The sequence below is a fragment of the Cannabis sativa genome, chromosome 6 (assembly GCF_029168945.1).
Source record: "Cannabis sativa cultivar Pink pepper isolate KNU-18-1 chromosome 6, ASM2916894v1, whole genome shotgun sequence".
Taxonomy (NCBI): domain Eukaryota; kingdom Viridiplantae; phylum Streptophyta; class Magnoliopsida; order Rosales; family Cannabaceae; genus Cannabis; species Cannabis sativa.
In genome coordinates, this window is record NC_083606.1 from 31,188,119 (window position 1) to 31,260,207 (window position 72,089).

The 72,089-nt window shown below is 30.9% G+C and overlaps 1 long non-coding RNA gene across 11 annotated transcripts; it reads left to right on the plus strand.

Moving 5' to 3' along the window:
* The first annotated feature begins 23,802 nt into the window (after positions 1 to 23,802).
* On the plus strand, positions 23,803 to 44,496 carry LOC115724937 (uncharacterized). 11 transcript variants are annotated; one of them, XR_009688380.1, is made up of 3 exons: positions 24,159 to 24,263; positions 24,421 to 36,563; positions 36,837 to 44,496. It is a non-coding gene; the product is annotated as an uncharacterized LOC115724937 (long non-coding RNA). The 11 variants fall into 11 exon arrangements; XR_009688378.1 differs by having other exon boundaries at positions 24,181 to 36,563; positions 36,837 to 43,359; positions 43,616 to 44,496; XR_009688379.1 differs by having other exon boundaries at positions 24,181 to 36,563; positions 36,837 to 40,601; positions 40,685 to 44,496.
* The last annotated feature ends 27,593 nt before the right edge of the window (positions 44,497 to 72,089 follow it).

Sequence of the window (72,089 nt, forward strand, 5' to 3'; positions counted from 1 at the left end):
TATTTATTTTTTTTCGAAATTATTTATTTAAAATTAAATAAATCCTACTTCCAACTATCCAGCTAACCTTGTTGCAGGAGTATGTGTTTTTAGCTTGTATGTAAGTTTTAAAAAACCTATTATTACTTGATTGCAAATAGCCATGGTTACTTTTTGCCAGATCTAATGATCTGATGGCTCCCTTGGTCAAGTAAATAATTTGTAACAGGTAAATTTTACAATCTTCTTTCATCTGTGTATGACCTAGCAACATGATAGGATCCATCCAAAGTGTGCCTGTGTGAGCCTATATGTTTATTTTATTATATATAGATGCATATAGGTTGTTGCTAAATAAAATGTCACACCATGATAGATTTTATTTAGGTCCATTTAGTTATTGGACCTATTCAATTAATAACAGTTATTCATTTTAAGGTTAAATTCCTCTCTTTTGGGCCTTGTGTGAGAGTTGGGTGCCATAGAAGTGGGTACGACATACTGAACCCAGCACCCCCTCACATGAACTACCCCAATTGTAAAGGCCCATTTGCCTCGATTTGAATAATCGTACTAGGTTAATTATATTAGTTTGACCTAATAAAATTGAATTAGCAACATAATTAACTTTTAAAATATATGAAAATTTATTTTCATTTTAATATTTTAAAGTTAATTTTAAGAAAAACACTTTTAGTTTTAGATATTATTTCTAGATAAACTATTTGTATTTTTCTTGTATTTAATTAAATATAGAATTTTAACTAACTAAGATTCTTTCTGGAGCTTATTTAATTAAATATTCCTATTTAAGTTATAAATTAGTTGTATCAACTGATTTTTCTTAACTAACTTAAATTTGAATATTTGATTTAAATTTTAAATCAAGTTGAGGAATCTTAGGCATTAGTTATTAAAGATTCTTAAGATATTTTTTAAGTTAATATCTTTTCAAATATTAACTTGAAATGGAATATCTTAGATATTTTTTTTGTTAATATCTTTTCAAATATTAACTTTAAAAGATATCTTCAAATTAAGTGGTTACAACTTAATTTGTGATATTTAATTAAATCTAGATTTGAAATTATTTAAGTTTTAGATTTTTTTCTATATAACTTAAATTAGATATTTTTCAAATTTTGAAAAGATACTTAGTCAAATAAGATATTTTCTAGATAGTAATTTCTAGACTACTTATTATTTCTAATACTTATAGGAAAATATTATACTTTTGTGAAATTAATTATTTAAATAATTAATTTTGGTACAATTTTATTAAGTATATTTTTCCTACTATTAAATAGAAATTAATAATTAAGCCTTCTCTACACTTAATTATTATTTCTTGAATTTAATACATTTAATTAACTTGAAAAATCTAAATATCTAAGTTGATTATCATCATGATACTTAAATATTTATTGATTTTTCATGACACTTAATTAAATAGAAAATTATTTTTAGGTTGAAATTTAATTTTTCAACTTAAATTTAAATAATTTTCAATATATATATTTTTCTTTATTTTATTAATCAATTTCGAAATTTGCATTTTAATTATGCAATATTTTCGAATTTTTTTTTGAAAAATAGATTGAGTTGTAAATTAATTAATTATTTTAATTAATTCTTGGACCAACTCAAGTCAATGATTTTTTCATTTAATAGATTAATTTAAAATAAGTGAATTTAAAATATATATAATATTAGAAATTGAATTAACTAGTCAAAAGAATATCTAGATAGGTGATATTTTTGCTTGAAGTATTTCTTTTCTATTTTTATTATTTTTTCGAAAATTGTATTTTTTTTTTATATACTTAATTTTCGAACCCAATATATATATTCTCAAAGGAAATTTTTAAGTTGCTAATTATTTATTTAATTCATCTTAAATTAATTTCCTTAATATTTATATTTAAGATTATTACTAAGATGGAAATAATTAATTTTATTTCAATCCCCATCTAGTATAATTTTATAAATATTATATTAAATTCTTATTTTTGAATTTTAATTCTTAAATAGAATTTAATGAGATTTATTTATTAGAATAATAAGAAAATACATTTTAAACAATGAGCTTTATTATTATTAAGATATTCGATCTCCATTGTGGGTTTTACACCGCGTTTGTTTTAGTGAGTAATCCTCCCTAATGGAGGAACGTTCATTAGCAATTTCGCACCGTTTAATCTCGCATGATAAGTGGTTTGTAAGTGTTTTATATGGTATAGATCACCCTAATGGTGGCGACCATATTTGACTTGCAAATTGCGAAACAATGGTAGAAGCTCATGAGATAGAATAGCCTTGACTCTCGCCTAAACGGGACAACGCTGGATTCTGATCTTGATCGAATAAAAGGTTGCTAGAATGTTTAACATTTTAGATGAGCTGACAACTCTTTTCAATGGATGGTAGCTTTGACTCTCGCCTAAACGGGACACTGATATCAGTTTGTTGAAAACCTTGGAAATTATTTAGGATTGAATTTTTTAAGTATTTTCTCATATCATTCCTACTTGCTATGTGCTTATAATTTCTGAATTGATTTTGTATGTTAAACCATTATTAATTTCTATTTGTTGATTTCTATTATTTTGTAGTATCCTGTTTGTCAAAATGAATCCCATGTTATCACTGTTGACTGAAAATAAGCTGAATGGATCTAACTTTAATAAATGGAATGAGAACATTAATATTGCTCTCATAGGAGAAAGTGCCTTGATTGTTTTAACCGAGCCGTCACTCCGAAGTGCACAGGGATAATGCATCCAAAGCTGTGAAAGAAAAGTATGAGCGTTGGCAGAAGGCAAATGACAAAGCTCTATACTTTATGCTTTCTAGCATGGTTGACACCCTCAAAACTCGGTTTTCTAAAACTGAGAAGGCTGCTGAAGTTATGACGAAGTTAAATGAGCTATTCGGTAAGGCATCACTTCAGTCACGCTTTGACGCGACTAAGAAGTACATTAACGCACGGATGGAACCTCATCAAAACGTGCGTGATCATGTTCTCCTCATGTCCAGTTATTTCCAAGAAGCCCAGGATCATGGTGCTGAAATGGACAGTGCTACTCAAGTAAGTCTTATCTTGAACAGCCTGACTCCAGTATTTCTACCATACACATCAAATTATGTCATGAATAAGAAGGAAATTGACTTTCATGAATTAGTCAATGACCTTCAAACTTATGAAAATTTGATTGGAGGACCCAAGAAGAAAGGGAGTAAACCTCATCCTGGTAATGGTAATGGGACGATGAAACATGAAGCAAATGTCGCCTCTGCTTCAAAGCCCAAATCGAAGAAGAAGTGGAAGAACACCAAGAAGCGAACAAAAGTCATGAAAAAGGCTGCTTCTTCTGGTGATGCTACACTTAAAAGAAAATGTTTCCACTGCAATGAAAAAGGTCATTGGAAACCCCAATGTCCTAAACTTCTTGCAAAGAAACAAGGTATTTCCTTTCATAAACTTTAAGAGTTTTAGTGAATTATTATCCAATTGGATTTATAATTCTGGACTAACTTTGTTTATTTGTTTTCTTCTTCTTATAGGCCAAGCTACTTGAACTCAATTGAGTTGGATCAGCAAGCTGGACCAAAGGGTAAAATCGTCCAGATGAAGATGAAGCTCTTCAATTTGAATTAATTGTTTTAGTTTAAAGACAATTTGGATTTCAAATTTTAGTTAGGGATATTTATCCCTGTTTCTCTCATATTGTTGCAATACTTTTTTATAATTAATAAAGTTTTATTTTTTTCGAAATTCACTATTGCAATTTATGAGATTGAGCTTCATTTAATTTTATCCTCATCAATTATTACCACATTATATTTATATGTTTGTATGTGTAAGTGTTTTTATTATTGATGCAAATTCTATAATAGTACAACTCTTCATAGAGTTATATTATATAAACACTAGAAATTATTTCTATGTTTATCAATAATTGTTAATTCTCATACAATTATTAAGAATTTGTTTAATAAAAGGATCTTATGATCTGATTGGGGTGGAGAAAAGTTAAGAAAACTATGCAGTTCAACGATCTTTTATATCTAATGAACTCTGGATAGTATTCAACTCCACATAAACTCTATCACACAGAGAATCATGATCTTTACAACCTTTAGGGGTGGATCATAATCTCTATATACTTAGGGGTGGAGATTTTCCATAGTACCCTATATGTATATTCTTAGGGGTGGAGTCTATTCCACAATTCCCTATGAAACACATATCTTGTTTAAACATAGAAGTAATATAATGAGTCAGCTATTGTCAATATAAATTCTTGATCTTGATTGTATGTTCCATTTCGATTTTACTGTTGTAAGTAAAAGTTTGATACCTTTGAAAGTTCTTTGTTAAAGTTTCACACTACCTTAATTGAGTGGGAGAATTTTAAAATTCTATACCCATCTTCATTAGGTTGATAATTGTGATAGGTACTTAAGAACACTACTGAAAAGCAAATCTAACCATTCACATGGATAGGTATAGCTTATCAGAATTATGAGAATAAGATAAAGAACTCTAGTTCAGTCCATTCAAATGACTTGAACAATAGAATTCTTAATCCTCATAAAATTTGATGGTATCTTAATTTTGATTACTTTATCTCTGGCATGTATTTTTCACTTCAAATACTAGTCTGCTATGTTGATGACTTAGTCTTGACTTAAAGTTTCAGACTAATACAAAAGTCACAACTAGGTAACTCTCCAAACAATCAGAGATTAAAAGTATTATTTAACCAGACATCTGCTATTGAGTGGGAGCTATCTGAGATGTAATCAAATAGGGAACATTAGAAGATATTCAAGAAAGATTTATGAAATTGATCTATATGTCAGATATTAAGGAACTGTGTATCAGTTGTCTTTGTATCTCACCATCTAATTTCGATTTATATAAGATGGTGCTTACTTTGGGGGTGGAGGAATTATTGTATAATAATTCAAGCTCTACCAGAGAAGAACTATAACTTGGCCTATTCGAAAATACCAGAAAGTTATATCACTGAAGAAAAGTCTACACTGTATTATCTCAATTACATATTTTAAAATATGAGAGATATGTCCTCTGTTAATTCAGATGTACTTTTAAAACAGTAAAGATTTCAGTATCCCTTGATGAGTAAAGCATATAGTAAAGGATGTTTCATAAGAGTATTTATGAACTAGTTTCCAGAAGTTTAGGTGGATTCAAATATACAACACTTGATCTGTAGATCAAGACATCAGATTGACCTATTTGCGCAGTTTGTTTTATATTAGTGCAAGTGGGAGTTTGTTAGGTTTTATGCCCTAAATAAAACTCTTTACAATCTGATTAGTTATCAATATAAGAAATTTGAAGTGATTGATGTTTGCATGAATTTTACATGCTAATGGTTTAATATGTTTAATATGTTTATTACATTCATACACACAAAATCAGTTAAATCCAGATCATATGTTTATTCACAATTACAGTATCGTCAACACAGTGGAATGTGATTGTGATCATATGAATCAAAAGTTTTGGTCCCTATTTCATCAGTGTTACTGGATTTACACTAATGTGATAATCAGCGATGATGTGTACTTACACTTGGAGTAAGTGTTATGTTCTTTCCAGGACATTAGTAAAGTATACTAGTTTCGAATGTATGGAGTATACATTGGACTGGACCGATATTGCAACTAAGTTAAGATATTACAAACTTACCGTTATACATATCTTTCCAAGTCAATATCAGTAGTTGATCTTAAGATTGAAAATAATCTAAATCCTGATATGCTTGGGCTCAACTCAGGAGTGCTATTCATGTTCTTTGATTTATTAGTTAAGCCTACTTTTGGGTCAGGGTGATACGTATATTTTGGGAACATGATAGTATGATTGAGTGGGAGTGCTGAACATAAATATGGAATCTATAGCTTCTACTGGTGTATAGAAGTTAACTGATGATTCCCTTCGAGCTTAGCAAATAGAAATAAATGGATGAGCTCTTGTTTAACTGACTAATTATTAGATCACTAAACACCATTTACAGGTAGCTAAGTGTTTTAAGGGGCAAAATACATTGAGGGGTGAGAACGGTAAAGAAATCCCATCTCGATGTAAATCATCTATATAGAGGATCTTTAAATCACAATAAGATTATAACAATGGTTAAATGAGATAGTATATTGGTATCGTGAAACATACAATATGCTCTATATAAGTCTGAGAGTGCAATTCTAAGTTCTAAGAGTGGATTCAACGAAGAATTAATAAGTAGGAATTTACTTGGTAAATTTGGTTCACTTATTGGAAGCTCAGCATATAGATCCATGGTCCCCATTCTAGTTGAGAACATTCTGCTTGTAAGACTCATTAATTGATCCGTGATTCGTGATTGATCAATTATAATTCTAAAGTTAGACTATGTCTGATTTTATGAATTTTCACTAAGCAGGGGTGAAATTGTAAGGAAAAGAGTTTTCTAGGTTTATTTATTTATTAATAGACTTTATATGTCTAATTAATAATTAAATTAAATGACAATATTATTTAATAATGTATTTTAATTATTAAATAATTAGTTTTGGCATTTAAAAGGTTAGAATTGGAAAATTGGCATTTTTGAGAAAATAGAGATAAAATTTGATAAAATTGCAAAATTAAGTGGGGCCCATTACAACACCTATGGCCGGCCACTTATAAGGCTTTTCAAATTATTATTTTTATTATTTTAATGCCAAATAATTCTAAACTTAAACCTAGTAAGTTGCCTATAAATAGAAAGTGATGGCTCAGTCAAAACACAAGTTTTCAATAAGCCTTTCTGACAGAAATTTCTCTCTTCAGAAAACTGAGCCTTCCTCACTCTCTACCTTGGCCGAAACCTCTCTCCCTCTTTTCCTTCATCTTTTTCGTGACCCTAGTGAAAGAGTAAGTGCCCACACACAGCAAGCAGTATCTCAATCATAGATTGGAAGACTGTGAAGGATCAAAGCTTGAAGAAGAAGGAGATTCGGGCTCAGATCTTGATTATACTCTGCTACAGAAAGGAATCAAGGGTTAGAGATCTGAGTGGAAGGAGACATTTATTCCGCTGCATCAATGTAAGGTTTTCTTAACTTTATATGTGTTTATTTTATCGTTTTAGAAAGTTCATATTTAGGATGTTAATAAACATACTTGTGAGTAGATCTAAGATCCTGGTAAAATAATTCCCAACAGTTTCCGGGAGTACAGTTAGGGCTCTACCAACACGAGTACAGAATTGGTACTTTAATGCAATTGGTACAGTAGTCGTACTACCCTTAAGAACGTTCTTAACCATTTGGTGAGCTTGATTATTGAGCTCAGGGCGGCTTAATCATAAAGTCGGCGTTGCAATACTTTTATATATTTCTTGCATAACTTACTGAGTCTGTTGACTCATCAGTTTGCTACCTTGTGTAGGTAAAGGAAAAACAAAGCTGGAGGAACAGTGAGGCAGAACTCGGCAATGATTGTACATATCGCGGCAGTGCAACCTGGAGGGTTTCGGTCTTTTACTATTTTGGAGTCTGTATTTTGGGGTTGCATTCTAGCGAGTTAGTTTTTTTAAAAAAAAATATTATATGTACATATTAGTAAAATACTTTTAACTTGTATTTTGATAATCGGGATCCCGACCCATATGGTTATTAAGCTATAAATTATTAAAATTAACTTTCGAGTTTAGTAAATATAAAATACGGGCGTTACAATACACATGGATAGGTATAACTTATCAGAATTATGAGAATAAGATAAAGAACTCTAGTTCAGTCTATTCGAATGATTTGAACCAAGAATTCTTAATCCTCATAAAATTTTATGGTATCTTAATTTTGATTACTTAATCTCTGGCATGTATTTTTCACTTCAAATACTAGTCTGCTATGTTGATGACTTAGTCTTAACTTAAAGTTTCAGACTAATACAAAAGTCACAACTAGGTAACTCTCCAAACAATCAGAGGTTAAAAGTATTATTTAACTAGACATCTACTATTGAGTGGGAGCTATCTGAGATGTAATCAAATAGGGAACATTAGAAGATATTCAAGAAAGATTTATGAAAGTGATCTATATGTTAGATATTAAGGAACTGTGTATCAATTGTCCTTGTATCTCACCAACTCATTTCGAGATTTCATGAGATGGTGCTTGCTTTGGGGGTGGAGGAATTATTCTATAATAATTCAAGCTCTACCAGAGAAGAGTTATAACTTTATAAATTTCGAAAATACCAGAAAGTTATATTACTGAAGAAGAATCTACACTGTATTATCTCAATTCCATATTTTAAAATATGAGAGATATGTCTTCTGTTAATTCAGATGTACTTTTTAAACATTAAAGATTTCAGTATCCCTTGATGAGTAAAGCATATAGTAAAGGATGTTTCATAAGTGAATTTATGAACTAGTTTCCAGAAGTTTGGGTGGATTCAAATATACTACACTTGATCTGAAGATCAAGACATCAGATTGACCTATTTGCATACTTTATTTTATATTAGTGCAAGTGGGAGTTTGTTGGGTTTTATGCCCTAAATAAAACTCTTTACAATCTGATTAGTTATCAATATAAGAAATTTGAAGTGATTAATGTTTGCATGAATTTTACATGCTAATGGTTTAATATGTTTATTACATTTACACACAAAATTAGTTAAATCTAGATCATATGTTTATTCACAATTACAGTATCGTCAACTGTTGGGTTTTATGCCCTAAATAAAACTCTTTACAATCTGATTAGTTATCAATATAAGAAATTTGAAGTGATTGATGTTTGCATGAATTTTACATGCTAGTGGTTTAATATGTTTATTACTTTTACACACAGAATCAGTTAAATCCAGATCATATGTTTATTCACAATTACAGTATAGTCAACACAGTGGAATGTGATTGTGATCATATGAGTCAAGAGTCTCGGTCCCTGTTTCATCAATGTTATTGGATTTACACTAATGTGATAATCAGGGATGATGTGTACTTACACTTGGAGTAAGTGTTATGTTCTTTCCAGGACATTAGTAAAGTATACTAGTTTCCAATGTATGGAGTATACATTGGACTGGACCGATATTGCAACTAAGTTAAGATATTACTGTTGGAAATTATTTTACCAGTATCTAGATTTACTAACAAGTATGTTGGATTAACGACCTAATATGAATTCTAAAACAATGAAAATAAACACATATAAAGTTAGAAAATCTTACAGTGGGTGCAGCGGAATAATATGACTCATTCCGTTCAGATCTCTAGCCCTTGATTCCTTTCTGTAGCAGAGCATCACCAAGATCTGAACCTGGATCTTCTTTTCTCCTTCTTTGATGCAGATTTTCCATAGTCTTACATACTATGTGTAACGCCCTAATGCTTAGGCACGCTACAGTGCTTTTTCAATTATTGTGCAATCTTTGCTAATCAAAGAAATTTCTCGAAAAAACGTGTCAAATTAAAACTTTTGCTTTAAATATTAAACTTTGCAATATAATATAATAATTACAAATTCCGGGATCCCGTTTTTAAACTTTGTAAAATTTACTTTTCAAACTATACATTCAAAATACACAAGTTCTAGGTCGCACAGCGACTTTCAAAATATAACTCCCAGATGTCCCGAGACCGAACACTCCAGGTCGCGCCGCTTGACATGTACAATCTCACCCGAGCTCAGATTCATTCTTGTTCAGCCTTCGCCTTTCCTTTACCTACACATGGAAGCAGAAACTGTGAGTCAAGAGACTCAGTAAGAAATGCATATAACATACCATATAATTTCCGACCTGTAAATAGGCGCCCGTACACCTATTTACAGAGCTTAACAGATGAGTATGAACGTTCAATACCAGGGTACAACCACTATACCACATACACATCGTACCTCACTGTACGAGTGTTGGTAGGGTTTACCCCGATCACTGAGTAACACTGAGTGATGTACCAAACACCTTAGCATTTTCCCATGCTTGTGTTGGTATCACTGTATCGTACTCACAATCACTATACCAATGCACTCTATAACTTATTCATACAAGTGTTGGTAGTGCTTAACATAATTCAAGCATGCATATATAAACACATATACACACATTCAGATAATCACATCATACATTATACACGCTCTTACTCCGTTTTCCGAATTCAAGTGTGCTGGCCGACCTGAACGGAATTCACGTGCTAGATGGATGCCCTAATCACAATAATTGCAACACAGATGAGTGACTCGCTAAATCACTTTCCGGGACTTAAACTTGAAACTAAAAGTTTCCCTATCGATAAACCTCATGGCAATACCCTAAATATCTCAAAATTGGCCAAAACTAGGGTTCTGGAAATTCCCCCAACAGGCAGACCGGTTCCCAACCGGCAATCCAGTTCTGGGAGACCAGTACCAACCGGTCGACCGGTTGGTACTGGTCTCCCAGAACCGGAATTCCGATTCTGCTGCTGGGAACCAAAAATCATCCCCCTTAATTCAATTCAATCCCAAACCTTACCAAACTCTCCAGTATACCTATACAATGCATAAACATCCATTTCCAACCCACAAATCACAGAACAAACCAATAATTCAAATTATGCCATTAAAGCTCAAAGCTTGAGTTTCCAAAACTCAAGCTTGCTTAGAACCATTATCAAGCATCAAAACCAGCAGCTAGAACCTTAAATCAATCAATATTGAGCATAACAACTAAACCCAAATCATTTCTAGACCTAACACCCACTAACCTAAAAAATCACATCTTGAAACTAAGCAAAACTTGAGAAAAACAGAACTAGAATATAACTAAACTTACCTTGGTTAAATCCTCCTTGATTCCTTGCTGAATCCCAATGAAAAGAGAAGAAAATTCTGGTTTTGGTCCTTGGTTTGTCCCAGCCGAAAGCAAGAGAGAGAGAGTTCAAGAGATAATCCAATTTTCCAATTTTTCTTCTTTATCTCTTAATTTCTCAAAGGGTTTCCAATTAAATCTTGCTGAAAAGTAATGTGCTAGGTGTCACACACTCATGGCAGCCACCTAATCCACCATTAAACAAAATGTCTAAAATGCCCTTAGACTTAAAACTAGGGTATTTCTAAAGCTAGGGGTAAAATGGTCAATTCCCATAACCCCGCTCAATCCCAATAATTCATTTTCTCTAAAATATTCCCCACTATGAAATAGGGTTTTAAACTTACCCATGTGATCAATCTAGCCATCCATCGCATTTTCCGTTGTCGCCGAGCAAAAATTACAAAATTAACATATTTCACATATAAGCTAACTAATACCCCTAGAGTTTAATAAAATCTCCGGAATTGAGAAATAATAACTCTAATATTTATTCCTAAATATTGGGGTCCACATTTAAAATTAATTCACAAATAATAATAAAATAATAAAAATTAGTGCTAATTGCCTTTACTAATCCACATTACTAGAGCGGTTATTACACTATGATTGAGATACCACTTGATGTGTGTGGGCACTACTCATCTCACAAGGATTTCGAATTTTTCTCTCTTTTTCTCTCTTGAATTTCGTGGCTTATGGCTTATAAGAGAAGAGAACAAAGGTTGCTTTATATAGGGAAAAGGGAGAGCACAACTTTCCAAATAAACAGTTTCCTCTTTTACTGTGTAATTGATTAACTGCCTTATTTAGTGTGATCCACCACTTTCCTATTATTGCTAGGCTTTGATTAGCAATTAAATGGCAATTAAAATTGAAAATAATAATTGGGAAACACACAAAGAGGTGCCGGCCATAGGGTGATATGGGCCTCACTTGGATTTTGCAGTTTCCTCAATTTTATTTCAATTTCTCCAAAAATGTCATTTTTCCAATTCTAATCATTTAAATGCCAAAACTAATTATTTAATAACTAAAATAGATTATTAAATAATATTGTCATTTAAAATAATTATTAATTAGACATACAAAGTCTCTTAATTAATAATTAAACCTAGAAACCCTTTTCTTTACGATTTCATCCTTAAACTGTGAGAATTCATAAAGTAGACACAGTTTAACTTTTAGAATTATAATTGATTAATTAAAATCAATTAACTGAGTCTTACAAGCAGTATGGTCTCAACTAGTATGGGGACCATGGGTCTATATAACCGAGCTTCCAATAAGTCGAACTGAATTTACGAGGTAAATTCCCTAACTTATTAATTCCTCATTGAATCCACACTTAGAGCTTGGAATTGCACTCTCAGTCATATAGAAACGCTCTATATGTTCCACGATATAGACACGTCATTAGTTATCCATTGTTATAACCCTAATGTGATCAATGATCCTCTATATAGATGATTTACACTGTAAAGGGATTAAATTACCCTAACACCCTACAATGTATTTTATCCTTAAAACACTTAACCCTGTATAAATGATATTTCACCTAAGTGAAATGAGATCTCCACCATTTATCTTCGTTTGGTTAAGCTCGAAGGAAATCATCCTTTACTTCTATTTGCCAAATAGAAGCTATAGATTCTATATTTATGTTAGCGCTCCCACTCAATTGCATTACCGTGTTCCCAAAATGTACGTATCACCCTGACACAAAACTAGGCTTAACTAACAAATCAAAGAACACGAATAACACTCTTGAGATTGAGCCTAACCATATCAGGATTGAGATCATTTGATCTAGGATGATACGTATATTTTGGGAACATGATAGTATGATTGAGTGGGAGTGCTGAACATAAATAAGGAATCTATAGCTTCTACTGGTGTATAGAAGTCAAGTGATGATTCCCTTCGAGCTTAGCAAATAGAAGTAAATGGATGAGCTCTTGTTTAACTGACTAATCATTAGATCACTAAACACCATTTACAGGTAGCTAAGTGTTTTAAGGGGCAAAATACATTGAGGGGTGAGAACGGTAAAGAAATCCCATCTCGATGTAGATCATCTATATAGAGGATCTTTAAATCACAATAAGATTATAACAATGGTTAAATGAGATAGCATATTGATATCGTGGAACATATAATATGCTCTATATAAGTCTGAGAGTGCAATTCTAAGTTCTAAGAGTGGATTCAACGAAGAATTAATAAGTAGGAATTTACTTGGTAAATTTGGTTCACTTATTGGAAGCTCAGCATATAGATCCATGGTCCCCATTCTAGTTGAGAACATTCTGCTTGTAAGACTCATTAATTGATTCGTGATTGATCAATTATAATTCTAAAGTTAGACTATGTCTAATTTGTGAATTTTCACTAAGCAGGGGTGAAATTGAAAAGAAAAGAGATTCTAGGTTTATTTATTTATTAATGGACTTTATATGTCTAGTTAATAATTAAATTAAATGACAATATTATTTAATAATCTATTTTAGTTATTAAATAATTAGTTTTGGCATTTAAAAGGTTAGAATTAGAAAATTGGCGTTTTTGAGAAAATTGAAATAAAATTTGATAAAACTGCAAAATCAAGTGGGGCCCACTAACACACCATGGCCGACCACTTATTTGTGGGATTTCAAATTAATATTTTCATTATTTTAATGCCAAATAATTGTTGGGTTTTATGCCCTAAATAAAACTCTTTACAATCTGATTAGTTATCAATATAAGAAATTTGAAGTGATTGATGTTTGCATGAATTTTACATGCTAATGGTTTAATATGTTTATTACATTCATACACACAAAATCAGTTAAATCCATATCATATGTTTATTCACAACTACAGTATCGTCAACACAGTGGAATGTGATTGTGATCATATGAATCAAAAGTTTTGGTCCCTGTTTCATCAGTGTTATTGGATTTACACTAATGTGATAATCAGCGATGATGTGTACTTACACTTGGAGTAAGTGTTATGTTCTTTCGAGGACATTAGTAAAGTATACTAGTTTCGAATGTATGGAGTATACATTGGACTGGACCGATATTGCAATTAAGTTAAGATATTACAAACTTACCGTTATACATATCTTTCCAAGTCAATATCAGTAATTGATCTTAAGATTAAAAGAATCTAAATCCTGATATGCTTGGGCTCAACTCAGGAGTGCTATTCATGTTCTTTGATTTATTAGTTAAGCCTACTTTTGGGTCAGGGTGATACGTATATTTTGGGAACATGATAGTATGATTGAGTGGGAGTGCTGAACATAAATATGGAATCTATAGCTTCTACTAGTGTATAGAAGTTAAGTGATGATTCCCTTCGAGCTTAGCAAATAGAAGTAAATGGATGAGCTCTTGTTTAACTGACTAATTATTAGATCACTAAACACCATTTACAGGTAGCTAAGTGTTTTAAGGGGCAAAATACATTGAGGGGTGAGAACGGTAAAGAAATCCCATCTCGATGTAAATCATCTATATAGAGGATCTTTAAATCACAATAAGATTATAACAATGGTTAAATGAGATAGTATATTGGTATCGTGAAACATACAATATGCTCTATATAAGTCTGAGAGTGCAATTCTAAGTTCTAAGAGTGGATTCAACGAAGAATTAATAAGTAGGAATTTACTTGGTAAATTTGGTTCACTTATTGGAAGCTCAGCATATAGATCCATGGTCCCCATTCTAGTTGAGAACATTCTGCTTGTAAGACTCATTAATTGATTCGTGATTGGTCAATTATAATTCTAAAGTTAGACTATGTCTAATTTTATGAATTTTCACTATTCAGGGGTGAAATTGTAAGGAAAATAGTTTTCTAGGTTTATTTATTTATTAATGGATTTTATATGTCTAATTAATAATTAAATTAAATGACAATATTATTTAATAATCTATTTTAGTTATTAAATAATTAGTTTTGGCATTTAAAATGTTAGAATTGGAAAATTGGCATTTTTTGAGAAAATAGAGATAAAATTTGATAAAATTGCAAAATTAAGTGAGGCCCATTATAACACCATATGGCCGGCCACTTAATTAGATTTTTCAAATTAATATTTTCATTATTTTAATGCCAAATAATTCCTAACCTAAACCTAGTAGTTGCCTATAAATAGAAAGTGATGGCTCAGTCACAAAATATGCTTTCATAATGCTTTCATTAGCTTTCTGACAGAAATTTCTCTCTTCAGAAAACTGAGCCTTCCTCACTCTCTACCTTGGCCGAAATACCTCTCTCTCTTTTCCCTTCATCTTTTTCGTGACCCTAGTGAAAGAGTAAGTGCCCACACACAGCAAGCAGTAACTCAATCATAGATTGGAAGACTGTGAAGGATCAAAGCTTGAAGAAGAAGGACATTCGGGCTCAGATCTTGATTATACTCTGCTACAGAAAGGAATCAAGGGTTAGAGATCTGAGTGGAAGGAGACATTAATTCCGCTGCATCAATGTAAGGTTTTCTTAAATTTATATGTGTTTATTTATCGTTTTAGAAAGTTCATATTTAGGATGTTTAAACAACATACTTGTGAGTAGATCTAAGATCCTGGTAAAATAAATTCCCAACAATAATTCCTAACCTAAACCTAGTAGTTGCCTATAAATAGAAAGTGATGGCTCAGTCAAAAACAAGTTTTCATATCATCTTCTGACAGAAATTTCTCTCTTCGAAAAAACTGAGCATTCCCTACTTTCTATACCTGGCCAAAATCATCCTTCTCTTTTCTTTTCATAAATTTCGTGACCCTAGTGAAAGAGTAAGTGCCCACACACAGCAAGCAGTAACTCAATCATAGATTGGAAGACTGTGAAGGATCAAACTTGAAGAAGAAGGACATTCGGGCTCAGATCTTGATTATACTCTTCTACAGAAAGGATACAAGGGTTAGAGATCTGAGTGGAAGGAGACATTAATTCCGCTGCATCAATGTAAGGTTTTCTTAACTTTATATGTGTTTAATTTATCGTTTTAGAAAGTTCATATTTAGGGTGTTTAAACAACATACTTGTGAGTAGATCTAAGATCCTGGTAAAATAAATTCCAACAACTGGCCTTAGAGCCATGGTAATTGATTTACTTGCATGAAATTTGGACTTTAAAACGATTGTTTGTTATTTGGATGGTTTCATGTTGTATTGAGTGTTATATGATGATTGATTGATGTTTGTGAATTTTCGTGAAAAATAATTGAAATTTAGTTTCTAGAATTATTTTTATTGGATAGTATGGAAAAAATTAAGCAAGTTACTTTTTTACAGAACTCAATTTCGATTTAATTTGAATTAGTTATGATTTTTTGAAGATTCGAAAAAAGATAGGGATGCTGAGCATCACCCACGCGCGCGCGGATTCAGACAAGCACGACCGTGCATTGCTGTCTGAATTTCCTCTTGCGCGCGCGGATCAGTGTTTGAAGCCCCACCTACGCGTGCGGAAATGCTGCAGGATTCCATGTCCGCCGAGGTTTCTCGGCCCAAGCATCCATCCTGCGCGCGCGGACAGTATGCTTGGCATACTGTCCATACAGCTCCCAAAATTTTCGTTTTTCTTCGTTTTTTCATGCTTTTTCATGGATTTAAGTTCCGATTTTTTGTGTAGTTTTTTATTTATATATTTACTATTCCTAATTCAACTCTAATTATCATAATGAATTAATTTAATATTTTTTAAATTTAATTCATGATATTAATGTAATTTTGAATTTGAAATTAGTAAATATCTATCTTTTTGCTTAATTATTTATCTTATTTTTAAATTTAATTATATCTTATCTTATTTTTAAATATAAGGTCAGATATTAAATTTTTTAAAATTAATTTTTTTTAAAATATTTGACCTTATTTAAATTTAAAATAAGATAACTATAATCATGTAATTTTAAATAGATGTAAGATATTTTGCTAACTTTTAAATTTTGCTATTTTATTTATTTAAATTATATTTAAAATCTGAAAAAGATATTTAATTTATCTTTTCTGATTTTTTATTTAATTTTTATTTATAAAATGACATTTAATTTCTAAAAGTAGTTAGCAAATTTTGAAATGATATTTAGGTTAGTTGAAACCTAATTTTTCAAAATTGTAGGTTTAATTTTAAATATTTTTTTTATAATTTCGAAATTTAAAATTAATTTTATTTCTTTTATTTTCGAAAAATAGATTACTAATATTATTTATTTTATTTTTCAAAATTAAATATTTTTATTTTTGTTTATTTATTTTAATTTCGAATTTTATTTATTTAAAATTAAATAAATCCTACTTCCAACTATCCAGCTAACCTTGTTGCAGGAGTATGTGGTTTTAGCTTGTGTGTAAGCTTTCAAAACCTATTATTACTTGATTGCAAATAGCCATGGTTAACTTGTTGACAAATCCAATGATCTCATTTTAACTCATGGCTCCCTTGGTCAAGTTAATAATTTGTAACAGGTAAATTTTACAATCTTCTTTCATCTGTGTATGACCTAGCAACATGATAGGATCCATCCAAGTGTGTATTTGTGTGAGCCTATGTGTTTATTTTATTATATAGATGCATATAGGTTGTTGCTAAATAAAATGTCACATTATGATAGATTTTATTTCGGTCCATTTAGTTATTGGACCTATTCAATTAATAACAGTTATTTATTTTAAGGTTAAATTCCTCTCTTTTGGGCCTTGTGTGAGAGTTGGGAGCCATAGAAGTGGGTACGACATACTGAACCCAGCACCCTCTCACATGAACTACCCCAATTGTGAAGGCCCATTTGCCTGATTTAAATAACTGTACTAGGTTAATTATATTAGTTTGACCTAATAAAATTGAATTAAAAACATAATTAACTTTTAAAATATATGAAATTTATTTTCATTTTAATATTTTAAAGTTAATTTTAAGAAAAACACTTTTAGTTTTAGATAATATTTCTAGACAAACTATTTGTATTTTTCTTGTATTTAATTAAATATAGAATTTTAACTAACTAGATTCTTTCTGGAACTTATTTAATTAAATATTCCTATTTAAGTTATAAATTAGTTGTATCAACTCATTTTTCTTATCTAACTTAAATTTGAATATTTTATTTAAATTTTAAATCAAGTTTAGGAATCCTAGGCATTAGTTATTAAAGTTTCTTAAGATATTTTTTAAGTTAATATCTTTTCAAATATTAACTTAAAATGGAATATTTTAGATATTTTTTAGGTTAATATCTTTTCGAATATTAACTTAAAAAGATATCTTCAAATTAAGTGGTTATAACTTAATTTTTGATATTTAATTAAATCTAAATTTGAAATTATTTAAGTTTTAGATTTTTTCTATATAACTTAAATTAGATAGTTTTCAAATTTTTGTTGAAAAGATACTTAGTCAAATAAGATATTTTCTAGATAGTAATTTCTAGACTACTTATTATTTCTAATATTTAAATAGGAAAATATTATACACTGTGAAATTAATTATTTAAATAATTAATTTTGGTACAATTTCATTTAAGTATATTTTCCTAGTATTAAACTCGAAATTAATAATTAAGCCTTCTCTACACTTAATTATTTATTTCTTGAATTTAATACATTTAATTAACTTGAAAAATTTAAATATCTAAGTTGATTTTCATCATGATACTTAAATATTTATTCATTTTTCATGATACTTAATTAAATAGAAAATTATTTTTAGGTTGAAATTTAATTTTTCAACTTAAATTTAAATAATTTTCAATATATATTTTTCTTTATTTTATTAATCAACTTCGAAAATTACATTTTATTTATGCAATATTTTTGAATTTATCTTGAAAAATAGATTGAGTTGTAAATTAATTATTTACTTTAATTAATTCTTGGACCAACTTAAGTCAATGATTTTTTTCATCTATTGATTAATTTAAAATAAATGAATTAAAATATATAATTAGAAATTGGATGAATTAGTCAAAAGAAAATCTAGATAGGTGATATTTTTGCTTGAAGTATTTCGTTTCTAATTTTTTATTATTTTCAAAATTTGTATATTTTTATATATATACTTTATTTTTCGAATACAATAAATATATTCTCAAGGAAATTTTTAAGTTGCTAATTAATCTAATTTAATTCAACTTAAATTAATTTCCTTAATATTTATATTTAAGACTATTATTAAGATGGAAATAATTAATTTTATTTCAATCACCATCTAAGTATAATTTTATAAATATTATATTAAATTCTTATTTTTGAATTTCAATTCTAAATTTCGAATTTAATGAGAATTTATTTATTAGAATAATAAAGAAAATACATTTTAAAGAATGAGCTTTATTATTATTAAGATATTCGATCTCCATTGTTGGTTTTACATCACGTTTGTTTTAGTGAGTAATCCTCCCTAATGGAGGAACGTTCATTAGCAATTTCGCACCGTTTAATCTCGAAAGATAAGTAGTTTGTAAGTGTTTTATATGGTATAGATCACCCTAATGGTGGCGACCATATTTGACTTGCAAATTGCAAAACAATGGTAGTAGCTCATAAGATAGAATAGCCTTGACTCTCGCCTAAACGGGACAACGCTGGATTCCAATCTTGATCGAATAAAAGGTTGCTAGAATGTTTAACATTTTAGATGAGCTGACAACTCTATTCAATAGATGGTAGCTTTGATTCTCGCCTAAACGGGACACTGATATCATTTTATTGAAAAACCTTAGAAATTATTTAGGATTGAATTTTTTAAGTATTTTCTCATATCATTCCTACTTGCTATGTGCTTATAATTTCTAAATTGATTTTGTGTTAAACCATTATTAATTTCTATTTGTTGATTTCTATTATTGTGTAGTATCCTGTATTATCAAAATGAATCCCATGTTATCACTGTTGACTGAAAACAAGCTGAATGGATCTAATTTTAATCAGTGGAATGAGTCAATGACCTTCAAATTATGTCATGAATAAGAAGGAAATTGACTTTCATGAATTAGTCAATGACCTTCAAACTTATGAAAATTTTATTGGAGGACCCAAGAAGAAAGGGAGTAAACCTCACAATCCTAGGAATGGTAATGGGACGATGAAACCTGAAGCAAATGTTGCCTCTGCTTCGAAACCCAAATCGAAGAAGAAGTGGAAGAACACCAAGAAGCGAACAAAAGCCATGAAGAATAAAAAGGCTGCTCCTTCTGGTGATGCTACACTTAAAGGAAAGTATTTCTACTGCAATGAAAAAGGTCATTGGAAACCTCAATGTCCTAAACTTCTTGCAAAGAAACAAGGTATATCTATTTATAAACTTTAAGAGTTTTAGTGAATTATTATCCAATTGGATTTATGATTCTGGACTAACTTTGTTTATTTGTTTTCTTCTTCTTATAGGCCAAGCTACTTGAACTCAGATGAGTTGGATCAGAAAGCTGGACCAAATGGTGAAATCGTCCAGATGAAGATGAAGCTCTTCAATTTATTTTTGAATTAATTGTTTTAGTTTAAAGACAATTTGGATTTCAAATTTTAGTTAGGGATATTTGTCCCTGTTTTTCTCATATTGTTGCAATACATTTTTTATTTTATTATTAATAAAGTATTCTTTTATTTTCGAATTCAACCATTGCAATTTATGAGAATGAGAACATTCTGCTTGTAAGACTCATTAATTGATTCGTGATTGATCAATTATAATTCTAAAGTTAGACTATGTCTAATTTGTGAATTTTCACTAAGTAGGGGTGAAATTGTAAAGAAAAGAGATTCTAGGTTTATTTATTTATTAATGGACTTTATATGTCTAGTTAATAATTAAATTAAATGAGAATATTATTTAATAATCTATTTTAGTTATTAAATAATTAGTTTTGGCATTTAAATGGTTAGAATTGGAAAATTGGCGTTTTTGAGAAAATAGAAATAAAATTTGATAAAACTGCAAAATTAAGTGGGGCCCATTAACACACCATGGCCGACCACTATTTGTGGATTTTCAAATTAATATTTTCATTATTTTAATGCCAAATAATTCCTAACCTAAACCTAGTAGTTACCTATAAATAGAAAGTGATGGCTCAGTCAAAAAAAACAACTTTGAATAACATCTTCTGACAGAAATTTCTCTCTTCAGAAAAACTGAGCCTTCCCTATTCTTTTCTATTGGCCGAAACCCCTTCTCTCTTTTCCTCTTCTATATTTCGTGACCCTAGTAAAAGAGTGAGTGCCCACACACAGCAAGCAGTAACTCAATCATAGATTGGAAGACTGTGAAGGATCAAACTTAAAGAAGAAGGACATTCGGGCTCAAATCTTCATTATACTCTGCTACAGAAAGGATACAAGGGTTAGAGATCTGAGTGGAAGGAGACATTAATTCCGCTGCATCAATGTAAGGTTTTCTTAACTTTATATGTGTTTAATTTATCGTTTTAGAAAGTTCATATTTAGGGAAAGATCCTCTATATAGATGATTTACACCAAGTAGGGATAAATTTATCGTTTCACCCCTCAATGTATTTTGATCCTTAAAACATTTAGCTACCTGTAAATGATGTTTCAGTGAACTAAAATATAATCACTGAAACAAGAGCTCTTCCATTTACATCTATTTAGCCAAGCTCGAAGGAAATCATCATTCAACTTCTAACTACCTATAGAAGCTATAGATTCCATATTTATGTTTAGCGCTCCCACTCAATCATACTATCATGTTCCCAAAATGTACGTATCACCCTGACCAGAAAGTAGGCTTAACTAACAAATCAAAGAACATGAATAGCACTCCTGAGATTGAACCTAAGCATATCAGGATTAAGATCTTTTGATCTAAGATCAACTAGTGATACTGACTTGGAAAGATACAACGGTAAATATTATGATTTTTTAACCAAGATCAATATCGGTCTAGTCCAATGTATACTCCATACATTCGAAGCTAGTATACTTTACCAATGTTCTGGAAAGAACATAACACTTTGCAAAGTGTAAGTACACTTCATCGCTGATTATCACATCAGTGTAAATCCAATGCACTGATGAAACAGGGACTTTGTCTTTCGAAACATATAATCACAATCACATTCCACTGTGTTGACATCACTGTAATTGTAAATGACTTCTAATCTTTTATTGATAACAAATTAGATTAGATTGTAATGGGTTTTATTTAGGGCATAAAATCCCAACAATAACACGTAGTGAAATGTGAGATATTGGACAATCATAATCAACTAAGAAAGCAAGAAAAAGTTGTTGAAAATAGAATTTCATTCAAGTAACCATTATTATTTGAAGGAAGGGGCATCCAAAACAATAAAAAAATATCTTTGAAATAAAAAAAAAATTACCTTCAAAATGAGACTAAATATATGGAAAACTTTAGTAATAATCAATGCATCAGGCTTACCAATTAAAGATTAGGAAGAACAAATTTATTTGGCAGCAAAACCTAAATCACTTAGCTCCTACAAACACAAATAACAATTATGGTTATGAAGAATCATTTAATACATTGTCATGAAGAAATATTGAATAAGAACAAAGATAATAGAACTACATTTAAAGGATCCGTAATTATTATCGAATTCTTCCTTAGTAATTTCATTACCTTGTGTTTCTTTTTAACCTGTGCTTCAGTCATTTCACAAGCTTCAGCTAATACCTTAATAACTTAATAACTATAAGATTAAAGCAACTGAGTGCTTTTGCTAGCCCAATAATGATGAAAGCAATTGAATGCTTTCATTGGCTTGGAGTGGAAAGTTTTATTTTTTATCTCCAGTATGTAATCCAAACTTAAGACTATAGTTTGAAGAGTATTGCACAATTGCAAATGTATTTAGAAATTTCTACATTCAGTAAAAAGAAATCTAATAAAAAAATTTACAAATCTACAAAATTTCTCAGCTAATACATAAAATTTAATTATAGAAAAATATTTATTATTAAATACATCAACTAAAAAAATATCAATCAAAACAACACCAATTGTTTTAACTTTTAAATAACAAAGAAAGCAATAGGAAAGGAATCGCAATCAACCTGAAAGCGAGGTTGTAAATCTACGATTTGGGATTTCGAGTGAAAGGAAGCATCATCGGTGAAAGACTTCGAGTTTCAAGGATCGCAGCCATAGAGGCAAGTGGTAGTCGGAGTCGCACGAAGGAGGCCAATTCCAAGGATAGCAGTCTTAGATGCCAGTGGTAGTTAGTCTGAATCCCATGAAGGACGCGAGTTCAAAGTCGAATTCGTTATATTTATCATTAACAACTCTTCCTTCTTTCGTGTTAATGGAGGAATTCCTTTTGAATATTTATTCTCTGTCAACAAACTATTTTTTTTATCGTTATTTTAAACCGTTCATCTTTCTTTCGTACTAATGAACTATTGCCTTTAATATTTTTATTCTCTGTTAATAATTTTTTTTTGTCTTTATTATTTTAATTTTTTAAAGTTAAGGACCGCCAGACACAGATATCAATCGTTACTTTAGAATAAAAGATAAGTTAAAAAACTAGAATCATTAAGGGTGCGTTTAGAAGTAACTGTGTAATTACTAGGTAGGGTAATTACTAGGGTGGTAATTACACAGTGTAGTAATTACACTATATTTTAAAATGTAAAGTATGTTTGGATATGAGGTGGTAATTACATATGAATTCTTAATATCTTGTTTGGCAAAATAATTAGTAATTACATTGGAAAATAATATTTTTTAGTAGCTAATGTTTAATAGGGAAAGTTTTTAGTAATTACACAGTTTTTAGTAATTACATTCAATTCTCATGGGCGGCCATGAGAATTGGAGAGTGTAATTGAAACCTCTCAATTATTTTCAATTACACAGTTACAGTTACAGTGTAATTACATGGTCAGACAAACGTGACAAATTGTGTAATTATCTTTAATTACACATAATCTAATTATATTGTGGCTTTCCAAACGCATTCTAAAAAAATTGTTAAACCAACAATTGCGGTAGATAGGCAAGATAAAGATACACAGCATAGTCTCTGTGCAGCTGGGTTACATTAAAAAATAAATAACTAAAAACTTTCGGTGGGTAGGAAGTGAAGAAAGGAAGTAACGGCACAGTGGCTTAGCTTTCAAGCCATTATAAAATAAAATAAATTCGTTTTTTAAAAAATGATAATAAAATAAAATTAGAAACCGTGTTTCTTGTCGACCAGCTATTTTTTTTTTTAAGTAACTACCGACTCTTTTGATTTCCGAAAATATAATTCAACCCAATTTAGAAGACCACGTTCTATCAACCGTCCACATGTTTTAAATCTTAGCCGTTCATTTAAACATCCTTTTGCTATAAATAGACCCTGGTTTCTTTCTCATTCCTCATCCCCATTGAAGTTTCCAGAATGGGGTCTTCTCTCTCTACCCCTACCTCCATGGGTGCAAGAGCTCTCTGGTATTTATGATCTGTTGTTAGCGTTTTTTATTCGAAGATTTGGTATTGATTGCATATCGCGACTTTGTTCTTCTATCGATATACCTGAGTTTGATTGATGTTTGTGTGCGTTTTGTTCGAATCGGTTAGTGATCTCTCTCGAAATTGATTTATGCAGAGGATCATTGATTTACGCTTGGGATTCTGATTAGATCGGTTTGGTTTGGAATTTCGATTAATATTTCTTATTCGATTCGATTCATTCTTCTTATTTAGGGATTCTTTTGGTTTATTCAGCTTATGGTGGCCTTGGGCTTTGTTTTGGTTTCATCTGTGTTGAAATATGCAGATTATGGCCACAACCATCGAGGTGATTTTCACATAACTGAAATATTTCTTTCGATTACTTCGTTGATGGTTAGCTTCGATTGTTGAGGCTGGGACTGGGAGTGGCTCGGTGGATTGCCCCTGTTTCGTGGTGTCCCAGGTTCTTTTTGGTTAATTGATGTTCTCTAAAAGCATATTGCCTATTCAGATTGTGAAATTTCTTGATTTATTAAATCAAATCCCTTCTTCCAGCTTGCTGCAGAGGTTTGGCAAGAAAGGCTTAAGTTATGCCAACTCCTCGTCTTATCTAACGTTTGGCTCTGTTACCCTTATTTCTGAGAGCGTTTATCATGTTGAACTTCTGAAATCGTTTAAACTTTTTTTCTGAATTTCCGGTTTCGATCGTTGACTTTCTTCTTTCAAGGACGGGCGGATGGTTTGGTATGCTTACGTACACACATTTATAAATGTATATGTTTCAATTGATAAAACTGCGGCAATTCATCCAAATGGGTTTGACATAGTATCACCATCCTTGCTTTTATATCTCCTTTTCTTCATTGTGCTTTGTTTTGAATCTCTTTCTGCCTCCTTTTTTGAGGGTCTTGGTATGTTTCCTCTTTTAGGCGATCGAGAGAATGGGTCAAGGTCTTTTGCGTCGTTGCACTATGGAGGGGGTGTAACATGATTATTTGATTTATTTCAATTCTTATTTATTCATCCTCCTTTCATGTGTTTTTTCTGCTATGCTGTCCATCTTATCATATGCATGTTCACTAATTTCAGGTTCTTGACTTGCGTAAGGCTTCAATATTCTTTAATCGGGTCTATATAAACAAGAATTTAACCTTGGAAGGGAGTTATTCCTGGACTAGTGTTTCCTCTTAAATGTGTTTTTATTTTCTAGAACTTAAGCTTCTGTCTTTGTGAGATTTTTTGTTCATGTCTTCCGTTTTGGGCATTCAATGAATTTTCAGGGCTCTTCTGTCACTCGAGAATTACTAATCATGGATGCCTTAATTGTCATGCCGCAAGTCTTCGATGTCCTCCGCGTCTCCATTCCCATTACTGCGGGTTTGATTTGTTTCATCACCTTTTTATATCGTGATAAGAATCTATTTCCACAGATGATTCTCAGAGCATCATCTTTATTCTGCACTTTGGGAATTTGTATTAGTATTTATATACCTCTTGTAGAGGTTCAGAGGTTTTTTGCAAGTGCAATTACTTTTGTTTGTTGTGTTTGTAACGAATAGTTGGTTGTAGCCTTGTTGGATTCTATGTGATATTTGCAGATCCCCCTATGCTTAGAATTCTGTGTGGGGTCTGGATCTACATTTGCGACCAGGACTTGTTGGGCTTTCTCATTAAAAGGACAGATATTTAGTTTTTGACGTCGAGGTAGGTATAAGTTTAGATATTTGGTTCAGATTATTATGCATGGTTTATGTTTCTTAGCTCTGATGGATGCAGCAGAGGATCGCTAGTAACTTACGCTTCGTACTTTTCCCGTGTATTTATATTTGGAAATTTTGATCAATACATGACCAGCAGAGCATGGTTTATGTTTATTTTTATATGCTCAATTTTATTTTGACTTCCTTTCCCCCTTGATGATGGTATTTTCTCACCTAAATGCGTCGTATATAGGTACTCCAAGTATTTTCTGAATACTCCATTTAATGTGATAGTGGTGCTACTGGAGGTTTGGCAATTCATTCATCTTAACTTGGGGTTGCAATCTTTTGCGCTATGGAAGTCTTCAGTTGAATTATTTTATTATGCCTGCCCCTTTGTCTTTTTTCTCTTATGATCATGATGTCATGCTGCAGTTTATCTTCACCAAAATTGATTCTATGTTCTGAACTTAGATGATTGTTGAATTGCACCAGGAGCTAAGACGTAAGATTTAGCATTTAACATCGAAGGGTAGTTGACTTAGCATAGTATTTTCTTTAAAACACTTCTCATCTTTTGCTACGTCAGTGCGACTTTTTGTTCATGTTTTGCCTTGTGTTATTCAATGAATTTTCAGGGTCCAGCTTTTCTCAAGATTAATTTCATAATTAGTGTTTTCCTCTTCTCCAGTCCTGTGGGTTAGATATGTTTCATTGTCGTTTCATATGAGGTTGTACTACGTTTTATTTTCACTAACTTGATATGTACAGAATTTTGCCAATTGCTGATTTTTGAACCCTTGGCTGGAACGTCGGATTTTGTATCTATGCTCCTTTTCTTGAGTTCGGAGATTCTGCACCCTTAACTACTGAGGTTCTTGTGGCTATCGCTATTATTATTGCAGATGATGTTGATCTTTGGGTTATATTTAAACATTTGGATTTTTGACCCCATTCTCTCTCTCTCTCTCTCTCTCTCTCCCCGACTCTTATCAGCTCTTGGTCTTTTAGATCTCTCTGTCACTAGTGTTTTTATTCTAAGTTTTGGGTATTAGTTGCTTATTGGGGCTTTGTTCTTCTATATATATAACTGTTTGGGTTGTACTGTGGAAATTGATTTATGCAGATCGTTGATTTACACTTGGTTGCGTTTCTGATTAGATCTGTTTGGTTCTTAATCGATTTCATTTTGAGTTTGGATTCATATTTCTTATTCGATTCCTTCCTATTTAGGGTTTCTTTTGGTTTATTTAGCTTATGGTGGCATTGAATTGGGCCTTGTCTTGGTTTCATCTGTGTTGAAATATGCAGATTATGCCTACAATTGTTGAATGTGGTTTTCGTGAAATCTTGCTTTCAATAACATCATTCGAGGGTTGAGGATGGGACTTCCTGTGTCGTGGTATTAAATATGCACGTCCTTCAGAAGCTTCATTATATTTAATAATTAGAATTAGATCAAGTTTAATAAATAAAATCTTAGTTGATCATCTTCACTAGAATAATCGGTTTGCACATAAATGAGGAGTGGTAGTGATGATTATCCACTATTAATATTATTAATAATATTGCTCATGTAATTTCTGAAATCATTTTGACTTTTCTATGAGTATCTGGTTTCGCTCGTTGATTCAGACAGATGATTTGATATACTTATATTCAATTGAATTTTCAGGTTGTTGATAATCTGCGGCGTCTCATCCTTATGGGTTTGACGTAGTATCATCTTCCCATCTTTTTTCTCTCCTTTTTCATCATGCCTCCAGTTTTAAATTTCTTTCTGCCTCCATTCTTTCTTTTTGGCGTTTTCTTATATGCTGTCCATCTTAGCATATTCATTTTTGTTCATTAATTTCAGGTTCTCGACTAAGGGTTCAATTGTTTTATCGGGTGTATTTAAACAAGAATCTAACCTTGGAAGGGAGTTGTCCTGGACTACTGCTTCCTTTTAATTTTAGCTTCTTTCTTTGTGAGATTTTTTGTTCATGTCTTTTGTTTTGGGTGTTGTATGTATTTTTAGGTCTCTGCTTTCACTCAAGACTAAGGCCTCAAATGTTTTATCAGGTCTATTTAAACAAGAATCTAACCTTGGAAGGGAGTTGTCTTGGACTAGTGTTTCCTTTTAACTTTAGCTTCTGTCTTTGTAAGATATTTCGTTCATATCTTTTGTTTGGGGTGTTCAATGAATTTTCAGGACTCTTCTTTCACTCAAGAATATTTTAAAACATTGATGCTACTAAAAGGCTTCCAATTTTTTAACTGGTCTATTTACACAACAATATTTTGGGTGAGATTTTTCCTGGACTAGTGTTCCCTTTTAACTTTAGCTTTGGTCTGTGAGATTTTTGATTCATTTCTTTAGTTTTGGGTGTTCAATGGATTTTCAGGACTCTTCTTTTACTCAAGAATAATTTGAAACGTGGACGCGACTAAGATTTGTCCTGGACTAGTGTTTCCTTTCTTTAGCTCTGGCTTTGTGAGATTTTTGGTTCATTTCTTTTGTTTTGGGTGTTCAGTGAATTTTCAGGACTCCTTTCACTCAAGTATACTTTAAATCATGGATGCTTTTATCATCATGCTGCAAGTCGTAATATTCCTCTGCTTCTTGATTCTCATCACTACTTGCTAGACATGTTCCATAACCTTTTCATCTCTTGGTATTGCAAGGCTGGGTGTTGCTTTGTGATAAGTATCTATTATCACAGATGATTGTCAAAGCTTCACCGATTGTTGATCTGCACTTTGGGAATAGGTTTAGGGTTTTTGTGCAAGTGCTGCTGCTTTTGTTTGTTATGTTGGTAAACAATAGTTGATTTGCTGTGGGTTTTGTGGGTACCCTGTGATATTTTTTGCAGATCCTCTTTCCTCTGAATTCTATGGGATCTGGATATACATTTGCAACCAAGGCGTGTTGGACCTTCACATTAAAAGGTCAGATATTTAATTTTTGACGTCTTGGTATAAGCTCACATATTTTCTATATGTTTTCCTTAGCTTTGATGGATGCAGAGCATCACCAATGGTTTGGCTTACACTTGGTACTTTGCATGTGTATCTATATACACATTTGGAAATTTTGATCCATATGGCCTCACCATTTGTGAAAGAAATCTGGGTTTTTGATATGCGACATTGGGGTATGTATGTATCTAAGCTTTTGATTTGACTTTTCTGAATCCTTGAATTTCTTAAGAGTAACGAGTAACCTACGAATTTGGACTAGAACCCCGTTGTATACTCATTTGCAAGGAAGAAGTTGGTTTTCTGAAATTTATCCACTGCCGTGACCTTTGGTTTGATGCTCTTGATGCAATGTCAGTTGTTTTTCGGTATAAGGTCAAATATTTTGTTCTTGGTTTGAACTCATTATCCATAAATTATGATTCATGCAGAGCAAGGCATCGTATGTTTGAACTCATTTGCCTTTTGGTACCAGACATTTGGTTTTTATCATTAATTACTGTTATTGCCCCTCAACTTGCTATTCTCCGCCAACTGCTGATTTACAACATCTTTATATGTGGGAAGCTTGATTGGTGTCTTATTTATAATCCTTTGAAAAATTAGTGGGACTTCTGAGCAAGCTCTTTTTTAAGTATGTTTTCGTGATGGTGTACTGGGTCTATGTGTTTCAATGTTTGATCATATTCTAGTTTTGGTGTGGACTACTTATTAGGATGTGATAGTCTGCATTTCTCTCTGATATGTCAAAATGTCAAATGCTCAGGGAAGTTATAAATATTTATAGAAAAACTGGTGAATTGACATTTGGTTGGTGGTGATGTCCTCTTCGGTCAGACTCTATTTCAAGAGGGTGGTGATATTCTGTTATATATTCTTTGATCGTTCTATTTCTGAATGGCTTTGTTGAACGTATTTGGTATGTTTTGTTTGCGACAGTTGGTGACACAGTCATGTTATTTGATCAATCACTTTTGGTGATACACACCTGACTTTTGAAGTTGTCTTGTGATTTTTATCTGGATTCAATTTCTCTGGAGCACATTTGCTGTTTGAAGCTGTTTCGTGATTTTGAAAGCTTACATCTTACAAGAAATGTACCCATGCTTTCATAGTAATTTTGTATTTGGGTTCTGTTTGTTATGAATCTCTAATTTGAACTCTTACTGCTCGTCATGTAACTCATTACGTTTTCCTGATAATGTTTATTCTCTAAATGTATCTTTAACTTCAATATAGACTTAATTCTGTCTTGTTTTTCTGTTGTTGATGGTATAGATTTTGTAAGATGTTTGTTGACTTTTTGTGTGTTGATAACTGGTGTTTAATAAACTGACTTCTACTAAATATATAGCTACTGTTTACTGACTTTTTATACTTGGCTAGTCACACGTTATATAATAACATATTTTGCTGTAAATATTTTATGAATTTATAATACTTAGCAAACTCTTGATTTAATTTGAAGTCTAAACAAATGTTAATCCGAGAAATAAACCAACAATAATCAAGCTATGCAATGTTGACCCTAGAAAAAAAAAAGCTATGCAATTCAAAAAATTTCATTTGCCTTATGTTATAATGTTGACCATATGTTATATGCAACAAAAACGGGTTTTTTTATCTCTGTCGCCACTTAAGTTTCTAAACATGTCATATGTAATTAATTTATTATTCAATAATTAAGAATTCTCTTGAATATATATTTATATATATAAATGCATACACGTATATACATACATATGAATTTTCTTATACGGCTAATGTCAATTTTTTAATTTTTTCCTTGTTGGCATTATTGATAAAATACTTGTAAAATTCAATTTGATCATTTTATACCTGGCTTTAATGGAATTTTTTTTTTTAAATGTATTGAGAGAACATCCTTGATCTTACATTTTATTTATTTTCTTCTTCCGAGGCTCTTTGTAGGTGATGGAAAATGGCTCAAGGTTATCTTAGCATCTGCATTTGTTTGATAATTCAAAGAACTTGACTTGCTTCAATATTCCTTTCCTCAAGCGCCTTGGTAGGGTGTTATCTTACCTTCTCACTACTTCTTCCTTATACTTGGATGAGTGGTTTAGTTTTTCTTTTTTGTTTTTTTTTTCCCTTGAATTTTCTTGTGTTTGGACTTCGAACTTGCAGTTCTTAGGAGAAGCAATCGTGATTTCAGAGTTAATATTGGAATTTGTACAAGCTACCTATTCTGGGAAAAACAGGAATGCTAGTTTTATATTACCTCATTTTTAAATTGGCTCTCCCCCAATAAAGCAGTATTTATTTTGTGAAAAGCAAGAATATTAGTTTTATATTCTTCTCCACTTTAAAATTCTCTTTCTCTCTCTCTCTCTCTGCTCGTATTTTCTCATTAGGCAGTTGCGTCAATTTTTTTTATCAGCACTCATTTGGGCTTTGACTGGGTAGACCTCTAGTAAACTACCTAAAGCTTTCTTGTGATCATGGTGTTCCCTTCTCAATCTTATCTTGTATGTAACTTTTTCTTTGATTTCCTTTTGTTAATTTCGTGGAACCCTTATGATTTGGAGTTTTCTTAAATCTTTTGTTTTAGGTCTCGAAATTTCTTTGGTGAGCTGGAGAGGAGGTTTGACAAGTCATTAAATCTTAATTTAGGCCTTTAATTTTTCTTCAAGCTTTTTATCTTTCTTTAGTTTCTTTTCACGTATATGCAAGCTGCTGTTTGTGCTTTTTTTTGTTAATTTCAGGCACTTCGGCTGCAGTTTACGAGGTATAGGAAGATGATTCGTTCAGTATTTCGTGTGGCGTTTCCTGGTCTAAGTATATTTGAAGCTAGACTTATTTTTGTATTATTTTTTCTTAAGTTTTATTTATGTCTCCATCCTGAACTTTTCTGTTTGTACGTGTATTTTTTTTTATCATGTTCATGCATAGTTTTTAATTATTCAGGCTCTTGGTATGTCTTTGGCCGCAACCATTCTTGTGTCTGTCTAAGCAGCTTCAACCTTGTGTGGTGGTCTCTAATCTTATATTTTCTTGTCATAGCTTTTTCTAGATTTGTTTGATTGTGTCATATCTTTGTTTTATATTGGTTTTTATGCATTGGTCTTCCAAGGTATAGTTTTTTTGTATCTATTTGTTATGCATCATGGAGATTCATATATGTTCTACCGACCTATTTCGTTGTGTCAAATTTTTGTCTGTTTTGCCTGGTCTTTTCATCTTGCTTAATTTGCGACTCATTTTTCTGATTACTTTCATAATGTTGATATACATTAGTTTCAGGTTATGGTCATAGGACCTTTTTAACTGGATATGGATTGGCACTCTTACTGTGCCTTTCTATGAATGTCTTCGGCAACCTTTACTTTTATTTTGTTTATACTACTTTTTTAGGGTGTTTTTTTGAAGTCAAGTTATTCAAAATTGTAGCTTCATCATTTTGGGTTTGACATTACATGTCTTGTATTGTAGGATTTTTGTATATTCTTTCCTTTCTAGGTAATTTCTAGCCGATGGAGAGAATGGTTGTTCAAGGCTCAGGTATATTTTCTGTTACGTGTAGCTGTATTGCAGAGGTTGTAAAATATTTTCTTTTATTTCATATGTGGTTGTCCTTGTTTTTTTATAGGCATTTTTTATTTGTTTTTTTTTTTTTTAAATTGGCATTTTTTATATGTTGATTCTTAGCATATGCATTTTGTTTGATAGTTGCAGGCTTTCAATTTTTTTGGGCATCAGTCTTCTTTACTTTAATATATATTTCAACAAACATTTGACCTTAAAGTTGAGTAAACTTTTCATAGTATCTTTTTTTAAACGGTATTTTTATTTTTCTCTACATTACGATTTTTTGTTCATGTCTTTACTTTGGGTTTTCAATGAATTTTTAGCGGTTCAACTTTTCTCAATAATATTTTCCTAATTGTCTTCATCTTCTCTAGTCCCAGCACTGTTGGGTTAGTTATGTTTTGTCATCTTCTTCTCATATGAGGTCATGTTACGATATATTTTCACTAACTTTATGTGCAGAAATTTACCAATTCTTGATTTGCATCCCGAACTGAGACTTCAGATTTCGTTTCGATGCTCCTTTTCCTGATGTGTGGAGGTTCTGTTTGGCATCTAGTATGTGTTGTGCGTGTTGCTGGTTGTTTATTTTAACTATGTAGGGCTTTATAGTTATCTCTATTATTATTGCATATGATATCATCTTTGATTTATATTTGAGATTTAGATTTAGATATATGCATCCTTGGTTTGATTTGGTGTCTTCAAACGGTATTGCAGTTCTGGTTTCAGTCATGATTGGAGTTCCTACAACTGATCTATTTTGTGACACATAAGACCCTACTTTTATTCATCTCATTGTCCAATTGACTTTCTGTCTCCCTATACGGTAGTATTTTCTCGTTCGGTAAATGTGTCGCTCGTTGTGCGTGTTGCTGGTTGTTTATTTTAACTATGTAGGGCTTTATAGTTATCTCTATTATTATTGCATATGATATCATCTTTGATTTATATTTGAGATTTAGATTTAGATATATGCATCCTTGGTTTGATTTGGTGTCTTCAAACGGTATTGCAGTTCTGGTTTCAGTCATGATTGGAGTTCCTACAACTGATCTATTTTGTGACACATAAGACCCTACTTTTATTCATCTCATTGTCCAATTGACTTTCTGTCTCCCTATACGGTAGTATTTTCTCGTTCGGTAAATGTGTCGCTCGTTGTGCGTGTTGCTGGTTGTTTATTTTAACTATGTAGGGCTTTATAGTTATCTCTATTATTATTGCATATGATATCATCTTTGATTTATATTTGAGATTTAGATTTAGATATATGCATCCTTGGTTTGATTTGGTGTCTTCAAACGGTATTGCAGTTCTGGTTTCAGTCATGATTGGAGTTCCTACAACTGATCTATTTTGTGAAACATAAGACCCTACTTTTATTCATCTCATTGTCCAATTGACTTTCTGTCTCCCTATACGGTGGTATATTCTCGTTCGGTAAATGTGTCGCTTGTTGTGCGTGTTGCTGGTTGTTTATTTTAACTATGTAGGGCTTTATAGTTATCTCTATTATTATTGCATATGATATCATCTTTGATTTATATTTGAGATTTAGATTTAGATATATGCATCCTTGGTTTGATTTGGTGTCTTCAAACAGTATTGCAGTTCTGGTTTCAGTCATGATTGGAGTTCCTACAACTGATCTATTTTGTGAAACATAAGACCCTACTTTTATTCATCTCATTGTCCAATTGACTCTCTGTCTCCCTATACGGTGGTATTTTCTCGTTCGGTAAAAATGTGTCGCTCGTTTTTTCAGCTTATGGAGATAGCTGCCATGGTTTCACATAGTCGACACTGGATTTTCGACAACCTACCGATTTTATGAAAAATAAGAATTTCAGCTTTACATATCTTTTTTAGAATTGATTGTCTCCCACTCTCCTTGTATGGTTTATTTTCACCTACTTTTTTTTTGGCAGTTTATTTTTCACTGGATGGAACTCCTATGAATATTAAAGCTTTGCCTACAATCATGCTGGTGTTTTGAGAACAACATTGCATTGGTGGTATCATAGTCCTCGATCCCTTTTAACTGTTTTTACTTTTTTAGTGTATTGTTTAGTTTTCCTTTCTTCTTTGAATTTTCTTGTTTTGGACTTTGAATAACATTGCAGCTCTTATGAAAAATAAGAATGCTAGTTTACTTCTCATTGTCCAATTGACTTTCTTTCCCAATATAGTTGTAATTCTCATTTGGTAAATGCATTGTATTTTTCAGCTTCTTGAGATAGCTACCATGGTTTCTCATAGTCAACACTGAATTTCCTACATCGTGAAAAATAAGAATTTCAACTCTGCGTACTTGTCCTTTATTAGGTTGACTATATCCCTTTCCCCCTATATCTTTTTTCTCATTTGGTAAATGTGTCGTTTCTTTCAGTACTTATTTGATTTCTTACTCGATACTAATCTTGTGAACTAATTAAAGCTGGCCTGCAATGGTGGGGTGGTCTTTCAAGAACAATATTGCATTGGTGGTATTGTTTTCATTGTACCCTTTTACTTTATTTACTACTTTACTGCAACGTATCATTTAGTTTGCTTTCTTGAATTTTCTTGATATTAGGATGAAAACTTGTACTCTGTTACCATCAAGTTACACAAGAAATTGGGTCAGTGTGCTTGCTCCATCAAATTGTTTTATGAATTCTCTTATATGGCTGGTGACTTTATCAGTGCTGTTTGCTAAAAAATTTCGTCTACTAGCTTTTCGTTTGTTAAACAAATTTTCTGGTTGTTTCAACTTTTTGACATTAGTCAAAATGGTTTCTTATTTATATTTGGAACTTTTGATCAATACATGACCAGCAGAGCATGGTTTATGTTTATTTTTATATGCTCATTTTTATATTGACTTCCTTTCTCCCTTGATGATGGTATTTTCTCACCTAAATGCGTTGTATATAGGTACTCCAAGTATTTTCTGAATCCTCTCATTTAATGTGATAGTGGTGCTACTGGAGGTTTCGCAATTCATTCATCTTAACTTGGGCTTGCAATCTTTTGTGCTATGGAAGTCTTCAGTTGAATTATTTTATTATGCCTGCCCCTTTGTCTTTTTTCTCTTATGATCATGATGTCATGCTGCAGTTTATCTTCACCAAAATTGATTCTATGTTCTGAACTTAGATGATTGTTGAATTGCACCAGGAGCTAAGACGTAAGATTTAGCATTTAACATCGAAGGGTAGTTGACTTAGCACAGTATTATCTTTAAAACACTTCTCATCTTTTGCTACGTCAGTGCGACTTTTTGTTCATGTTTTGCCTTGTGTTATTCAATGAATTTTCAGGGTCCAGCTTTTCTCAAGATTAATTTCATAATTAGTGTTTTCCTCTTCTCCAGTCCTGTGGGTTAGATATGTTTCATTGTCGTTTCATATGAGGTTGTACTACGTTTTATTTTCACTAACTTGATATGTACAGAATTTTGCCAATTGCTGATTTTTGAACCCTTGGCTGGAACGTCGGATTTTGTATCTATGCTCCTTTTCTTGAGTTCGGAGATTCTGCACCCTTAACTACTGAGGTTCTTGTGGCTATCGCTATTATTATTGCAGATGATGTTGATCTTTGGGTTATATTTAAAAATTTGGATTTTTGACCCCATTCTCTCTCTCTCTCTCTCTCTCTCTCTCTCTCTCTTATTAGCTCTTGGTCTTTTAGATCTCTCTGTCACTAGTGTTTTTATTCTAAGTTTTGGGTATTAGTTGCTTATTGGGGCTTTGTTCTTCTATATATATTACTGTTTGGGTTGTCTTGATCGGTTAGTGATTACTGTGGAAATTGCTTTATGCAGATCGTTGATTTACACTTGGTTGCGTTTCTGATTAGATCGGTTTGGTTCTTAATCGATTTCATTTTGAGTTTGGATTCATATTTCTTATTCGATTCCTTCCTATTTAGGGTTTCTTTTGGTTTATTTAGCTTATGGTGGCCTTGAATTGGGCCTTGTCTTGGTTTCATCTGTGTTGAAATATGCAGATTATGCCTACAATTGTTGAATGTGGTTTTCGTGAAATCTTGCTTTCAATAACATCATTCGAGGGTTGAGGATGGGACTTCCTGTGTCGTGGTATTAAATATGCACGTCCTTCAGAAGCTTCATTATATTTAATAATTAGAATTAGATCAAGTTTAATTAATAAAATCTTAGTTGATCATCTTCACTAGAATAATCGGTTTGCACATAAATGAGGAGTGGTAGTGATGATTATCCACTATTAATATTATTAATAATATTGCTCATGTAATTTCTGAAATCATTTTGACTTTTCTATGAGTATCTGGTTTCGCTCGTTGATTCAGACAGATGATTTGATATACTTATATTCAATTGAATTTTCAGGTTGTTGATAATCTGTGGCGTCTCATCCTTATGGGTTTGACATAGTATCATCTTCCCATCTTTTTTCTCTCCTTTTTCATCATGCCTCCAGTTTTAAATTTCTTTCTGCCTCCATTCTTTCTTTTCGGCGTTTTCTTATATGCTGTCCATCTTAGCATATTCATTTTTGTTCATTAATTTCAGGTTCTCGACTAAGGGATCAATTGTTTTATCGGGTGTATTTAAACAAGAATCTAACCTTGGAAGGGAGTTGTCCTGGACTACTGCTTCCTTTTAATTTTAGCTTCTTTCTTTGTGAGATTTTTTGTTCATGTCTTTTGTTTTGGGTGTTGTATGAGTTTTTAGGTCTCTGCTTTCACTCAAGACTAAGGCCTCAAATGTTTTATCAGGTCTATTTAAACAAGAATCTAACCTTGGAAGGGAGTTGTCTTGGACTAGTGTTTCCTTTTAACTTTAGCTGTCTTTGTAAGATATTTCGTTCATTTCTTTTGTTTGGGGTGTTCAATGAATTTTCAGGACTCTTCTTTCACTCAAGAATATTTTAAAACATTGATGCTACTAAAAGGCTTCAAATTGTTTAACTGGTCTATTTACTCAACAATATTTTGGGTGAGATTTTTCCTGGACTAGTGTTTCCTTTTAACTTTAGCTTCGGTCTGTGAGATTTTTGATTCATTTCTTTAGTTTTGGGTGTTCAATGGATTTTCAGGACTCTTCTTTTACTCAAGAATAATTTGAAACGTGGACGCGACTAAGATTTGTCCTGGACTAGTGTTTCCTTTCTTTAGCTCTGGCTTTGTGAGACTTTTGGTTCATTTCTTTTGTTTTGGGTGTTCAGTGAATTTTAAAGACTCTTTTCACTCAAGTATACTTTAAATCATGGATGCTTTTATCATCATGCTGCAAGTCGTAATATTCCTATGCTTCTCGATTCTCATCACTACTTGCTAGACATGTTCCATAACCTTTTCATCTCTTGGTATTGCAAGGCTGGGTGTTGCTTTGTGATAAGTATCTATTATCACAGATGATTGTCAAAGCTTCACCGATTGTTGATCTGCACTTCGGGAATAGCTTTAGGGTTTTTGTGCAAGTGTTGCTCCTTTTGTTTGTTATGTTGGTAAACAATAGTTGATTTGCTGTGGGTTTTGTGGGTACCCTGTGATATTTTTTGCAGATCCTCTTTCCTCTGAATTCTATGTGGGATCTGGATATACATTTGCAACCAAGGCGTGTTGGACCTTCACATTAAAAGGTCAGATATTTAATTTTTGACGTCTTGGTATAAGCTCACATATTTTCTATATGTTTTCCTTAGCTTTGATGGATGCAGAGTATCACCAATGGTTTGGCTTACACTTGGTACTTTGCATGTGTATCTATATACGCATTTGGAAATTTTGATCCATATGGCCTCACCATTTGTGAAAGAAATCTGGGTTTTTGATATGCGACATTGGGGTATGTATGTATCTAAGCTTTTGATTTGACTTTTCTGAATCCTTGAATTTCTTAAGAGTAACGAGTAACCTACGAATTTGGACTAGAACCCCGTTGTATACTCATTTGCAAGGAAGAAGTTGGTTTTCTGAAATTTATCCACTGCCGTGACCTTTGGTTTGATGCTCTTGATGCAATGTCAGTTGTTTCTCGGTATAAGGTCAAATATTTTGTTCTTGGTTGAACTCATTATCCATAAATTATGATTCATGCTGAGCGAGGCATCGTATGTTTGAACTCATTTGCCTTTTGGTACCAGACATTTGGTTTTATCATTAATTACTGTTATTGCCCCTCAACTTGCTATGCTCCGCCAACTGCTGATTTACAACATCTTTATATGTGGGAAGCTTGATTGGTGTCTTATTTATAATCCTTTGAAAAATTAGTGGGACTTCTGAACAAGCTCTTTTTTAAGTATGTTTTCGTGATAATGTACTGGGTCTATGAGTTTCAATGTTTGATCATATTCTAGTTTTGGTGTGGACTACTTATTAGGATGTGATAGTCTGCATTTCTCTCTGATATGTCAAAATGTCAAATGCTCAGGGAAGTTATAAATATTTATAGAAAAACTGGTGAATTGACATTTGGTTGGTGGTGATGTCCTCTTCGGTCAGACTCTATTTCAAGAGGGTGGTGATATTCTGCTATATATTCTTTGATCGTTCTATTTCTGAATGGCTTTGTTGAACGTATTTGGTATGTTTTGTTTGCGACAGTTGGTGACACAGTCATGTTATTTGATCAATCACTTTTGGTGATACACACCTGACTTTTGAAGTTGTCTTGTGATTTTTATCTGGATTCAATTTCTCTGGAGCACATTTGCTGTTTGAAGCTGTTTCGTGATTTTGAAAGCTTACATCTTACAAGAAATGTACCCATGCTTTCATAGTAATTTTGTATTTGGGTTCTGTTTGTTATGAATCTCTAATTTGAACTCTTACTGCTCGTCATGTAACTCATTACGTTTTCCTGATAATGTTTATTCTCTAAATGTATCTTTAACTTCAATATAGACTTAATTCTGTCTTGTTTTTCTGTTGTTGATGGTATAGATTTTGTAAGATGTTTGTTGACTTTTTGTGTGTTGATAACTGGTGTTTAATAAACTGACTTCTACTAAATATATAGCTACTGTTTACTGACTTTTTATACTTGGCTAGTCACACGTTATATAATAACATATTTTGCTGTAAATATTTTATGAATTTATAATACTTAGCAAACTCTTGATTTAATTTGAAGTCTAAACAAATGTTAATCCGAGAAATAAACCAACAATAATCAAGCTATGCAATGTTGACCCTAGAAAAAAAAAAGCTATGCAATTCAAAAAATTTCATTTGCCTTATGTTATAATGTTGACCATATGTTATATGCAACAAAAACGGGTTTTTTTATCTCTGTCGCCACTTAAGTTTCTAAACATGTCATATGTAATTAATTTATTATTCAATAATTAAGAATTCTCTTGAATATATATTTATATATATAAATGCATACACGTATATACATACATATGAATTTTCTTATACGGCTAATGTCAATTTTTTAATTTTTTCCTTGTTGGCATTATTGATAAAATACTTGTAAAATTCAATTTGATCATTTTATACCTGGCTTTAATGGAATTTTTTTTTTTAAATGTATTGAGAGAACATCCTTGATCTTACATTTTATTTATTTTCTTCTTCCGAGGCTCTTTGTAGGTGATGGAAAATGGCTCAAGGTTATCTTAGCATCTGCATTTGTTTGATAATTCAAAGAACTTGACTTGCTTCAATATTCCTTTCCTCAAGCGCCTTGGTAGGGTGTTATCTTACCTTCTCACTACTTCTTCCTTATACTTGGATGAGTGGTTTAGTTTTTCTTTTTTGTTTTTTTTTCCCTTGAATTTTCTTGTGTTTGGACTTCGAACGTGCAGTTCTTAGGAGAAGCAATCGTGATTTCAGAGTTAATATTGGAATTTGTACAAGCTACCTATTCTGGGAAAAACAGGAATGCTAGTTTTATATTACCTCATTTTTAAATTGGCTCTCCCCCAATAAAGCAGTATTTATTTTGTGAAAAGCAAGAATATTAGTTTTATATTCTTCTCCACTTTTAAATTCTCTCTCTCTCTCTCTGCTCGTATTTTCTCATTAGGCAGTTGCGTCAATTTTTTTTATCAGCACTCATTTGGCTTTTGACTGGGTAGACCTCTAGTAAACTACCTAAAGCTTTCTTGTGATCATGGTGTTCCCTTCTCAATCTTATCTTGTATGTAACTTTTTCTTTGATTTCCTTTTGTTAATTTCGTGGAACCCTTATGATTTGGAGTTTTCTTAAATCTTTTGTTTTAGGTCTCGAAATTTCTTTGGTGTGCTGGAGAGGAGGTTTGACAAGTCATTAAATCTTAATTTAGGCCTTTAATTTTTCTTCAAGCTTTTTATCTTTCTTTAGTTTCTTTTCACGTATATGCAAGCTGCTGTTTGTGCTTTTTTTTTTTAATTTCAGGCACTTTGGCTGCAGTTTACAAGGTTTAGGAAGATGATTCGTTCAGTATTTCGTGTGGCGTTTCTTGGTCTAAGTATATTTGAAGCTAGACTTATTTTTGTATTATTTTTTCTTAAGTTTTATTTATGTCTCCATCCTGAACTTTTCTGTTCGTACGTGTATTTTTTTTATCATGTTCATGCATAGTTTTTAATTATTCAGGCTCTTGGTATGTCTTTGGCCGCAACCATTCTTGTGTCTGTCTAAGCAGCTTCAACCTTGTGTGGTGGTCTCTAATCTTATCTTTTCTTGTCATAGCTTTTTCTAGATTTGTTTGATTGTGTCATATCTTTGTTACATATTGGTTTTTATGCATTGGTCTTCCAAGGTATAGTTTTTTTGTATCTATTTGTTATGCATCATGGAGATTCATATTTGTTCTGCTGACCTATTTCGTTGTGTCAAATTTTTGTCTGTTTTGCCTGGTCTTTTCATCTTGCTTAATTTGCGACTCATTTTTCTGATTACTTTCATAATGTTGATATACATTAGTTTCAGGTTATGGTCATAGGACCTTTTTAACTGGATATGGATTGGCACTCTTTACTTCTACTGTGCCTTTCTATGAATGTCTTCAGCAACCTTTACTTTTATTTTGTTTATACTATTTTTTTAGGGTGTTTTTTTGAAGTCAAGTTATTCAAAATATTAGCTTCATCTTTTTGGGTTTGACATTACATGTCTTGTATTGTAGGATTTTTGTATATTCTTTCCTTTCTAGGTAATTTCTAGCCGATGGAGAGAATGGTTGTTCAAGGCTCAGGTATATTTTCTGTTTCGTGTAGCTGTATTGCGGAGGTTGTAAAATATTTTCTTTTATTTCATATGTAGTTGTCCTTATTTTTTTATAGGCATTTTTTATATGTTGATTCTTAGCATATGCATTTTGTTTGATAGTTGCAGGCTTTCAACTTTCTTGGGCATCAGTCTCTTTACTTTTAATATATATTTTAACAAACATTTGACCTTAAAGTTGAGTAAACTTTTCATAGTATCTTTTCTTAAACGGTATTTTTATTTTTAGCTACATTACAATTTTTTGTTCATGTCTTTACTTTGGGTGTTCAATGAATTTTTAGCGGTTCAACTTTTCTCAATAATATTTTCCTAATTGTCTTCATCTTCTCTAGTCCCAGCACCGTTGGGTTAGTTATGTTTTGTCATCTTCTTTTCATATGAGGTCATGTTACGATATATTTTCACTAACTTGATATGTGCAGAAATTTACCAATTCTTGATTTGCATCCCGAACTGAGACTTCAGATTTCGTTTCTATGCTCCTTTTCCTGATGTGTGGAGGTTCTGTTTGGTATCTAGTATGTGTTGTGCGTGTTGCTGGTAGTTTAATTTAACTATGTAGGGCTTTATAGTTATCTCTATTATTATTGCATATGATGTCATCTTTGATTTATATTTGAGATTTAGATTTAGATATATGCATCCTTGGTTTGATTTGGTGTCTTTAAACGGTATTGCAGTTCTGGTTTCAGTCATGATTTGAGTTCCTACAACTGATCTATTTTGTGAAACATAAGACCCTACTTTTATTCATCTCATTGTCCAATTGACTCTGTCTCCCTATACGGTGGTATTTTCTCGTTTGGTAAATGTGTCGCTCGTTTTTTCAGCTTATGGAGATAGCTGCCATGGTTTCACATAGTCGACACTGGATTTTCGACAACCTACCGATTTTATGAAGAATAAGAATTTCAGCTTTTCATATCCTTTTTAGAATTGATTGTCTCCCACTCTCCTTGTATGGTTTATTTTCACCTACTTTTTTTTTGGCAGTTTATTTTTCGCTGGATAGAACTCCTATGAATATTAAAGCTTTGCCTACAATCATGCTGGTGTTTTGAGAACAACATTACATTGGTGGTATCATAGTCCTCGATCCCTTTTAACTGTTTTTACTTTTTTAGTGTATTGTTTAGTTTTCCTTTCTTCTTTGAATTTTCTTGTTTTGGACTTCGAATAACATTGCAGCTCTTATGAAAAATAAGAATGCTAGTTTACTTCTCATTGTCCAATTGACTTTCTTTCCCAATATGGTTGTAATTCTCATTTGGTAAATGCATTGTATATTTCAGCTTCTTGAGATATCTACCATGGTTTCTCATAGTCAACACTGAATTTCCTACATCGTGAAAAATAAGAATTTCAGCTCTGCGTACTTGTCCTTTATTAGGTTGACTGTATCCCTTTCCCCCTATATCTTTTTTCTCATTTGGTAAATGTCGTTTATTTCAGTACTTATTTGATTTCTTACTGGATACTTATCTTGTGAACTTATTAAAGCTGGCCTGCAATGGTGGGGTGGTCTTTCAAGAACAATATTGCATTGGTAGTATTGTTTTCATTGTACCCTTTTACTTTATTTACTACTTTACTGCAACGTATCATTTAGTTTGCTTTCTTGAATTTTCTTGATATTAGGATGAAAACTTGTACTCTGTTACCATCAAGTTACACAAGAAATTGGGTTAGTATGCTTGCTCCATCAAATTGTTTTATGAATTCTGTTATATGGCTGGTGACTTTATCAGTGCTGTTTGCTAAAAAATTTCGTCTACTAGCTTTTCGTTTGTTAAACAAATTTTCTGGTTGTTTCAACTTTTTGACATAAGTCAAAATTGGGCGGGCTTTGGTTTGACATAACATATTAACATCCTCAACCTTGCATTTTATTTTTCATTTAATGTGTTACATTGTTTGGATTTTGGTCTGTCTTTATATAGGTGATGGAAAATGGTTCAAGGCTATCTTAGCTTATGCATTTGTTCATTATTTTAAGCTCTTGACTTGCTTGAGTATTCCTATCTTAACATGCATCTTGGCACCTTCGAAGGGAGTTATCTCGTTCTTGTATTTTTCTTTAATTGATTAGCATTTGCTGTATTGTATTTTGAGTGTGTGAATATCAGTCTGTAGGTGAATTTTCAGGTATGTCACTCGAGAGTGCAATGAAGCTGTTTGATAGTTTGCTTCACCTATTTTATTACTTTGTTTATTTCTGCATGTATATGGTTTATTTATCCTGGCTTTTCAGGGTTTTCCTTTCAATGTGGACATGTTTTCAGAAGATGTTTCAAACGTTGGAGTGTTGGTCGGTATTCAACTTGGCCAACTATTTACTGATAGTTTCAGTCTTTAGTTATTTATCTTCACGCTGCAGTTTTCACAATTCTTCAATCTCACATAGTTTTAGTAGTATATCTCGTTTGAGAGGGTGAATAAAAGCATTTATGTAATAGCTTTGCATTATGTGTTAACTGCAGATTTGGGATATCTGGTATTATCTGCTGTTTGTGTTGCCCAGTGCCCACATCTGGTATAATGAAATCTCACTCCTGTTTTTTTTTTTTGTTTTTAATATGGTATATTGGACTTGGCTTTTGCTCTCTCGTACTGCTCCAAGTATTTTAAGTATGGTATATGGTCATTTGCCGCAGTGATTATGTTTATAGTTGGTTGTTTTGGACATTGACAGTTTGGGAGATTTGAGCCACTGTGTTAAATTATTCAAAAAATTGAACTACATGTATTTTTGTGGTCCACACTGTTTGAAGTCTTATGTTGTTGACATTAATGAAATGTATCCAATTTTATTTTTTGTGTTTTTCTTTTCGATGTAGACTAATGTTTAATCATTTGATTTTCTTATTTCCTCAAGATGTCTATTTAATTTTAATATTTACTTTTGTTGCTTTAACTCGAGGTAAGGTCTTTTAACAAAAGTTTATCAACTGATATTGTTTTCGTTTGAATATTATCACTATTTTCAAAACAATACGATGGCTTATTTTGAAAACTGTTGATTAGATTTTTTTTAAGTTGAAAATATAGAACATTGCATTTGTCTTGCAATTTAAATATGTAAAATAAAAAAAAAATTCCTTCAAAAAAAAAAAAATGTAAAATAAAATAAGTTTGTTATCTAGATTTTTAAGAGTTTTTAATTTGTGTTGTTCATGAATTAGCTATGTATGTTTTTTTGGATGGATAAACAATTTGTTATATTTTTTTGTAGGATGTTAGTATTATTTTGAAAAAGTCATGTATTTTATATTTGGTTTGATAAGTAAGGTATTCTGAACTAAATCTTATTATATTTTCAATGAATAATTTTTTTTTTATAATTTGTTCATTGTTTTAAATTTTTTTTAAAAAAGGAAATTTATATGGGGACATTTCATAATATAATAATTACTAATATGTGATAAATTTTGATAGAAATATATTTTCATATTTTAATGTAATAATATCAAATATTTATTTATTTATTTTTTTGTTTAATATCCGATTCTTTTTGTTTAAAAGAAAAGGTTTGCGTGTTTAATGAGTTGTTAGATTTTTTGGTTCATTTTAGTATTTAATTGAATGTTTGTCGGTGAATAGTGATTACAATTAAGTATATATTTTTATCAAAGGTATGAAAAAAATATAGCAAATTTATGAGTAATTTACAGTAAATATTAATTTTTTTCCAAATAGTGGTAAGAAATTTTTTACATTTATGCTATATTATTTTTTAATATTTTTGTGTATTGAATTTTTTATAATGTTTACTTTTTTTTTCTTTTGAGTCCATTTTTTTTCCTTTTTCACTTTTTTTCCTGTTCTTCTTTTCTATTTTTTTTATCACATTATTTTTTTTTTTTTATAGATATAAATATTATGTATAATAAGAGTTTTTTTTAGCACTTTTTTTTCTCATATTTTTATTATTATTTTTTTTTAAAAAAAAGTACGTACATTTATTTTATATATATTTCTCTTTTATATTTTCTTACTATTAACACTCAAACTATTTCATACTAATTTTCTTTAATTACTCACAATTTTATAAAAGAATCTTAATTAATTTTTTCTAATTTTTACTAAAATAAAATTCTTGTACTTTTTTTTTTTTTTTATATTTTTTCAACTCTTTTTTTCGCTTAAAAAAAAGAATTTATTTATATTTTCTTCTCTCTTACATGATTATTAATAAAATTATATTTTTTTATATTTCTATATTTTAATGGGATTAATATATTGTTATTTTTTTTTTTGTTGATTTATAACTATTTTTTATTTTATATTTCAGTTATATTTGTATTTTTTATCGTATGTTTTAATTTTTTTAATATATATGTGTATTTATTTTGTTATTTTTATGTTGTTTTTAAGTAGTTTTAATTTTTTTTTGAATAATTATTTTTTAGTTGTTTTGTATTCATGTGTATTTTTTACTGTGTATATTTTTAATTTATTTTTAATAATTTTTTTTATTGTACGTGTGTTGTTTTGTATATATAGATATATATATTTAATTTATTTTTTCAATATATTTTTTTAAAATATAATAAGTGTTTTTTTTTAATTAATACAGTAGTAGATATTGACATATTAATTATATATTATCTATTATATTATATAGCACATTTTAAAATCATGAAAATTTTGTTATTTTTATTATTTATGCAATTATTTATTTGATTTTTTTTAAAAAATAAATTATTATTTTAATTATCATTAATTCATAAAGGAAGAGGTAAAAATATTAAAAGTTTGAAGTTGTAATAAAAAAATTAATCAAAAAAAATAATATAGTAATATAAAAAGATAAATTAAGTTGTTAAACCTAAATAAAAAAGAATGCATAATGCAAAAATATAATGAGTTGATGTTGTTTTGGACAATATGGTTAATGTTTTATATTTTTTTTTATTGTTTTGTATTTGTTTTTTTTTTTTTTTGTTATATAGATGTTTTCATGTTGTTTATTAAGTTGTTTTTTTTTAATTTTATTTATTTTTTTATTTTAAAAAATACGGTATTTTGATAAATTTGTTATAATAAAAATATAAGAGAAAATGTAACAGTAAAAATGTAAAATTGACAAAAAATATGAATATTTTTGTAAGACTTCCTTTATTTTAGTCTATTTTCAAACTCTTTTTTGAACATGTAGATAAAGTTTGGTTAGGAGGAATGAAAGCAAGGAATTGAAATGAAATAAAATTTAAAGTTGATAAAAATTTTTATTTTTTTTTCTATTACAAATTAGAATAGTAATTTTATCAAAATAGTAGAAAAGGTATTTTATTTGAATGATATTCTTATACTTTAAAATACAATTAAATAAATAAATGAAATGATTTTTTTTTTTTAATTTTATTTTGTTACCTCCAACTAAATGTAGAGTTTTTTTTTTATTATTATTTTATTTCTTTTGAGTCTTTTTTACTAATTAATATATAAAATATAATTTTAACTTTTAGTTCATTTTATAATTCTTTTTTATATTTTTCAAATTTTAGATACATTTGATTAGTTTTTGTTTATTCTATACTAATTAGTATTCAAAGCGTATTATATTTTTTTTTATCTATTTTCTACTATATTATTGTGATATCTATCTTATACTCTTCCAAGTATTGAACCACAACCACAATAGCAACAACAACGAAAGAGTACCATAAATACCCTCAACTACATATTAGTATCTAAATTAGGGGTGTTCACTAAGTATTCAATTTAATCCGCACGATTCAATTCAATCCAATCCGCAAAATGCGGATATCTACACTTGCGCGGATTGGATTGGATTGAAAAATCTAAAATCCGCACTTGTACGGATTGGATGTTGTTTGACCTCAAAAAGTAACCGATCTAATTCAATCCGCACTTAATTATATATCTTTTTAAAAAATTATAATATATAATATATATTAAATTTCTATTAATATGAAAAAAAAACACAAACTTCTAATTTCTTAATTTTTTTAGTTGGTGTATTTTATTTGTTTTATAATAAAAAATACCAAAAAAATTATTCTGATTCACATAGACATATACACATAAATTTAATTATATATACTAACTTATTTATTTTAGTAACGAATACATATATATTTTAGTATAAATTTAAAGATGAGTACATACATATTGACATATATATTGGTTTGATTTATATATAAATGGAGATGGAAATAGATTATTATTGAAGATTAAGAAACATTAGTCTTTTTTTATTTTTTTTCTATGAAATATTAAATAATTTATCATAAAAAAACAACCGATCCAATCCGCACTATTGCGGATTGGATTGGAAACTATTATGCAGATCAGATTGGAGGTAATGAAATGGAATGGAATGGAAAGGAAATAATTTTCATTCCATTCTTTTGTTTGGTTGCATTTTAAAGTATTGGAATGCCATTCCAATGGAACGCTCTTTCCACCATTTTGGTGGAATGACTATTCCATTTTAAAAAGAAAGGAATGACCATTCCAATGTAACACGAAAAAAAATTTAATTATTTTTTTATCAATTTTTTTTATGCATTTTAAATTTTATTCCATTCCTATTCCTATTCCCATTTCCATTCCTATTCCTATATTTTCATTCCTCCCAACCAAACGCCTCCTTAGTGCGGATTGGATGTTGATTGACCAAAAAAGTGCGGATTTGATTGGATGAACACCCCTAATCTAAATAGCTGTGTGTATCAATTATCAATGAGTATGTCTTAATTTTTTTCTACATTATATGTTAAGGCAAGCTATATTTGTGAAAATTCAAAAGAAATATTGGTTAAATATTATTTGGTATTTCTTCTTAAAATTCTGAATACAATTAAGTAGTTTATTATTTTATTTAGAGTTTCATATTGTTTTAAATTATTTATTATTTGGTATTCTATTTTTTATTTTGATCAATTATATTTTAGATTTATTAAAAAAAGTTGTAATGGTGTTGATTAAATTTAAAAAGTATATTATTTTATTTATTTTGAATAAAATACTCAAAACAAAGTTATGTTAATTTCTAATACGATGTGCCCATAATTGTCTAATAGGATTTGTGGTGCTATTTGTTGGATCGTGTCCATTTAAGATATATCACAAAACAAAATGGGGAAATGTGTGATATACATGCTAAAATTTATAGCATCTTATTGCAAGTAGGGGTGTTCATGGTTTCATTTGGTTTGGATTTTTTTTTTTTTTTTTTTTAGAATCAAACCAATAACAACAGATTAGTTTAGTTTGAAATCGTGGTTTGTAATTTGTAAATGTTTTAATGTTTTTTTACAAAATTATTTTACTTTAAAGTTTATAATACATAAATAATAATAAAAATAAATATTCTTAAAGCGAAGTTTAAATAATCATAAATATTATGCTTAAGATTGTTCCTAAACATTAATATTTATTTTAAGTTTAAATAATCATAAATATTATGCTTAAGATTGTTCCTAAACATTAATATTTAATAAAATAATCATATCAAGTATATATCAAGAATTATGCGGTTTAGTTTGGTTGTAATTTGAAACTATAGATTCCGAATTATATGAGCAATCCTAATTATAAGAGAGTGATTATAAATTATAATATACATGATTAAAATATAGATTAAAATATTTTTATCGAGTATATTTTTTTTTGGTTATTTTTATTTATACATATTTATCTTTCTTTATGGTTTATTACTAACTTGATTATTTTACAGGTCCTCAGAACTACGTGGAGCTTGATCCCTGTGATAGGGTACGTAGGCAACTTTTTATAAGTGCAGCTCCAAACTAACTTTCATCTGAGAGTTTATTCCTTCGTATCATCTCGAAGATGCACACATTATTTTGCTGAAGAGAAATCACTCGCTAACCTAAAGAGTTACAGGTTGTACCTTTTCTTGAAATATAGGCTTGCTATTCTAACATTCATTACTAGTACTCTCTTCAATCTTCATCATATGAAAAGACAAGATAATTTTGATATAAAAATTTCATGATGATAAAATAAATGTGTTAAGCAAAATTTTTATATTTAAAATATTAAAATAAACGCAAAACACAATTTTACTATACCAAATTTATAGCATAAAATTTTATTTATTTAAGTTCGATTTATCTAAGATTATAAAAATAACCTTTCAATTACAATCCTGTTGTTTAAAAGAAGCACCTTTTGATTCAATTTATGATTAATAATTTAGATAATTTAGATGAGCTTAGGGAAAATTGGGGTGGGCTTGAAATTGCAGTTAAACTTAATAAGAGCCAGTTTGGCACAGCTGTGCTGTGGGAAAAAGCACCTGTAGCTGTGCTGTGAGAAAAAGCAGCTGTAGCAAAACTGTGGAAAAAAACTGAGCTGAGTGTTTGGTAAATTATAAATTTTAAAGTACCGTGAATTGTTAAGAACTATTATAATGATAATGATAATGATAATGATAATGTTATAATCTAGTTTATTATAATCACAAATATGTAAAAATTTATTTTATATAATATTTTATTTTTTTTATATATTTTTAATTTTTTTAAATATAAATTTATATGCATTTGATAAAAATAATTTATAATATTTGTTTATTATGTTTTATCAAATGTAAAAGAAAAAATTAGAAACTGAAGTATATAAGAAAAATTCTAGGTTGATGTTGTTTGTTAATATTAAAATAAAATTTAAATTATTTTTTTTTAAAAAAATAAGAGATTTAATAATTATTTATTTTATTATGATAAGTTTATTTATTTTTTATTTTTTTAATATGTAATAAATAAGTAATTATGGTTTTAGTACAAAAAAAATTATTATAATCTTTTAATTAAAATAATTTTTTCTAAAAGTTGGTTTGGAGCAGCTTCAGCTTTTAACTGTAGCTTTTCCAAAAATTCTTCAAAAAACTGTTTTTTGATTGTTTGCCAAACACATTTTTATCACAGTTTTTTCAAAAAGCAGCTTCTAGCTTTTCCAAAAGTTGTGCCAAACGGGCCCTAAGTTTAATATATTGATTTGTCTACTTAGATCAAACTATTTGTAGTTTATAGAGATATTTTAAGATTTGAATATAAGAATTACATATGACCTTTTTAAAGAATTTTTTGTATATTATTGAAAATTTAGAATTTTTTTTAGGTGAATGACTTTTAATGGAATTTTGAGATTTGTATTTTATATCGTTTTGTGATATTAGTGACTGCACTTAGGGCTTGTGTGGTATGTTGTATTATATTGTATTATATTAAATTGAATTATATATCATATTTTCATATAATACTATGTTAAATTTTAATTTATACTAAAATATTATATATTTATGTGCCCATACAAGTCAATACTACATATAATTTTACATAAAAATATTACATAAAATATAATTCAATATAATACTATACAATATAATACGGTGTAATACGATGTACTAAACGAACTCTAGTCTTAACAATTAAGTTACCTATGTATCTTTTTAGGGTAAATACTATTTTGAATCCCGTGTTTTGCAAAAGTTACCAATTGGACCTTCTATTTTATTAAATCACAAAATAAACTCTATATTTTTCAAAATAATACAAATAGGATCCTGAATTGATTTTTTATCAAAATAAAATTTAATAATAATCTGATCTAAAGGTGTTACGACAAAACTGTTTACATTTTTTGTATCTGTTCGTGCTAGGAATTGTCTTCAAGTTGGTTATATTACCGTTGTCAAAAATTAAGCTCAGGGTTTTATTTTTACTATTTTAGAAAATATAGGGTCCATTTGGTCATTTAACAAAACAGAGGGTCCAATCAGTAACTTTTACAAAACACAGGGTCCCAAATAGTATTTACTCATATTTTTATAGGAATCAAGTCAAATGTAATTTTGGTCTCCCTAGATCTTTGTGAAAAATATTTTATTTATTTAATTTCGATACATCTAAGATTATAAGAATAGTTTCTTAATTACAATTTTTTTTGTTTAAAGGAAATATCTTTCAATTCCAATTGTAATTTTAATATATTGAGCTGCTTATTTTTTTTTTTTTCTGAAAGATCAAGCCACTTGTAGTTTAGAGAGGTATTTTAAGACTTGAATATAAGAATTCTAGTATGTATTGTTTACATTTTTTTTTTGAAAATTTTAAAAAAATTCTAGGTGAATAACCTTTAATAGAATGGAATTTTGAGATTTGTATTTTGTACCATTTTGTGGTTTTGGCAACTGCACTTAGTCTTAAAAACTAAGTTGCTTGCGTATTCTTTTATAAAAAACAAGTCAAACGTAGTTCTAGATCTTTGTGAAAAATGAATTTACTTTGACATTTGGAGGTGAATAACCTCATATGGGATTTTGATTGATGAGTTAAAGACCTCATTTGAAATTTTGAGGTTAAAGACCTCACTTGAAATTTTTGAGGTGAATGGCCTCCTTCAGAATTTTTGTTGATTGGTTATTGTATTTAATCTTGGCAATTAGATTTCTCATGTATTATTAGAGAAGAATTAATTTGAACGTAGTTCATAAATTTAATATCTTATTATGGTGTATTCTTTGGAGACAGTTTATTTTGGAGGAAAATTCATTTTTAATTTTATTTAGATAAATTTAGAGATAACTTGAATTATAATTTTATTTTAACAAGAATTACAAAATAACTCAAATTTACTTAGACTTTGTGTCTTTAGAAATGTATTTTCAAATTAGTAGGATTTAAGAGAAATTTGTTTGGACAAAATATGCGTCATTTTGCTCTATTTTCACATATATTTCATTTGTTAAATATATTTTCGCCATCAAATATTTGTGATTTTGCTTCATGACCAATTAGACATATGCAAGACATAGATTCGGTAATAGATTATATAGAGAGACTTGGAATATATTTAAAAAAATAGATATTTGTGGATTCAATGTGAAAATTATTATGGATTAAATTATAAAAAATCTTTAAAAAATCGTAACATAAAAATGTATTGTTCAAGAATTTATAGTTCTTTTTTTTTCCCTTAATTTTTTATTTATTTACAATCCATTTAATTAAAAAAAGTAATCAAAACAATATAATAAAAAACATATCGGTGTGTTATAAAGTAAATCAAAGCAATTTTAAATAGTGTTTTTATCTATAGAAAATTTATGGCAGGTACTACTGTTTTTACCTCATGCCATAGGGAAAAAAAATGAACCAATCACAACAAATAAATTAGTGCAGTTTTCTTTCAAAACAAAAAAAAAAAGTACTCACTAAATTTCAAATTGAAAAATCTTGAAACAAAGATATACATAACAAATACATTTCAAAAGCGAGCAATTGATGAACAGTTTGGTAATATGATGTACCAATATATCACATCTAAATAGAATAAGCAAGTGTGTGACCATCATAAATCATTTAAAGCTATGGAATCAAAGCTCAACACCCAAAACTTTCAAAGGATTATACAACATAGAACAATGTGTTAAACTGTAGAATCATAAATATGTTCACAATTAACCACTATCACCACTTAAAATCGTTCTAAATTTAAAATCTTGATACAAATAATTAATAAAAAGCAAGCACCTCATGCTAGCAGAGAAAAAAGATTTGAATTCCTACTTTGATACCTCTTATCTACCTGTAAATAATAAAACAAATGGAAGAGGAAGAACCTTCAAAGTTTAAGAACCCTTCCAGACATCAATACATTGGGAAGGAAGATCCACTATCTCACATTCACTACTTTGTAGTGCAGACTAATTTGCAAGGTGTGAGAGATGATGTCAGGTGCAGAATCTTCTGCCACACTGACATCCAATGGTTCTTGGAGGTAGCCGCTAAGACTAAAAATCTTAGCGAGGATGCAAGGGTAATGCCACTTGCAATCGGACTCATGGAGATAAGTCCTCTGTGGTTCGACCTTCATCTTAAGGCCATTTACACCATGAATGACTTCTTAGATAGAGCAGATGGCTTTATCAAACTAGAAGAAGCCATCGCCCGGGCCGAGGGCTTAAATGGTGGCAAGAGGAAGTCACTGGACTCTCCATACCCCGACACTGAGGCACAAGGCAATGGGAAGAAAGGATGAACTAATGTATGTAAGAGAGCCAACAATGGTGGTAAGCCAATAAACTCCCCCGATAGAGAGAAGTCCAAAACTGGGGGTAGGCCCTTACGAGATTATGAGCCTTGCTTTACCACCTACTCCATTCTCTTGGCCCCAAGAGAGGAGATCTACATGGCCACATAGCCAATAGTGTCGTATTGCAAACCTCTTCTTTTCAAAGAGTCAGGGAAGAGGGATATGAACAAATTCTGTCACTACCACAACAATTACGGTCATGGCACTAATGAGTGTAATCAGCTGAAGGACAAAATAGAATTTCTGATCAGACAAAAACGTGCTGCTCTTTAGCAGTATGTTCGACCTGAAGCTCTAGTTGGGGGCAATATAGCTCTCCAATCTATGCTAGTTGCCGGCATGCTAGAGATTATGATTGGAGGCCCTCACCTAGCTGGAACTTCAAGGAAGGCCTTAGAAAGGTATGCAAGATCAATATGACATGAACTAAGAGCCAAAGTGCTAGAGGTAGATGAATGTCTTCCAAAGTCTCAATGCTACGGGTGTGATCATATCACATTTGGAGAATTGGACTCCTATCATGTTACCTACCCTCACAACGATCCTCTGGTTGTTGAGGTGCAAATAGCAAATATGATGGTGGCAAGAGTGATGATTGACAATGGATCATCCTCCAACATCCTGTTCCAGCAAGCCCTAATCAGAATGGGTTTGACCTTAGATGACCTAGAACCATGTGAACAACTAATGCATGGTTTCAATGGAGGTGACATTGCTCCGTGTGGCAAGATCAAACTACCACTCACTATCAGCACTACCTTAAAGTAGACCACCATCATGGCCACATTCATAGTGGTGGATGTGAAGTCTTCGTACAACATGATGCTTGGAAGGCTAGCCCTATATGACTTTCGAGCCATCTCATCAATCTACCATTCGTCCGTCAAGTTCCTACTGACAGCTGATATTATGTCTCCATGGCAATCAAGGAACTTCCCATGAGTGCATAACACTTTGTTATCACTTGCCAAGAAGACCTTCTGTTGCTACGACTTTAGAGGGGATGATCAAGACCTCCTCTACTGCTATGGCACCACTAGGGGGGACAAACAAGACCTCTCCCGCAAAAGTTGTAGGGACGATGAAGACCTTTAGAGTTCAAACTATTGAAAAGAAAGAGATAACACCTAAAACTACTTGAAGGTGCACCCTAGATGGGGTTGACATTGACCCCCATTTCGGGGAAATCGACTCGGGAGTTTGTCTGACCAAGGAACTCAAAGAACTTCCCCTCAACACAGCAGACCCGACCAAGGTTGTCAAGATTGGAAAAAACTTGATGGAGGTCTTAAGCGAGATGCTTATGGCTTGCCTTAAGAGAAATCACGATATTTTTGCCTAGTCGCATGTAGACATGATTAGGATCGAGCCCCAGGTTATCTATCATGCCCTCAACATAGACAAAGTAAACTTGAGGCCTATACAACAGAAACATAGGCTCCTTGAAAAAGAGCGCTCCAAAGCTCTCAAGGAAGAAGTTGAAAGACTACGGGAGAACAACTTCATTAGGGAAAATTTCTACCGAGTTTGGTGCCTAAGATGAATGCTAAGTGGAGAACTTGCATTGATTTCACTGACCTAAAAAAACATGCCCTAAAGACTATTTCCATCTACCACGAATTGATCAACTGGTGGACACGACAACCGACCATGAACTACTCACATTCATGGATGCTTATTCTGGCTACAACCAAATCAAGAGCATACTAGTTTTTAAACTGACATTGAACTTTATTGCTAAAAAGTAATGCCCTTCGAACTCAAAAATGCAGGTGCTACATATCTAAGGCTAGTCAACCGTATGTTCTGCAACCAAATTAGGAACAACATGGAAGTCTACATCGATGATATGCTAGTTAAGTCGAAGAATTCTGAAGACCACATCAAGGATTTAGAGGAATGCTTCAACATCCTGGGGGAATATTGAATGAAACTTAACCCTCTAAAATGTGCCTTCAACGTCCTATTAGGAAAGTTTCTTGGATTAATTGTCAACTCAAGAAGGATTGTTGCACTTAGTAGGTTTGTCTCAAAGTCATCTGACAAGGCATCCCCCAATGGAAAAGCTGGCCTATTGCTTGGTCTAGGCCTCTAGAAAGCCAAGGCCTTAATTCCAAAATCATATAGTAAAGGTACTCTTGGAATATGTTTTACCAGGATCTAGATTTACTACCATGTATGTTGTTTAACATTCTAAATATGAATCTCTAAAACAATGTAAATAAACAAATATAAAGTTTGATAAACCTTACAGTGGGTGCAGCGGAATTATAATGACTCCTTCCACTCAGATCTCTAACCCTTGTATCCTTTCTGTAGCAGAGTATCACCAAGATCTGAGCCCGAAACTCCTTCCTTGTGTTTGGATTCTTCACAGTCTTACACACTATGATTGAGGACCACTTGATGTGTGTGTGCACTTATTATATCACCATAGGATTCGAAATTGTGAAGACAAAAAGAGAAGAGAAGGGTTCGAATAGCATAGGGAAGAAGGCTCTATTTTTGACTGAAGGCAAGTGTGTTCATCATCCTTCAATTTGAGGCCATCACTATCTATTTATAGAGAACCACCTAGGTTTAGGTTTGAATTATTTGGCTTTAAAAAAATAAAATAAATGGTAAAAATAGAGCAATAGCGGCCGACCATAGGATGTGGGCCCCCACTTTGCAATTTTGCCATTTTCCAACTATTTATCTCATTTTCTCAAAAATGTCATTTTTTCAATTCAACCACTTAAATGCCAAAAAATAATTATTTAATAATTAAAATTAATTATCAAATAAAACTGCCATTTAATGTATTTATTAATTAGACTTAATAAAGTCTCTTAATTAACAAATAAACCCAAGAATCTCTTTTCTTCACAATTAAGCCCTAGCTTAGTGAAAGTTCATAAACTAGACATAGTCTAATTTTAGAATTATAATTGATTAATTAAAATCAATTAACTGAGTCTTACAAGCAGTTTGTCTCAACTAGTATGGGGACCAGGGGCCTATATAATCGAGCTTCCAATAAGCAGATCTAGAATTTACCAAGTAAATTCACTAACTTATTAATTCCTCATTGCATCCACCATAGAACTTGGAATTGCACTCTCAGTTACATAGAACGCTCTATATGTTCCACGATATAGATACGCTATTAATTATCCATTGTTATAATCCCAATAATCAATGATCCTCTATAGATGATCTACATTGCATAGGGACAAATTACTGTTACACCCTTTAAATGTATTTTATCCTTAAAATACTTGGCCACCTATAAATGATATTTTAGTGAACTAATATAATCACTAAATTGAGCGCTCTATCATTTATCTATATTTAGCCTAGCTTGAAGGAAATCATCGTTTTACTTCTATGTCCGGATAGAAGCTATAGATTCCATATCTATGATTAGCGCTCCCACTCAATTGTACTATTGTGTTCCCAAAATGTACGTATCACCCTGACCAAAAAGTAGGCTTAACTAACAAATCCAAGAACACAAATAACACTCTTGAGATTAAACCTAACCATGTCAGGATTAAGATAATTTGATCTAGGATCAACTAGGTGATATTGAATTGAATAGATATTACGGTAAATTTATTATATCTAATCCAAGTTCAATATCGATCCCTTCAAATGTATACTCCATACACCCGAAACTGGTAAACTTTGCCAATGCCCTGGAAAGAACATAACATTTATCCGAGGTGTAAGTATACCTATCGCTGATTATCATGCCAGTCTAAATCCAGTGAACTGACAAATCAGGGAATTAAACTTTTTGAACATATAATCATGATTATATTCCACTGTGCTGACAACACTATAATCATGAACAAATACATATGTTCTGGACTTAATAGAATTTATACATTAAATATAAACATGAAATAAATTATGTGAACCATGCAACATAAAATGATTTATGATCTTTATTAATTAGTAAATTTGATTATATTGAAATGAGTTTTATATAGGGCACAAAACCCAACAAACTCCCACTTGCACTAATATAAAACAAAATGTGCATTTCAAATAATCTCAACACCTTGATATCCAAATCAAGTGTAGTTTGTAGTATACTCTCCATAATAGGATCTGACAAGTTGTATTCAATACAAACTTTCCACCACCATTACATTTCCTTAATCACAAAATCATTGATATTGTGAAATTTCTCTCTATATGTCTACTCCTCTAGGGATACTGGATTCTTTAATTTTTGGCAACTACTTCTGCGTTAATCAGGAAGTAACACTAGTAGTTAATAAATGTTGGAACAATGCCAAAAATGTATAGAACTCTCCTTAGACTGAATAAGTGTCTTTCCGGCAACTTTAACATTCAGTCTCTCTGGTAGACTTAGAGACTTCAGATAGGGTTTTACACTTCTCCAAAATCACTACGCCACCCCCAGAGTAATCACCATCTCATTAGCAGACTAGCACTAAGGCAAGTCTAGAAATCGTATTTGGTGTAGTCTAAGAGTATTAAATACACCCTTATCGACTAACATATAGTTCCTCTTCTTGATCTTAAGATTTACTTGATTGTCTTCCAATGTTCCTTTCCTGGATTAATCTGATACCTACTCATTACTCCCACTCAATAGCAGGTGTCTGGTCTAATGCATAACAAAGCATATCTGAGACCTCTCACTGTTAATCCAAGGAATTCTTTCATTGGCCTTTATCTTTTCTAGAATAGTTGAGACTTTTCCTTAGATAAATGAAATCTATATCTAGAAGTCGAAAAGCTTCTATAGATTTAGCCACTAAAAAAAATGCTTCAACATCTTACTAAAGAAAGTTGCTTGCACTAGAGTAAGTAAATTACCAGGGATACCACAAGCCATAAGTTTAGATAATCTCAAACCTATAATACCAGGAGCAAGAAGCTTTGTTAAGTCCATTGAATAGACTTACTAACAAAATTTCCTTTCTGTCCTTGTAATAGAAAACTTTTGGTTGTTCCATATGAATGGTTTTAAACATAGTTCTCTTGGCTTTGCTTCTTAGTTTCTTATTCTGACAATCCATTACTTATTTAAACTAACAATGGATTTTCATCACAAGTGTCTTCCAAGTCATAATAGGGTGAGTTCCTTGAAACCCTCCCACTACGACAAGGTACCGTGACTTTCTGTCTAAGAACATTAGTTGAATTATCCTCTTCGGTTGTGTCAAGACAACAGAGGCAGTGGGACCATCTTATACAGAATAAGATGATAGAACACTTTTGGAATAAAAAAAAATATCTCCTCTATTTTTCTATTTTGTTTTCAGACTTAGTCATTTTCTTAGAAAAGTAGTATTTGTTAAAACAAACACTTTCTTATCTAAGGACTATGGGATGGTCCACCCCTAATCACTTAGCATAGCTATCAAACATGCAAACCTTAGTTAGCAGTTCTAGCTTTTCTTAAGATTACGATTAGGTCATCCATGAATATAGTAATGGTTTACACTAAGTACATAACCATTCCTTCATTCTGAAATTTTCCTATTTCCTTAGAAGGACTTAGGCAATGGCTAGTAACTAATCATAGACCTTATACTATCATCAATATGAAAATCAAATTTCTGGGGAGGTAAGTTTGGATATAATTCAAAAAATCAACTTAATGATCTTTAAACTGCATATCTACCAAATATTTCTCCACCCCTATCAGTACGCAAGATCTTTAACCACTTACCTTAATGGTTTTCCACCATTGCTAGAAATTCATGAAATTTTTTAAACATTTCAAATTTCTTTGCATAAGGTAAAATCTAGAGTGATCGTCTTAAGACTATAACGAAAACTCATATCCACCCCTGAATGTACATCCATCTTTGAATATAGATGATCTTACTTTTAGTGGGTATAGGCATATTGACTCTTTTCAGAGAATTATCTTGTCAAAACTACTATGAACAAGATGCAAATGCCATAGATTTATAAAATATGTGGTTCTGGTCTTTTGATGACTTAGGTCTAGTTACAAGATAAAGTTCTTAGAATAGTCCAAGTGGATCCTTGTCACAGAATACTAAACTCAAATCCACACATAAACATACAGTTTGAATCCATTGACAGAAAATGGATATTAATAAAAACTTGTGAAAGTCATACTGTAATGTGTAATGTGTTCTAGGAAATAGAAATATAAAATTTCTATTTGGAATCTAAAATTTAAAGTCAAAGACTTAAATTTAACCAAATATACATGAGTAATTATTCTCTCTTGGACCACCATTACTAATCTAACTCTAAGTTTACATTGCTTATAGTAAGATATATACAATAGGAGATTCAAGATCGAGGATTTATATCATTTCGGGATAGAATGTCGGGAATATAATCATATGTGCCATTCAATTTCTTAAGAGAAAACAGAATTACATCATAAGCAAATGATTTATAAACCATTCATCCAATGATATATTATTTAAGCTAATTTGAAATGAATAAGCTAAGAGGAAAAATTAAAGGATAATTTCTAATTTAAAATAAGAATCCAACGATGTCCCGATTGGCGAGAGTCAAAGTTATTCTTATTTTATAAACTTCTTCACTGTTTCATATTGTAAATACTTGTCTAAGGTGTCATCTATTGATGAACAACTAGATGTTGCATTTACAAATATTTATCTATCGAGATCTAACACTATTATGTTTGTCTAATGGATGACAATTCATTAGGATTTGTCCCATTAAAACAACAAGCCAAGTTAGACAACCAATGAAGATTTGAAATTAAACTACAATTAATAACAGAAAATAACACGTTTCAATATAAATTCATACACAATTCATAAATTATTAAACATTTAGCATATAGGAATGACTAGTGAAAATACTAAAACTTACAATCCTAAATAATTTCCAAGGTTTCCAACAAACTGATACCAGTGTCCCGTTTAGGCGAGAGTCAAAGATATCATCCATTGAATAGAGTGGTCAGCTCATCTAAAATGACAAACATTCTAGCAACCTTTTATTTGATCAACATGAGAATCCAGCGTTGTCCTGTTTAGGCGAGAGTCAAGGCCATTCTATCTTATGAGCTTCCACCATTGTTTCATACTTTTGTAAGTCTTACTAATAGTCGGCACCATTAGGGTGATCCATACTAAAAATAAAACACTTACAAATAATACTTATCTTTTGAGATTCTACGACATTAAATTGCTAATGAACGTTCCTCCATTAGGGAAGATTACTCACTGAAACAAGAACTATGTAGAACATACAATGGAGATCGAATGTCCTTATAATGAAGCTCATTATTTCTTCTAATATTCATTTTAATCTATTTATTTTAAATATATATTTATTTAATTAAAATTTCCAATTTTAGAAAAATTCTAAATATAAATATAATTTATTATTTATAAAATTATACTTAGATTGATCTAAAAATAAATTAAATTATTTTCCATTTTAGTAATAATTTTCAATAAATATTTCGAAAATTATTCAATTTAAGTTGATCCAAAATTAATTAAAAATTCATTTTCGACTCAAATTTAACTTTCTATAAATATATATAGCAAAATTCGAAAATCCAATGTATTTAAAAATAAATACATTTTCGAAATTTCTTAAAATAAAATAAATTAAATCCTGAAAAAATTATTCTAATTTATGTCCGTCCAAAATTAATTAATAACTTAATTTTCAACACAAATATAATTTTCCTATTTAATATTAAGAGAATTATCAAATATTTAAGTATCATGAATAACATCAACTTAAATATTAATTTTCTATTCAATTAAATATAACTAGAAAAATACTTCAAGCAAACAGAAAATAACTATCTAGATTTTCACTAACTAATTACTTTATTTTCTAATTAAAATATGATATATTTTAGTCTATTTATTTTAATTAATCATTAATGAAAAATTTATTTGATTTAAGTTGATCTAAAATTAATTAAAAATTAATTTTCAACTTTAATCTATTTTTCAAAAAAATAAAATTTCAAAATTATCTACATTTAAATAATGCAATTTCGAAATTTTGGAAAAAAATGGTTAATAAAATAAAATAAAATATATTTTGAAAATTATTCAAATTTAAGTTGCTCTGATATTAAAATTTCCAACTTAAAATAATTTTCTATTTAATTAAATATTCTGAAAAATAAATAATATTTAAGTGTCAAGAATAAAATCAACTTAAATATTTAATTTTTAATTTAATTAAATGTATTAAATAAAAGAATCAAATAATTAAGTATAAAATCAACTTAATTATTAATTCTAATTTAATACTAGGAAAAATATTCTAATTTAAGTTGGTCCAAAATTAATTAATAAATAATTAATTTTCAACTTAAAAAATATTTTCCTAATTAATTAAATATTAGAAAATATAATTAGTTACTAGAAATAACTATCTAGAATATATCTCATTAACTAAGTATTTTTCTAAAATTAACTTTAAAATATTCAATGAAAAATAAATTTCATATATTTTAAAGTTAATTATGTTGCTAATTGAATTTTAATTAGGTTAGACTAATATAATTGACCTAATACAATTATTTAAATAAGGCAAATGTGCCTTCACAATTGGGGTGGTTCATGGGAGGGAGGGTTGGGTTCAGTATGTCATACCCACTACTAATGGCCCCCTAACTCTCACATAAGCTACAAACTAATATTTTTTTTTTCTAATTTTTTAAATTTTTTTCAATATTCTAAATTTGCTAAATTTACTTCTCAAATTTTAGCAAACTTAACAACAAATTAATTTAATATCAATAAAATCTAACATAAAATAAACAAATACAAACAAATACAAATTACTAATTACTAAAATTAATTAAAAAACCTACAAATAACAACAATACAATATACAATATTGTTACAATATATAAATTATATATACATTAACATATAATATATATTTTCTTCAAAAAAAAAACCCAATACTATATATTTTATATACACAAATATATAAATAAAAAAAATAATATATACAAAATATACAATACACAAATATATACACTATTATATTACAATATACAAAATATACAATATACAATAATAAAAATAATATAATAGTGTATATACACAAATATATACACTATTATATTACAAAAATAATATATACAAAATATATAATATATATATAATGTACAGTTTTTATACTTTACATAATAATACAATACAATATATATACTACACTACGATATACATATATGTATATATAAACTGTTATATACAAATATATATATATAATATACCCAGATTATATATATAATATACTTTACAAAATATATAATATATATATACTACACTACAATATATGTACAGTTTTTATAAAGTATATATACACATAAAAAAAATCAAAACTTATATATATACCCAATTATATATACACAAACACAGATAAACATATATTTATATATAAATATACCCAATTTTATATACAAAAATATATATATATACACAGATTTTTCTATATAAAAACCTACATTTATAAAAACCTACACAGATTATAAAAACCTATATTTTTCTATATACACAGATTTTTCTATATAAAAACTTACACAAATTATTTAAAACCTAAAATATATAATAACAAATCTAAAATAATAAAAAAAATACAATACTTACCTAAAATAACCGGTGGTGCGTCGGGGTGGTGGTACGTCGGGGTGGTGGTGCGTCGGGGTGGTGGTGCGTCGGAGATGGAGGCGGTGGAAATTTCAGAAAAGGAGAAGGGGAAAGGAGGAGGCGGTTTGGGATTTTTTTGAGAGAAAATGGAAAAATGGGGATGAGGGGTCTGATGGGGTATATATAGTGTTATTAGCGGCGGGGCAATAGCGGCGGACCCCGCCGCTAATAACATTTAATTAATTTTTTTATTTTTTTTTTTAAAAATAAAATACTATTAGCGGCGGGGTCCGCCGCTAATACCCCGCCGCTAATAGTAATAGCGGCGGGCATTAGCGGCGGACAGCCCGCCGCTATTAATATTTTAAAAAAAAAATTAAATCAGCCCACCAATAGCGGCGGGGGAGGGCCTCCGCCGCTAATACCCCCATTATTAGCGGCGGAGGAGCTCCGCCGCTAATATCCCCGCCGCTAATGAGGGGATTTCTTGTAGTGTGTATAAGCCCAATACTAATTGGGCCTAAATAAAATTACTTGTATGAAATTTTATTTTAGCAACCTAGTCCATTTAATTAATTAAAACTTCAATGGGCTCCCTATATGCATCTAAGCCCAAAAGTAAACACATAGGCTCACACAGGTCAAATGATTTGGATGGGCCCTATCATGTTACTAGGTTTACACAGATGAAAGAAATTACAAAATTTACCTGTTACAAATTATTTATAAGATCTATTGACAATTGAACTATGATTAAAATCAGATCATTGGATCTGTGAACAAGTTAATCATATCATGTTACTAGGTTTACACAGATGAAAGAAATTACAAAATTTACCTGTTACAAATTATTTATAAGATCTATTGACAATTGAACTATGATTAAAATCAGATCATTGGATCTGTGAACAAGTTAATCATATCAATTTAGATCAAATAAATAATAGACTTGTAAAAAATTTTTGAATAAATAAATATTAAATAATCAAACATTACAAACAAACATGTAACAGATAACTGGAAAGTAGGTTAAGATATTTCTATTTTAAAATTTAAAATATATCTTAACTAGAATTTAAAATTTAGGTTGTTAGAGAATATTTGAAAAATTCAAAAAACTAACAAATCTATTAAATATCCTAAATTCTAACTTAAATTCAAATATCTAACAATTTTTCAAATTTTAAGTTTATTTAAAATTTAAATTTATTAAATCTCTAATAATATAATACCTTGAATTTTAAAATTTAGATATTCTTAATATTATAATTTAATAAATTAAATATTACAAATATAAATAATTTGAAAAAAATAAGATATTTTATGGTTAGAATATTATAAATTTAAATAAAATAATTAAATAAAACAAATATCCTAAGTTTGAAAATTTTATGGTTAGAAACGCTAAAATTTCTATTCAAACCTAAATTAACAAATTTTCAAAATTTCATGTTATTTTTGCCAAAAATTAATTTTAATAAAAAAATATCTAATAAGATATAATGTCAAAACTAACGTTTTTCAAATCTTATAATTTAATTTGATAAAATATATTTCAAAAATAACAAATTTTGAAAAAATAATATGGGTAGCAAATTTTGAAATTCAAACTGGATTATTTCTAATATTATTAATATTTTAATATCAAAATAAGATCATTCAAATTTTAATAATAAAATAAGTAATATCTGTCTTATAATTAAAATAAATAAAATAATCAAAATTTCAAAATTAACCATAAGGCCATTTTTGTGGAAAAATCAAATTTTCAAATTCAAAGGCTACTAATATCTAAAACTAATTTTAATTAATTAAAAAATTAATAAAATTAATTTTATTTTGAAAATTAGATTTTTAATTGAAAATTCAGATTCTACACAAAATTCTACCAAAATTTGAATTTTGTTTCAATGAAAAACGATTTTTGAATCAAAAGATATCACAAAAACAAGATTGCACTAGCATACTCCCCGTGTGCACATGAGGCTGCACATGGGCGAGGGAGAGGCTGCAAGCAGCCTCTATGGGGGCCAAACCTTGGTCAGGAGGGGAAAAATTTGGACAATGCCTTGTCTGAAGGCCTCTTGTCCAAGCGAGCATCCCATCCGTGCGCGCACGTGTGTGCTCGGTTTCAGATATTTTTATTCAAATTTAAAAAATCATAACTGATTCATAAAAAATCCAAATTGAGTTCTTGAAAAGGCTAAATTCTTAATTTTTTGTCTACTTTCCAGTAAAAATATTTCCAGAATGAAATAAAAAATATTTTACAACAGACATTGCGATTTCCATACAATTATCAAATAAGCACATAAACCATCATGAAACCATCCAAATCAACACAAACATTGTTTTAAATCCATATTTCATGAAAGTAAATCATTACCATGGCTCTGAGGTTTGTTCTTGGAATATAATTTACCAGGATCTTGATTTACTACCATGTATGTTGTTTAATATCCTAAATATGAATCTTTAAAACAATGTAAATAAACACATATGAAGTTTGAGAAACCTTGCGGAATTATAATGGCTCATTCCACTCAGATCTCTAACCCTTGTATCCTTTCTGTAGCAGCGTATCACCAAGATCTGAGCCCGAAACTCCTTCCTTGTGTTTGGATTCTTCACAGTCTTACACACTATGATTGAGGACTACTTGATGTGTGTGGGCACTTACTCTATCACCATAGGGTTCGAAATTGTGAAGATGAAAAGAGAAGAGAAAGGTTCGAATAACATAGGGAAGAAGGCTCAAATTTTTGATTGAAGGCAAGTGTGTTCATCATCCTTCAATTTGAGGCCATCACTATCTATTTATAGGGAACCACCTAGGTTTAGGTTTGAATTATTTGGCATTAAAAAATAAAATAAATGGTAAAAATAGAGCAATAGTGGCCGGCCATAGGATGTGGGCCCCCACTTTGCAATTTTGCCATTTTTCCAACTATTTATCTTATTTTCTCAAAAATGTCATTTTCCAATTTAACCACTTAAATGCCAAAAACTATTTATTAAATAATTAAAATTAATTATCAAATAAAATTGCCATTTAATATATTTATTAATTAGACTTAATAAAGTCTCTTAATTAACAAATAAACCCAAGAATCTCTTTTCTTCACAATTAAGCCCTAGCTTAGTGAAAGTTCATAAACTAGACATAGTCTAATTTTAGAATTATAATTGATTAATTAAAATCAATTAACTGAGTCTTACAAGCAGTTTGTCTCAACTAGTATGGGGACCATGGGCCTATATAATCGAGCTTCCAATAAGCAGATATAGAATTTACCAAGTAAATTCACTAACTTATTAATTCCTCATTGCATCCACCATAGAACTTGGAATTGCACTCTCAGTTACATAGAACGCTCTATATGTTCCACGATATAGATACGCTATTAATTATCCATTGTTATAATCCCAATAATCAATGATCCTCTATAGATGATCTACATTGCATAGGGACAAATTACTGTTACACCCTTTAAATGTATTTTATCCTTAAAACACTTGGCCACCTATAAATAATATTTTAGTGAACTAATATAATCACTAAAATTAGCGCTCTATCATTTATCTCTATTTAGCCTAGCTTGAAGGAAATCATCGTTTCACTTCTATGTCCGGATAGAAGCTATAGATTCCATATCTATGATTAGCGCTCCCACTCAATTGTACTATTGTGTTCCCAAAATGTACTATTTACCCTGACCAAAAAGTAGGCTTAACTAACAAATCAAAGAACACAAATAACACTCTTGAGATCGAACCTAACCACGTTAGGATTAAGATCATTTGATCTAGGATCAACTAGGTGATATTGAATTGAATAGATATTACAGTAAATTTATCATCTAATCCAAATTCAATATCGCTCCCTTCAAATGTATACTCCATACACCCGAAACTGGTAAACTTTGCCAATGCCCTTGAAAGAACATAACATTTATCTAAGGTGTAAGTATACCTATCGCTGATTATCAAGCCAGTCTAAATCCAGTGAACTGACAAATCAGGGAATTAAACTTTTTGAACATATAATCATGATTATATTCCACTGTGCCGACAACACTATAATCATGAACAAATACATATGTTTTGGACTTAATAGAATTTATACATTAAATGTAAACATGAAATAAATCATGTGAACCATGCAACATAAAATGATTTATGATCTTTATTAATTAGTAAATCTGATTATATTGAAATGGGTTTTATTTAGGGCACAAAACCCAACAGGTACTAGCTGACCAACCACTTAAGAAAGTTCTGATTAAGCTAGAAGCATCAGGGCGCCTACTCCAGTGGGCAGTTAAACTAGGTCAGTTTGAGATCACCTACCAGCCTTACACAACAATCAAAAGGCAAGCATTAGCAAACTTCAATGCTGAATGCACTGGCCTTGAAGAAGCCAATCCCATGATTTGTGAAGACCAGGTCCACATGCCTGAGACTCCAACTCAGAATGACCCTGGACCTTCCTGGAAACTATATGTAGATGGATCCTCCAATGAGCACAGTTCTGGTGCTGGACTCATCTTAGTTACTCCAGAGGGATTTTGAACTCACAGTGCATTGCGGTTTGAGTTCACCGTAACAAACAATGAAGCAGAGTATGAGGCACTCCTAGCATGAATGTGATTAGCACTAGCAATCAAAGTCGAGTCACTCGAGATCTATAGTGATTCTCAACTAGTTATTAATCAAATTCTTAGTGAGTGTCAAGCCCGAGGGTCAAACATGATCGCATACTTAAGGAAAACTAAAGATGTATTAGCCTAACTCAAGCACTACTCCATCTAACAAGTGCCATGTGAACAGAACCAAAATGTTGACTCCCTAGCTAAAATGGCTAGATTTTAACTCTCTCAGTGTAGAACCTATCAAATACCTTGCCAAATGGAGCATTAATGAAGACTCGAAGCCTATACTGATGATTGACAAAAGTCCATCATTGATGACCTCGATTGCACAATGCTTAGAACAAGGTATTCTTCCAACTGACCCGAACAAAGCTAAGAGATTGATGTGAAAAGTAGCCCGCTTCTTCATCATGGATAGAGTAATGTACAGAAGAAGCTTTCAATGTCACTTCTAAGGTGTGTCACAAAAGAAGAAGCCAAACTCCTCATGGTCGAGGTACATGAGGCCTTTTGTGGCAACCATGCTAGGGGCAAAGCCTTTCAAAGAAGATCTTAAGACAAGGATACTTTTGGCAAACAATGATAGAAGATTTGAAGGATTGTATAAGAAAGTGCGACAAGTGCCAAAGATTCTCCATTATACCCAGAGCTACCCCAAACAAAGTCAAGAGTATGCAAACACCCTGGCCATTTACTATCTAGGGAATTAACCTCATAAGTTCACTACGCAAGGGGAAAAGGCAAAGTCCAATATACAGTAGTGGCAGTAGATTACTTCACCAAACATGTTGAGGCAGAGCCTTTAGCCACAATCACATCAAAGGAAGTTCTTGATTTTGTGGTCAAGAATATCATTTGCCGCTTTGGACTCCCATAAAAGATAGTGTCACACAACGAAACACAGTTTGACAGCAATCTCTTTACTGATTTCTACATCAGACTTGGAATCATTAAGAGTTTTTCAATAGTTGTCTATCCACAAGAAAATGGACAAGTGGAAGCGGTTAACCAAAATCTTAAGAATTCGCTAAAGAAATGCTTGGAGTAAGCAAAAGGGAATTGGCCTGAAGAACTACCCGAAGTACTATGGGCTAATTGTACAACAGAAGAAACAACAACAAGTCACACTCCCTTCGCTCTAACCTACGGGAAAGAAGCCACGATACCCGTAGAGCTCATACCTCCATCACATCGAGGACTAACATTAGACCAGTAAACCAATCATCAACTGCTGGCCGAGTCATTAGATGGAATTGAAGAGATCATAGAAAGGTCTGAGCTTAAAAAGGCAGCGTATTAGCAAAGAGTCATAAAACACTACAACTCTGAGTTAAAGATAGGAAATTTAAGCCTAGAGACATGGTGTTACGACGAGTATTCCTAAACACGAAAGATGCATAAGCAGGAGTACTTTGGTCGAATTGGAAAGGACCATACGTCGTCACTAAAGCACTTGAACCTAAAACTTACAAGTTTTCACACTATGACTACAACTTGAATCCAATACTAGTACCAAGGTATTGGAATGGGGTGCATTTACGATAGTACTACCAATAAAAGAAACTATCCTCAAAACATCTCGATTCACGATAAGATTCACTTTACCTTATGCAAGTGAATCGATCGCCTCTTAAACTGACGAGATGTGACAAAGTTGTCTCTAAGTTAAAAGGTCCATCGCTAAGGTATGGCTCCTATACTAAAAAGTTGAACATGGCATTAGTATAGTGAGGATTACTTCAGCTAAGCTTGGATTAAAAAGGAAACCTACAACTACTACTTCAAATGTACTTTTTTCTTCCAACTTAGATTACAATAATGTAGTTGTATTTAATTTGATGAGAAAACGCGTTGAAAAAACTTTTTTTTTTGGTACTTCATTAAAATTAATCAATTACAGCTCACAAACCTAACAACACTCTCAAGCAATGAGTATAGCTTATAGGGTTGGTCTTGAGATAACTTTAGTTGTTTCTTTAGTGAGTTCAACACTATCACCCACGAATCCTTGGATAAGTGGAGAGTGCTCACATGTGTAACACCACCCAAGAGCAATGATCAAGGCCTAGGGGGATTTAGTATGGCAAGTGACCAATGAAGACACTTCCTTGATTACTTGGGGGGCACATAGGTTATGTTATGGTATACAAGAGTCGAATGTTACACAAGCATTCAAAATTTTTTGCACATCTATGTAGTACTCTCATGGTAAATATAACTTTAAGAAGCAGTGACATTACTCTCAGCGATCGAGTTTCTTAAGACATGGTGTACTGTGCAAGTGTTAAATGGTCAAGCGGTAGCGGATAAAGTAAAATAAAGAAAGCTAACATCAGAATAAAAGTTTTATTAAGTTGGAAATAATTTCTAATTTAACTAAAACAAATTCTGATAATATTTTACTAAGGCTTATCCACATCGAAAGGTCACCCAAAAATTACCAACTAACACACTAAAGCTAAATGCTAAAAATAAAAATAAGAAGAATGGACTCAAACAATGTCCTGGAAGTTTATTACATCCATGGTAAACTCATCCTTATCCTCACTCTCTAAAACTGGTACATCAACATCAAAAGGGGAAAGTGAGGATGCTCAGGGTTGTAGCCTTCAGCTTTGACAGATTCTTCGACCACTGACTCACCACCATTCAGAGTAAAGTCTATTTTCAGGAGATATTCTTCACTAAAATGTTGCTCACAATGCTTTACAAACTTCAACACTTGTGTATCAAGGAAGGCCGACCAATTGAATGACTTTACTGCTCCATTAGCAAACCAAGCATTGTAGATGGCATCAAAGCATAAGCCATCATAGAAGGTGACATCAAGAACTGCTTGATCTTTAAGGGTACTCACTTGCTCTTTCAAGACCTTGACTTGATCTCTAAGATCATCAACAACTAATGTCTATTCCTGGAGTGTAAGACGAGAAGACTCTTTAACATCCATAGTCTTCTTCCTAGCAATTCCCAAGCTCTTCTTCAAGCTACTCTCTCGAGCTTTATAACCACTAGCCACTTCTCAAAAATTAGTCAAATCACTCTCTAGAGAATCAATCCTCTCCTTCAAAGCAGTCACCTGGTCTTTTACATCATCAACATGATCATCTAGATCCTCGAGCTTCTCAGAAAGCTCAGCTACTTTCTTGTGTTCATTATCCATGGTGTAAGCATAACCAACATAATCTCGAAAACAAGAAAACAATGTCAGATGATATTTTTTTTTTAAAAAAGAGAGTTAAGATAGAAGGACACAAGAACAAACAGTTTCCTCGAAGATGTCAATGAAGCATCTTTGAGCAATAACATGCAGAGGTTTGGTGCTAACCAACTTTTGCAACAAGATATGCTCAACCTTGGACCAATCATGGCATCACCATGTGTAATGAGCTAGGAGCTCTGCGCACGCAGTTGCTCCATTAAATCTGACCCCAAGTTCAGAACACCAGTCTCAGCCTAATTCACAGAAATATCAATTGGAGATCTCTCATCTGCACCAATAGTATTAAACTTCTCCCTGCTTGAGTCTTGGGCAGGAGGAGCAGCATCATTAATTATACTCCTCTTTTTGACTTTCTTTTTTGAAGCAACACAAGCAGTAGGGATACCCTAGACAACTTCCGTTACTGGAGGTTTAGATTCCTTCGACACTAGAAATTTTTGTTTCAAGTTTGAACAAGATACCATAGCAGGCAGGAAGCTGATCAACTTTTTCTTTTCTTATTTTTCTTGCTAATTTTTTTTTTAATTTTTTTTTTTACCGATGGAACAATCTCAGCCCATATGATATAAAAATGAGATTTTTTTTAATTAGATAGAAAAATTAAGTATAAAAACTTAAAATTTTCTAATTTTACCCATTCATGGGTAATACCCATTAAGAGTGCACCCATATATATATATATATTGTGTACATACTATATATATACAAAAAAAAGAGTATAAAAATATATATGTTGTGTACATACTTTATATATACAAAAAAAATCAAACAGGAGCAACATTTCTCTATCATCATAGCTTGATCAAAATTCAAAGTATATCAAAGAAAATTTTGC